We start from the raw sequence: 60842 nt of genomic DNA, 5'->3' as shown, positions 1-60842 counted from the left end.
GATAAAATCTTGAAAAAGAGGGAAATTCGTGTCTATGAACACGAATCAATAGATTCCATTTTATAACTATATCACGAAATCCGTGAGACTGGGCTGCACATGCACGCATGTAGGGGACTTAATTGGTGATGGTTTAGTGTATATGTGTCCAGAAGAAGTGTACAATCAGGATTTATAACTGGAGGTCCTAGTTTTTAACAAGTAAACACACAGTGCTAGAAAGATATGCACTTCAGCGTAATCGATAACAATCTCAGCAGTATAACTGATAAAGTCAACGTGTACAGAGAGCAGGGCATTAGTGCACTTTGCCTGCAATACGCTACAATGTGGTCATGTGACATCCCCCAGAGAGTAGACTTCTTATCCCTCAGGCCTTTTCACCCTTCCTAAATAGACCTCTGCATTTCTAAAAGACATACAGTATAAGACAAGACGACATGACGAAGTCAAATATACAAATCTTGCGATAAATAACAGAAAACAACATTCGAGCCAAATTTCTACAAGTTTTTTGACACCGGTAGTTCGTACTTATAGTTCACATGCTTCAGCAGTATCTCTGAACTTTGTGATAGTTGTTTTAAATGCTCACTGCACGAGTGTAAATGTGTGAGTGTGTGTGTGTGTGTGTGTTTGTTCTTATCAGATACAAAAAGTACCAAGCTCCCAGGCACAGGGACATTCTCTCTAACCTTGAAAAGGATCTAGAGGCTCTCTCTCATCCAATCCTGAAGTAGCCCATTATCACAGCACAGAGCATGAAGGGAGGGAGAGAGTGGGAATTATGTACAATTAACTGATAGTGATAGGCTGGGTAATCAACTTAGAGCACTTAGCACATTGTCTTATAAGGTTGGTCATGCCTTGACCTGATCCAGACTCCCCCGATTAACCCAGCCGTGCACACACACTTGTAATTCTATCTTTGTGAAGGGTTTTCCCATTGAGTTGTGTATTACTGTAATAAAACTGCCTATTTTTTCTAGCTTTGTTCTGGAACACACACATCCACACACACAGGCGTCCTGCTCTGGGCCCTAATCTCACTATCTCTTCTTAAGGCATGTCACATGGCTATATGACTGGCACCTAGCCTGAGGGCAACAGGTCTCGTGCGGAGAAAAAAGAGGATAATTCACAGAGCAAGTGAGCCACTGACCTTCACACGTCATTGGCGTTGCTTTTAGTGTGCAGTATCACTGCCGGCTGCCTCAGCACACTGCCAGAATAAAAGCAGACCCGAGGTTGTGTTGTTAACCAAGCTTAGAAGATAAAGCTCCCTCCCCTTCCCCCCCCACCAGATTATCTAACTTAGCCAATGTTTATTCAGTAGAACGTACTGCAGCCCGTGTGCATGAGGCGGCAGAAAATAGAGCAGTCAGCTCGGGTGTCAGGGGCGGCAGTGTAACACGCCAAAGCCTCTTTAATATTAAGGTAACTGGGTTGCACTTCAGCAGTACGGCTCGGCTTACATGCCCCAACAATGCAAATGGAAACACTAAGTTGTTCTGTTCATGTTGCGACCAGGATGTACAGTAGTTCGGAATATAATGGTGATGGTGGTATTAGCAGGGGTGTAAATATGATTTATTACATGCTGAGCAAATAACTATATAGCATCATTGCTTTGTAATGTAAAGCAGGACACTCTGAAAGGCACACAATCCCTTTATGTATATGGAGTTGGCAATTTGGCTTTTAGATAAGGAAAGGAGACCACCCTTTCATTTTAAACACAAATATGCAGGATTAAACTCATGTAAAGCCTCATCCTATGTGCATAAATTAATGTAGGTACCAGGGAGACCTTTGAGCGAGGGGTGGGGGTATAATGTGCTGTGTTGCGTAATTTTTAAAAGGCGTGTGCATTGTTTACGTGGCTTCGAGATAACAAATTCAATTCTTCCGCCCAGCTGTTTTCGAATTTACACCTGTAATCTTTAGCACCAGACTCGCCTTCTTCAACTTCTACCACTAATGCTTGACTTCCAGCGTCTACTACCTGCGTACTGTAGATATCAACAGCACAACTGGGTTGTAGGTTGCCAGGTTGAGGATGAAATTTGTATATTGTGTGAGGTGAATGCGTTTAATACCAGATCTGGCAACTGGACAACCTTGTAATAAAATATTGATGTGACTATTCATATAACAAGGTTTGGGGCTATACAAATTACAGTAGATTCCTGGAAAAATTACAAAAAAAAGGGGGGGGGGGGATTGGGAGACTCCCAGGAAAAACAGGTGTTGACAGGTATTCCTGTCCTTTTCTCCTCTTTGAATCAGCCTGATTCATCTCCTGATGTCCTACCCCTGGATGGAGTTCTTTTCCATTAGACACCACTCTGTGCAGGAATGGTACTACCTCAACAGCCTAAAGATCCATGAAGCTTCTGAGTAACTCAGGAATTTTGAGAATTTGGAGTGTAAGTCATATCCTCAATCTCAGACAATGGCTCAGGACGATAGGTTGAACAGTTTTGCATTTAAGCGCGTATCACTGAACAGCACACAGAGGTGCCCTTAGAGTTTGGTTCCTCTCAAGGTTTCTTTCTCATGCCATCTCAGAGAGTTTTTCCTTGCCACAGTCACCACTGGCTCGCTCGTTAGTGACAAACTTACAATTATGGAACAAATATATAGGCACCGATCTTATACACTCGTTCACATGATATATCATCTCTTTATCTCTGTAAAGCTGCTTTGAGACGATGTCCATTGTTAAGCTCAATACAAATAAAAATGAACTGAATTTTCTGCTATAGCATATATCAAAGAAGAGCATCCGAAAAATAAATTCATTAATATCTAAAATGAGATCAGACCTTTTTGTAGAGTACATTATTCCCGTAAATCAGATTGTTGTTTAGCGGTTCAGGCCTTGTTTACTGTTTACTGCATACTGTATGTTGTTGATAAAGATATATGAACTCTACACTTCACCTTCACTACTAAATGTGTGCTGATGTTCATGCGTGCTACATTTGGCTACTGGGTGTGCGGTTACACAAGGCCGTATGATTAATAGCTGCTTTTGCATTTAGATTGGATTCCAGCTGAAATCAAAGCCGCTCCATTACAGGCCGTGCTTTATGGGCTTTATCACACAGCGCAGGCAGATATTACATAAAGCAATCCCAGTAATGCATCCTGGGGTTAGAGATTTACAAAAGCATGGACACAAGCGAGGACGGGAGGTGGGTTATTTAACCCTGAAACGAAGGCCCGCGACCTTATGCTGACCCGCGAGTCATTCATTTACACAAACTTGCAGGAGGAGTATGGAAATGCAAGGCATAGCTTATTAAAGTGCGTGTGTGAGTGAGATGTGTGAAGTCAACAAACAGATCAGTTCCCTTAGTTGCTGCCCCGAATTTTTCCATGATACTTTTGGAGATTATTTATTAACATTATGATGTTAATCCTGCTCATCAGGAGTTTTTCTATCTTTAGTGTCATACCACAAATGTCATTATCATGCTTAATTTGTTCTTGTCCTTCCCTGTCAGGATAAAACACTGGCTTGCCTTGCTTTGAGCCATCCAGAAATTTCAAATTGAGCACACAGTACAAATGCCAAAGCTTTATGACAATAAAGAGTCGTGTTTATTACGTTAAAGCCGTCCTCCTCTCGCTGAGATGATGTGTTTGAATTATCAGAGGCTTGCACCCCTTAGATGGAAGTGCAAAGCTCGAGTTGTGCTCATGAAGGGCAAAAATGTCTTTCCTTCTCTTTGTTACTGTCAATTCAAGGAAAATACTGTATGACTGCACTGTATGAATCATATTTAGCTAGTAAAATCTCTTCTCTTTATGCAAATTGATTACTTGATTGTAAATTAGTTATGGTGAATTGAATCAAATGATTATAGGCTGGTTTGAAATCTAGATGTCAAGCTGTCAGAAAAAAAACAACTCTATTCTTGACAATAATCTTTTGTTTTCTATCTTTCTACAAAATGTATTTTTGGCACAAGTTATTTATTATACCTTTAATTATAAGAATAAAGCCTGCGGTGAATAAACTTGTCGATCAGCCTGGGAAAAATATCTATATAAACTAAAAGTGATCATAGTTTCCCTCTAAAGGGATACACTATTTATTTTTCGTTTAATATCCCATACCTTTTACTAATTCTTGCCAGATTAATGTGATTTATGCACTGAGAGTCTGAGAGGCACCATTTTGATGGTCTTTATTTTTCTTTTCATTGGTTTTTATTTTTGGTTCTCACATGCTCTTATTTCCGAGCAAATTCAATTCTGGTAAATTTGTTAAACAAGTACTCGCACAAGCACACTTTTCATCGGAAAGGGTCGCTGAAGGCATGCCAGGTCCCTGGGGTAATGACTGTCTTTATAAATAGTCAGTGATATGTTTGTGATGTAGCTCTTTCCATGTTTGGGCCCTGTGGAGAAGTGTCTGTGAAAAGGCAGGTTAAACACAGACATTTACATGCTCCATGTAGAGTAAATCAGAAATACAGCTAATTAAAATCATTCATGAATCCCTGCTACACATACTGTATATGTTGGTAGAAGCTTAATGAATGTTGATAAGTCAGCTGTGCGGCTATACTCTACTGTATTATACTGTACATTGTATTCAATTCTGCATTCAATACTAATAATAGGATATGATAGAGTGCAGATCAGGTGGGGAGGTAATGAAGATGAGGCGTCAAAGTGATTATTTGTGATATTGTTAATTATAATACAGTTTGGACTCTTTTAGAAAGTGCAAAGCATTTGCTGTCATGCCGAGTATCTACCTTCTTCTTCTTCTTTCGGCTGCTCCCATTAGGGGTCGCCACAGCGGATCATCCGTCTCCATACCACCCTGTCCTCTACATCTGCCTCTTTCACACCAACTACCTGCACGTCTTCCCTCACCACATCCATGAACCTCCTCCTTGGCCTTCCTCTTTTCCTCCTACCTGGTGGCTTCATCTTCAGCATTTTTCTACCAATAGCCCAATTTCCACCGGTACCCTGTCGGCTAACGATACCTGTGGCGGTCGTTGTTAACCCGGGCCTCGACCGATCCGGTATGAAATTCTCATTTGTGATCCACATATTTGATTTGGCACATGTTTTACGCTGGATGCCCTTCCTAACACAACCCTCCCCATTTACCCGGGCTTGGGACCGGCACTAAGAGTGCACTGGCTTGTGCCCCCTATCTACCAAACTCCATTTATAAGCATGTGAAAAAAGTCTGGATCAGTTTTAGACACAGTTGCCTGGAGCACATGTTACATGATGATGTTACAAGAGAGCACAGGTCATCTGCACTGAACTAAATTCACTCTGCGGTCCAGCTCACCCCTAAACCATCTCGATTGGGTTCAGGTCCGGTGACTGTGGAGGCCAGGTCATCTGGCGCAGCACCCCATCACTCTCCTTCTTGGTCAAATAGCCCTTGATGCCTTCAGTGTGACTACAATTTTCATAGTCATGAAAATAAAGAGAACTCTTTGAATGAGAAGGTGTGTCCAAACTTTTGGTCTGTACTGTATATATATATATATATATATATATATATATATATATATATATATATATATATATATATATATATATATATATATATATATATACACACACACAGTATATAGGAATAGTAAGATTGGGGCATCGGCACAAAAGTTAACGTGATGCGATAACATTTGTTTAACATATTTGAATCGGTAAAAAATCCTATTTATTTAAATATAATTATTAGTGAATGCGCTGTAATTTCATGTAATAATTACAAAATTTTTAACATTTTATCAATCATTTGTGACCAAAATTTGATATTGATTTCTTCTCGCTAAACTGTGTAAACTCGCTAAATGACATATCACATCACTACGGCGACCGAGGCGTAACCCTGAGAATCACATAGAATACAGATTAACATGGCAGAGGTAGAGCTGCATCTTCCTGGAGACAGAACAGGAAAAGAAGCTCTGGGTTTATTTTGGTCTTTTTTCTTTCTTTCTTTTTTGCACTACAAAGGCCTATAACTACAAAAGGCCATGTGTTAGAAATCAGAAGGTACATTTATAATTTGTCTGTCTGTCTGAACTGAAGAAATCACTATCTGTATTATTCCAAATTGCATAGCATCATATTTTTCCCATTGTGTTGTATTGCATTGAATCGCATTGACAAATCGAAATCAGTTCGCACTGGATCTGTTGCTGCTTCATATGTGTCTTTAATGTATTGTATCCTTGGCATCATATGCACTCATTATTACTTAAATTATTACTTAATTACTTATCTACATCTACTTCTACATCTACATCACCCTTTTTTTTCATTCATTGGTGCCAGTTCAGATCTGGTTCCTGCCTCATGCTGAGATCCTTCATGTGAATCTCCAACAGCCGCAACATAAGGCCACGACTGTGAGCACAGGAGAGAGCACACTCAGGATACTCAGTGGAAAATAGAGTGAGGAGGAGGGGTTAGAAAATATATCTTAAAATAATCTGGGACAAGATGGAGGGCTCTTTTCCTAGATCTGAGAAACAGAATCGACTCTCATTAACTTCATCTCTCTCCTTTTAGCATTCAGAGCCCACCACCATCATACCTATTTTCACATCCATGACAAATCCTTTTAGGAGGACACTTACACCATGATAGCGTTACCAATAATATTAGCGGTCCTTAAAGTGTAGTGCTTCTTGTTGGATATTGACACTAGATGTTGGGTTTTACTGTGCCCCATCAAGCTAGTGCCTTTTTCTGGTTTAAAGGTCTCGGACCAAACCCAGTATTAGTTAATAAAAAAAAATCTTTGAAGGTTCAGAGTTTTCAGTGCGCATTTTAAACTCAAACACTCACTCATTAAGTATTAATGCTTTTCATTTAAGACAGAACACATAGAGAACTGTGTGTACCAGGTCTGGACTTCTACTTCTCATACTCAGTTCCTGACCTCTTAAACTTGACTGCAGTTACAGTTAATGCCCTGTTTTTTTATTCGACACCGCTCCTGTTACCCGAAAGGAGTGCGCTGTTCTGTTTAGTATGCTGTCTTGGCTTAGCCTAGCCTCTCCCTGGGAAAACCAGCTGGGGTTAGTGGAACATCTCTTTATTACAGAGCAACCTGGTTTAATTAATCACTGAGCCAGAACATCACTGCTAAAATCAAGTCTTAGATTTGATAGACCGAAGGAGAACCAGCTAGACAGGAAGTAGATGAGATGCTGAGGGAAAGGTAAAATATTCATTTTCGCTCACTATGCCTCGGAATAATAAGACAGAATGGGAAACGCGAGATGCATAATAGTACACTGGGACAAGTAAAGGACACCGCCTCCATTCCTCCCTCTTAGAAAAACACACACACAGCAGAACACTCTGTTCACATGACTGAATTATATTCTTTTGTAGATTATTAACACTAGGAACCCTAAATGTATGAAGGTAGAACACCAAGGCAATTTGTTTGGGATGTTATTTCTATTAAATATTTAATCAGAGGTTTACTACAGGGGTGCAGTTACAGCCATGGAGTCACGTGAATGGCAAAGCGCACAGATCAGCAATAGAAAAATTATTCTGATACAAACTACATTCCACCAAACTGGTATTAGTTCATTTGTATGACCTACAGGCAACCTCAAAATGATTAGCACCCTCTATGAAAAGTGGAGTTTATCATAACAGCAAATGGGGACTGGGAGATTTCATGTTGTTCATGTTGTATTCTTTTGAGTCTGGATTCTTTTTTTTTTTCATATCATCTCAGGGAGTTTGTCGCCTCTGTTTCTTTGACTCAGAAATAAACCTATGGATATATATATATATATATATATATATATATATATATATATATAAGTGATGATTGTAAACAAATACACTTGAATTGAAAATGAATGTTTAAAAAAGCACATGTAGTTGACAGTCGGGTGTCCGTTTACTTTTGGCCATTTTATGTATTGGGATTCCGAAAGCCACCGGATCAGAACCAAATGTGACGTGTGTGTGTGTGTGTGTGTGTGTGTGTGTGTGTGTGTGTGTGTGTGTGTGTGTGTGTGTGTGTGTGTGTGTGTGTGTGTAAAACTGAAATACGTTGAAGTTTTGTGAATCCTTACATAACAGGATCCCCTTGCTATGATGCTGTGATGACCCAGACGGTAAGAGAACATTCGAAAGGTCGTAAAGCAGATTGTACTAAAACATTTTATAATATTTCATTATATACAAATTCTATTCTAAGTTTGTATTTGCAGTGCTGCTTCGAATTCCTACTTCAGTTTTTTAATAAATCTAGAGACTGATATGGTCATTGTAATTTGTATACATTTTCATACTTGCATCCATTTCAATACTGATTAAAATATATGTTTTAGGTCATTATTTTTTTCAATTCCTAACCTTCTGGTTAAGGTTTTTGGGTATAAACTATCCAGGTAAAAAAAATGTCTACATTTCTCCAAGATTTTCTTGACCACCAGCTCCAAAACAAACCTAAAGCATCAGTGAGGGAAGCATCCTTCCGTGCGCAGTGTGTATCAGATGCTTTTTGTTGTTTACAGTCTCTATTTTTCACATTGCAACAGCAGTCATCTTCTAAAAAGTTCACTTTTGGTCTCACCTGATGCTTGTTGATGTTTGATTTCAGCCTTCCACAGCAGCTTGTTATTACAAAATGGTTTCTTATTACGTTCCAGACTTTGGCCGTGATTGTGCTTACAGATGTTTATTTGCTTATATATTTTCTTAAAGGATGCCAAACATGCTAACTGACTATCTTTTGGTGCGATATTCTGTTTGTTCTTTTGACCATTAATCAGAGAGTTTTTGTGTGATAGAGCAGCTGCTCTGGGACCTGTGTAGGTGCTCAGAGTACTTCAGGGTATAATAACAGGTTAAAACAAGTTATTATGGAGTTGGAGTCTGATTGTGTTTCAGATTTTGGGGAATTTTTTTTTATTGATGCCCTCAACTTCAGATGTTAATCAATTTATATACTTTCAGTTCATTGATTTGTGCATTCTTATTCCCTTGACTCTATCCTTTGGGAAAATATACTGTATGTGGTGGGTGTTTTTTTTTTATTTGATTAATCAGCCAGTGAAACAGCTTTGTGGGTGAGAGAGCAGTTGCTCTGGGACCTGTGTATGTACACTCTCTGAGTATAAAGGATTGAGTGGAACATTCCGTCTCGCTCCACCTCTCTGGTTACTATCAGCACTGAGGTAAGTAACTGAAAACTCCTACGGCCACTGTCCACCCCACTCTACTCCACTCCACCCACACATTCCAGAGTAGACTTAAAGCCAGAGTCAGGCTGGGATTTTAATGCCCTTGTTGTTGTTTTCTGGTGTTTTGGGTCTTCATTATGTGCCTAGCTCATTAACATTTATCTCCCATGCTCCATTTCCCAGCAAATAATCAGATTATTACACAAATGTTTCACCAACCCAGAACAATTAGGCCACTGAAAACACGTAATTTGGTTTTAAATGCAGGCATGTGCCCCCTGTTCGTAATTAAGAGGCTTGCGTTCTGAAGTTTAATGAGTAAATTTAATTGCACTTTCACACTAGAAGGCGAACGTTATTCCAAGCTGATGTGCGTCTTTACAAAATGCTCCCTGAAAGCCAGCCTGCTGACTGTTTATAGATTCTTTTTACATCTGAAAACAGCCCTTCCTTTCCCGTTCCTCTCGCGTCAACCTTTACTGAATAGCCCACTGCCTGCTCCACATTGTTTACCTCCACTGCACTGTGAACAAGTGTTTTGTCGGGGTCTGACGTGGTCCCTGTTTTTAAATCCGCAAGACGATTGCTTTTCAATTAGTCTGGCGAGAGGAAACTTCTGCGGAAAGTCAGTGAAAAACTTGATGAACTAAAGTCTGATCACACAGTTCAATTCCCATGAGCTACACGGTGGAAGAATGCTGACGATCTTTCAATGTGGGATTCCCCACATTGTGGCGTGTATTTTATTAAATATAAGACTATAATGCTATGCTGGAAATTCATTAATACATACTAACTTTCTTTCGGCTTCTCCCATTAGGGGTCGCCAAAGCGGATCATCCGCATGTTTGATTTGGCACGTTTTTACGCTGGATGCCCTTCCTAACGCAACCCTCCCCATTTATCAGGGCTTGGGACCGGCACTAAGGCTTGTGCAACCCTAATGGCTGGGGTTGGTTCCCTGACCGGGGATCGAACTGAAAGCGCCGCAGTTTACCTAACCACTAGACCACCAGGGAACCCAAATTTATCAATACATAATTAGTGAAAAAAAAATCTAATAGCTGTTACATTTACGGCATTGGCAGACGCCCTTATCCAGAGCGCCTTACATTCATTTCATTCATTCATAGAACTGAGCAGCTATGGGGTTAAGGGCCTTGCATAGGAGCTCAGGAGTGGCAGCTAGATGTGGCTGGGATTTAAACCCATGACCTTCGGCACCAAAGTCCAATGCCTTAACTGCTAACCACCTCCCCTACCACCTACCTTATACAGTACCATGTGACATGAGCCTGGTGTAGGTTGTAGGTGATTTTATTAGAACAGTATCTTTAATAGAGAGTGTTAGGATGGCAGACCTGAGTGTACAAAGCGGTTTTAGCATTGAATTGGTGAATAAACACTGTATCCTCTGAATGTGCAGAGACACTGGGAGCACACATACAGTACATCCTGTCTCCATTGCTCTACACTCTGATTTTGAGTGAGTGAAGGTTAAAGATTTATGATCACACTCTTGATATCACACTCTGAGGATGGGTTCCCCTTTTGAGACTGGTTCCTCTCAAGGTTTCTTCATCATAACATCTAAGAGAGTTTCTCCTTGCCACAGTCACCATGGCTGCTCATCAGGGATAAATACACACCATTCACCTTAACTGTTAAATTCTGTAAAGCTGCTTTAAGACAATGTCAATGACAATGTTGTGAAAAGCGCTATAGAAATAAATACAGAAATAAACTTGACTTGACTTAACTTGACTAGTGTACCAACACAAAACTTTTCCGTAATCGCATTATACTAAGTAGGATACTCATTTTGGCATTCAGATTGGAAATTTTAAGTACCAAAAACCATGCACTTGTACTCGGTCCTAATCGATGAATCCCAATTTAAAACATTGGTCGAATGTTTTCCACCTGCCTCTTGAGCAGTAAAATCCCCAGCATTTTCAAAACCTCATTACCGCTTGGACGGCATTCACATATTGACCGTCTGTTCAGAAGACACAGACGATTAAAAACATGTGTTTGATTTGTAAATTTCACTCTGATCTCTCTACTGAATACATCCATCTGGGCTTTGAATAACGTCCGGCTTTTTAAGATGGTCTTTTAGATTCAGCCTTTACTTGTTGCTTTGGGAGGGATTAGACAGAGAATTAGTTTCTGTAATTTTATGCGACAATCTTTGGTCAGAGCGTTAAGGTGTGGCCTGCAGGTCAACGCTCTTTCTTATGTAACACTCACTGTAACATAGTGAAGGTTGGAACTATTTATTAGATGGGTTTCGTTTCACTTCGGTTTGACTGTAAATTTTACCATAATATATTGTTGGTGTTGCTCTGAATTCAGAAATTTAAAAACTAAAAAAATTCAACTCATTCCATAAGGCAGAGGTGTAAAAAGTACCTGAAAATCATACTTGAGTAAAGTATAGATACCTTACTGCAAAACTTACTTCATTACAAGCCACCAATTCCAATGTGACTTGAGTAGAAGTCTTAGAAAATCTGATTTGAACAGTATTTGAGTATTTGCCTCGTATTGAACGCAGGCTCGAAGATGCTCTAGTCCTCAACACCAAGATACATATTAGTAAAAAGCCAAAAACTGTTGATTTTTTAAGTTTTATTTCCTCAAATTCAAATTAATTTGATCACCTGAACACTGCATAAGTGAAGATCAACACAACCGCATCTTCGCCATGTCAAAATAAAACAGAGATCAAACAAATCGGTTAAAAACAGACAAAGTAGTGAAACAATCTTTCAAAAAGGGATCTTCAGTTAGCAAATAAAATTACAGGACCATTTTACAAAGTAGAAAAACCTTTAGTAATCAATAGACAAATAAAATGAAAAGAAATCATTTAAAATAAAATAAAACCAAAAATTCAGAGCTGATTGATTGGAAAATGTAATTGGTAATGGTCATTCAAAATATAGTGGAGTAAAAACTTACATATATTGAATCATAAATGTAGTTGAGTAAAAGTTGCTTATAAAAGTTGGATCTATGATGCTTGCAAATGTTGAGCTATTTTATGAGTTGCTCAGTAGCTCATTTTATAACCACAAATGACTGTATAAGACTGTAGAATGGACATTACTCATAATCTTACACTCCAGTGCTCATGTTAGTTCTCACTCTCCAGTGTTTCATGTATTGTTTATAGATTTATACTCTTGATGTCACCCAAATGAGGATGGGTTCCCCTTTTGAGTCTGGTTCCTCTCAAGGTTTCTTCCTCATAACATCTAAGGGAGTTTCTCCTTGCCACAGACACCATGGCTGCTCATCAGGGATAAACACACATCGTTCACCTTAACTGTTAAATTCTGTAAAGCTGCTTTGAGACAATGTCTGTTGTGAAAAGCGCCATAGAAATAAACTTGACTTGACTTGATCTGACTTGACTTGATCTTTGATACTCAGTAAAATTACCCACTAATGTACAGTAATGAAGTACATTTACTCAAATACTTTACACACTGCACTCAGGACTTTATGTCACTCATGTAAGAATTTTGACAGGGTTTCCATAAAGATTGAATAAAAACCGTGGCTTGTTTCATCCAGACATCTGAATCAGTGCTGTCTGTCTTCTATCGAGTTATATCGCAAGATCTGATCTGCGAAATACGTATAGTGCATTGTATATTTCTTTTCGGGGTTTTTTTTTTTTTTTTTTGGGGGGGGGGGGGTATGTAAGGTAGAGACCACACTCGAGAACGTTTTTTGTTTGTTATTTTGGCCTCGGCGGCTCCTGAAGTGAATCACCCAATAAATTCACTTGGTATTGCAATTTTCTTGTCCACGCAAGTCCTTTTATGTTGTGCCTCTTCCCTTAGAAACAAAACATATTAGATGCCATCTTTCAGAGCTGTGTTATCCCAAGATTCTAATATAAAAAAGCCTAAATTGAATTATATAGACCGTTAAAAAACTATTTGTTAAATATTTGATTCTGAGAGTCTACAGACTTTTGTAAATAAAATAATACTATGCCTAAACTATATAAAATTCCCATGTCCTTATCAGACATGAGCAGCAACCCCTTATTTCCATGCTTCATTTATTTTCTTGTCCTACATAAAACTAAGGCAGCTCTCTCTGGTTGTATGGTTGAGGGAAAGGATATTAGACTGTAATAATTCCACACAGGGCCTGTGCAGATCGGTTTCCAGTCGCACAAACCTATGTGCAATCCATACGAATAAGCTGCCTCCTCCTGACTGCCTAATCACCAGTTAGACTGTGCATGTATTGTGCCACACTGCAGCGGTGGTGACGGCTGGTGTACGCCGATCCCGTGATGAAGCCGAGCAGTCGTGACCCAAACAGGAAAAAAAACATAAAACGAGGGTGTTGAATAGTGCAGCTTAGCCTGTAATTCATCCTGCTTGAGTTGCTGCCAGGTACTCAGGCAGCTTTCTCACACACCCTGGGACACGGAGCAGTACAGGAAAAACACCCAAACCAAAACACAAGTGTTTCTCATTCCAGCCACGGGGGAGGCAGCCAACAGAAACACACACACACACACACACACACACACACACACACACACACAAGCAGCATACTTACTACAGGATCTTGTTTTAAGCTCCACTCAGGAGTTCTTTTCACCATATTCCCATGGCTTTAAAAAATTTATCACAACAAGTATTACAGTTGTACACACACACACACACACACACACACACACACACACACACACACACACACACACACAAACAGATAACCATTTCCACACTGAACAAACAAATAACATTTAAATGAAGGTTAACCAACTTATTTTCTTACAAAAACAAAAAAATATCCCAAAATTCTAAACTAGCAATTGAAAACGGCAAATAATGATCTTGTTAGTTCTTCAAAATTCATCTCTGTATGTAAATGTACATCTGCTGGTAGTGTTTAATTATAAATCTATTTCAGTTCTCTGGCCAGAGGCAGTTCCCTCAGGATATCTGGAGAAGGTTAAATAGCTATTGGGGAATGCATGATACATGTTTGTTTTTGGTTTGTTGGTTGGTTGGTTGTATTGTATTATATATTTCATATTTTTGAGTTAAAAAATAACAATTCTGGGAGCAAATCATTAAACTACCTTTTCAAGACTTTTCTATCCTTCTTATTTTGAAGACATTATCTGGTCCTCGAACAAAAATTGACCACCTGGTGGGGTTAAAACAGACGTGTCAGGAATGATGTGTGGGAGGTGAGGTACAGGGGGCGAATGCTACCAGGGTTGGACAAAGATACATCAAAATGTATTTTAAAATAAAATACCGAATACCTTAACTTCAAGTGTATCCAAATAAACTACAAAATACAGCAGCTACACCATGTATCAAAATAAACTACTGTTATTTTTTTATTTGTAAAATACTTTTACAAGGGAGCATGAAATTTCTTCACAAACCTTCCATCAATTGGCCTTTTTGATCTTTTCCTTCACCATTACACTGACTCAGCTGATTAAGTAAACAATGTTTGATAGCAACAGCTTGTCTCTGGCCGAGTCACACAATAAATCTGCAAACAGTTAACAGATGAAATATTCACATACATAATCTCTGTGATCTCCCAGATGAAGGTTAGTTTTAAAGTAACCAACAGTTGTGTAATGTTTAATGGTTTGGTAACGAAGGGCTATTTTGCTTTAGCAACTCAATGACTCAATGACAAACAAATCATTTATAAGCAGAAAACTGATGGCACCTGTATGTATAGCAACTAGTTTCTAACTAATATATCATTTGATTGTTAATCATAAATATAATAATATATTATGTGACAGGCAGTCATTCATGTAATGATATGCAAAATCATGATCCTACTAAACAGCTACTTCAATTAGGGTACAACATTCGGCAAATAAACAGAGGTGACAAAAGTACACACATCCTTTACTTGAGTAGAAGTACAGATACTCATGTTTTAAAATACTCGGGTAAAAGTTGAAGTACTGATTATACTTTTTTACTCAAGTGAAAGCAAAGAGGTTTTGGCTCTGACATGTACTTAAGTAAAAAGTAGTTATTACTTCTACCTGTTTTAGCTGTTAACTGGACCTCACATCATAGATAGATAGATAGATAGATAGATAGATAGATAGATAGATAGATAGATAGATAGATAGATAGATAGATAGATAGATAGATAGATGGATGGATGGATGGATGGATGGATAGATGGATGGATGGATGGCTGGATGGCTGGATGGATGCACTTTATGTAGTTTGTTGTTGTTAGTGTTAGTGTAGCTCCAGGGTTCCGGAGGAACGTTGTCTCGTTTTTACTGTGTACTGTGTACCACTGTGTATAGTAGATATGACAATAAGAGCCTCTTGACTTGACTTGATATTGAGGCTCAGGGTTTGAATCCTGCTTTCTGCCTGCTAGTTGCGATGTAAGTTCCTGCTTCCTAAATCTTTCTTTAGCTTTATATTCTTGTGTTGATGGTTTAAAGGTAGATAGACCTGCTCTAAACAAACTTCCTGGTTGGGCTTCCCTGATGGATCAGTGGGTTAAATCAGGTGTCAGGTGTCTTACTTTTGGTGGGGTTCAGGGTTCGAATCCTGCTTTCTGTCTGCCAGTCACGATCAGGATTCACTTCCTACATCTTTCTTTAGCGATATATTTTTGATATATTTTAATGGGTTGAAAAGAAAGATAGACCTGCTCTAAACAAGCTCCCTAGCCTGTCCTCACCGATGGTTCAATGGGTTAAAGTTGGTGTCTTGCTGGTGGTGGGACTCAGGGTTCGAATCCTGCTTTCTTCCTGCTAGTTACAATGTGGGTTTAACTTGTGCTACTTACATCTGTATTTGCTTCCTACATCTTTCTTTAGCGTTAAATTCTTGTGTTGATGGGTTGAAAAGAATGATAGACCTGCTCTAATCAAACTTCCCATCCTGCTTTTTTCTGATGGCTTAGTGGGTTAAGGCTGGTACTTTGCTAATGTTGGTGGTCAGGGTTCAAACCTGGCTTTCTGTCTGCTAGTCATGAGGTAGGTTAAATTCCTGATTCCTACATCTTCATGTTTTTGTTTTGATGGGTCAAAAAGAAAGATAGACCTGCTCTAAACAAGCTTCCCAGCTTGTCCTTCCTGTTGGTTCAGTGGGTTAATGCTGGTGCCTTGCTAATGGTGTGAATCAAGGTTCGAATCCTGCTAGTCACAATATGGGTTTGCTTCCTACGTCTGTCTTTAGCATTATATTCTTGTGTTGATGGTTTGAAAGAAAGATAGACCCGCTCTAAACAATCGTCGCAGCTGGTCCTTCCTGATAGTTCAGTGGGTTAAGACTGGTATTTTGCTTTGGTGGGGTTCAGGGTTCGAATCCTGCTTTCTGTGTTTCTGTCTGGTCTGAATTTCTCGCTTTGAAGCATGAAACGAAGGATAAACCCCCAAAAAAAAGAAGGTGTGTTGTGGGACTTGATGGCTTTGTGATAAAAGCCTTGCCTCTGAGCTCAGAGGTTGCTGGTTCAAATCTGGCTTGTCCCCACACTGGGTAAGCTGTGTGGAAAGTAGTGTGTTGTGAGCAATGGAGTGGTTGACTGTGAACAAAGGTTGTGAAGACCTGCTGCTTCACAGCCTCAGAAAAAGTAAGGGTGATAGGTTTTTGGCCGAATTTGTCTATATATGCAAAACTAAGTCGATACTTTTTTGAACCTTTTTGCTTCATAACCCCCTGTTTTCAGCTTCTCAGACGCCGGGGGGGGCAGATGCCCGGATATTGCCCCCCTGCTTCAGGATACGCCCTCCGAATCCACAGCCGACCTTCCACGCAGCCATTTCTGACACCTTCACACCTAACTTTGAGCCCTGGCCGGGGTTTGAACCGGCAACCTCTCAATCCAGAGGTAAAGCTCTTCCAATTGAGCCACAGGATCTCCTGTAAGAACCTGATTTTTAGGACCTTTTTTGGTTATTTTTTTAAACTTTTTAAACAATTTAAAGGAAAGCTAAGGGGTAGGAATCGAACCAGGGAAGTCAGATAGCAGCAACCACGTCACTGACCATTACACCAACAAAGGAGAGGCAAACAAGGCTTTGCTTATTGGACTCTTGGTTTTTCTATAGTTAGGAGACCAGTGTTTTCTCTTAGATCATGATGGTAGAGGGTCAAAACTTCTCCTTCCTGTAAAATTCTCTCAGTAACCGGAAGTCTATGAGAAGTGACTCAGGTACAAGGACCACATCTCCAACACCTGCACCACTGATATACCATGATTTACCAGCAACCAATTTTAATGATCTTTCATTGTTCTGTTTTTAAAAACTTCTTATAATGTTCAATATGAAACTAGAGGTAAGAATCGAACCAGGGAAGTCTTTCATCATAGATCACTAATGGCATTACTTAAAAACTCAAAACTTTGTTAGACATGTAAATAAGCAGGAAAGACAGAGACAAAGACAAAGAGACACAGACACAGCTTTAGAAAGAGTGAGAAACAAATAGAGAGACAGCAAGAGAGAGACATATACAGTGAGACAGAGACATTTACTAAAAGAGACACAGAGACAATTAGATAGAGAAAATAGAGAGACAAAGATAGCGAGATATATAAAGGCTATATCAATGCAGAGACGTGTGGACATCATTAAGAGCCTTTGCTATGTTTCCACACGGACAGTTAATGAGGTGATACCGGAGAGACTGCACCTCTTCAAGTCAAGTCAGGAAGCTTATATACAGAAAATGATAGACATTTTACAGATTTAAATGATGTATTGTTTTTATCTGTACGATCAATAAAAACAGTAATTTAAGTTTGTGTCACCATTATGAGGAAAAACCCCACAAAACCCCACCTAGAGGGTTAATGGTGTGAATCATGGCGGATTTTGGTGTTTGATTTGAGACTTGGCGCATAAATAAAACAAAAGTTTACTAATTAAAAATATTTGTATCTGGAGTTGATTTATTTATTTTAGATCTAAGTAAAGAAAGGATGTCGTGAATAAAAAAAATTTTGCCAAAGGTTTAAATTTCGCTTTTTTTTATTTAGTTATTTATTTATGTATTTACATTTTTTTATAAAAATGGTAAAACAGAAATGCATGTTGAATTGATAGCGCGTTAATAAAATTTTGTGCCGTTTAAAATGTTTTTAATTTTTACAGCCAAATATACATATACAGTGGTACCCCACTTATTGATCGGCTCGGACACTGACCTTTTCGCTTAGCGAACAGTTTTTCGACTGAAATCTTTGCCCGCTGAACGACCTTTTTTTACCCTGACCCACGTGGAGCATTTTTTTTTTATTTATACTTTTTACTGTATTATTGTCAGAAATCCACCTGCCACCTTTTTTCGGTGGCTGTCAAAACCTCCGCTTTCCCTGAAGCCCCCGGCTTCAACAATGCACACCTGGGGCTCATTATTTACTCATCCCCAGCTCCTATATAAACCCTTCATTCAGCCACACTCCTTGTCGGTTATTGTTGGTATGGGAACGTGTTTGGTGCATGGTTGTCTGTGTTTTCCCTGTCATACGTATTCCTATGCGCTTCTTCCTTTCCGGACTCCACGCGCTCCCCACGGCTGTGCTTTCTTTCCAAAGCGCACCTTTTCCTCCCCTGTGTTCGCCCGTGGACCTCGCCCCTCCAGGGCGTACCACGGATATCTCTCTCTCGTTTGTCGAGAGTCTATGGACTGCCGTGTGTGTGTGTGTTTTTGTGTTAAACTCTCCGTGTTTTCGTTAAACCAAAGCGAACTGTGCTCCGGCTTTGCCTCCGCTCATTATGCTGCATAACAATTATATACGGATTAATTGGTTTTCCATTATTTATTATGGAATAATTACATTCGCTCTTCGACCTTTTTGCATTTCGACCAGTTTTAAGGAACGGATTAAAGTCGATAAGCGGGGTACCACTGTACATACACTGGCGATCAAAATTAGAGAACAATTTATTAACAATTGAACAGTTCTGAAATAATGTCATCTTCACTGCTCAACAGTTGAAGGAGTTTTTGTCCTGTCTATACCATGCTACCAGAACACCTTTTCCTCAAAATAACTAAGGCATTTTAAAAAAACATTATTTTGCAGAAAACACACTGATCAAAATTAGAGAACAACAATGACTGTAGCATGAAAACAACAAAATTTTCTGAAGGTTACTACAGTCAGCAATTAGTAGGAAGTGTACAGGCCTCTGCTCTGAGTGACTACAGCACATCTGCAGCCACAGGACAGCACTAGTCTCTCACACTGCTCTGGTGTGATTTTGGTCCACTCTTCTTCCAGTCTCCTCCACAGTTCGGTGATTGTAGTGGGTTTCTTGGCCATAACTTTGCCGCCAAGGATTTTCCAGAGGTTCTCTATTGGGTTGAGATCAGGACTCTGGGCAGGCCATGTCATTATTTTAATGTTTTCAGTTTCAATGAACTGCTTTACCCGTTTTGCTGTGTGACATGGAGCGTTGTCCTGCATGAACACTGCGGGCTGATTGGGTGATGAACGCAGGGAAGGAACCATATGTTGTTGAAGAAGGTTCTGATAAACATTTGCATTCACTCTGCCATGTAGCTGTATAAGAGGCCCAACTCCTGCTGCAGAAAACATGCCCCAAACCATGATACTTCCTCCTCCACTTTTCACTGACTTCTTTACACACTTTGGGTTCAGTCTTTCTCCAGTTTGTCGCCGAACATAATGTTTCCCATTGGACCCAAATAAATTAAACTTGCTTTCATCACTGAAGTGAACTTTGGACCACTTCTCCTCTGTCCACACAACATGCTCCTCAGCAAAGCTTAGTCTAGCCTTTTGATTCTTTCTGCTAATGAGAGGTTTGGTCACTGCAGAGTGGGCTTTCAGTCCAAATGCTCTTAAACGTCGAGACACTGTATGACGAGACAGATCCTTACCCTGTTCAGCGCTGAACTGGTGAGCAATTCCAGCTGCAGTGTGGAAACGAAGCCCATTGAGATCCTCCGCAGTATCCTGTCCTCTCTTGTATTCCGTGGACTACCAGCCTTCTTGGCGGACTTGAATGAGTTTGTGATGTTGTAAAGATCCAATATTCTTGAAATCACAGATTTGGAACGACCAACTTGTCTTGCTATGGCTAATAGGGTCGTCCCTTTGGCCTTCATCTGGACAACCTGCTGCCAGAGGCTTTCAGTCACTTTAGAATGGCCCACAATCTTGCAGAGTCAGTGAAACTGGAAGTTGGCTGCCAGTTAAATAGGGGTTGACAGATAATCAAGGAAATTAGCACCAGGTGCCAGATTAACACCAATAACTGGGAGGTATCTGAAAGTGTTCTCTAATTTTGATCAGTGTGTTTTCTGCAAAATAATGTTTTTTTTTAAATGCCTTAGTTATTTTGTGGAAAAGGTGTTCTGGTAGCATGGTATAGACAGGCCAAAAAACTCCCTCAACTGTTGAGCAGTAAAGATGACATTATTTCAGAATTGTTCAATTGTTTATAAATTGTTCTCTAATTTTGATTGCAAGTGTACATACAGTGAGGAAAATAAGTATTTGAACACCGTGCTATTTTGCAAGTTCTCCCACTTAGAAATCATGGAGGGGTCTGAAATTGTCATCGTAGGTGCATGTCCACTGTGAGAGACATAATCTAAAAAAAAAAATCCAGAAATCACAATATATGATTTTTAACCAATTTATTTGTATGATACAGCTGCAAATAAGTATTTGAACACCTGTCTATTAGCTAGAATTCTGACCCTCAAAGACCTGTTATTCTGCCTTTAAAATGTCCACCTCCACTACATTTATTATCCTAAATTAGATTCACCTGCTTAAGGTCGTTAGCTGCATAAAGACACCTGTCCACCCCATACAATCAGTAAGAATCCAACTACTAACATGGCCAAGACCAAAGAGCTGTCCAAAGACACTAGAGACAAACCTGTACACCTCCACAAGGCTGGAAAGGGCTACGGGGAAATTGCCAAGCAGCTTGGTGAAAAAAGGTCCACTGTTGGAGCAATCATTAGAAAATAGAAGAAGCTAAACATGACTTGTTTGGAGGAAGAAGAATGATGAGTACCATCCCAAGAACACCATCCCTACTGTGAAGCATGGGGGTGGTAGCATCATGCTTTGGGGGTGTTTTTCTGCACATGGGACAGGGCGACTGCACTGTATTAAGGAAAGAATGACCGGGGCCATGTATTGCGAGATTTTGGGGACCAAACCTCCTTCCCTCAGTTAGAGCATTGAAGATGGGTCGAGGCTGGGTCTTCCAACATGACAATGACCCAAAGTACACAGCCAGGATAACCAAGGAGTGGCCCTGTAAGAAGCATATCAAGGTTCTGGCGTGGCCTAGCCAGTCTCCAGACCTAAACCCAATAGAGAATCTTTGGAGGGAGCTCAAACTCTGTGTTTCTCAGCGACAGGCCAGAAACCTGACTGATCTAGAGAAGATCTGTGTGGAGGAGTGGCCAAAATCCCTCCTGCAGTGTGTGCAAACCTGGTGAAAAACTACAGGAAACGTTTGACCTCTGTAAATGCAAACAAAGGCTCCTGTACCAAATATTAACATTGACTTTCTCAGGTGTTCAAATTCTTATTTGCAGCTGTATCATACAAATAAATAGTTAAAAAATCATACATTGTGATTTCTTTTTTTTTTTTTTTTTTTTTTTTGATTTTGTCTCTCACAGTGGACATGCACCTACGATGACAATTTTAGACCCCTCCATGATTTCTAAGTGGGAGAACTTGCAAAATAGCACGGTGTTCAAATACTTATTTTCCTCACTGTACATACACACATATATATATATATATATTAATACAAAACGAATAAAAAATGTTGTTACCTAATGAATGTGTCCAGGCTGAAGATCCACATATAGAACACAAGCAGAGAAAAGATGATGATGATCAGGAATGTGTCTGTTCTCAGTCATGTTTACATCACTGACTCCCTCTGTCTCATCCACATTAACCCCAAACTTCTTACTGCCTTCTGCCTGCTGATTCTTAGCTCCATAAACTAGTCTACATCTGTGCTGAGTGAGAGACAGGACTTTATACACCAGCGGATTGAAAAAGACAGGCAATGACAGGAAATCGGTTGTTCGACTGAAATTGGCACGCAGGAAAAAAAAAAAAAACTAAAGTAACGAGTCTGTTTTAAAAATGTAAGAAGTAAAAAGTACAGATATTTGTGTAAAAATGTAATGAGTAAAAGTAAAAAGTTGTCTGAAAAATAAATAGTGGAGTAAAGTACTGATACCGAAAGAATCTACCTAAGTACAGTAACGAAGTATTTGTACTCCGTTACTTCCCACCTCTGCAAATAAATATTTATTTTCAATCGCTGGACACCTATTTGGAAGTTTGTTTAAAACAAAATTTTAGCATTTAAACAATAATTAAATGATCAATATGAAAGCTGGCAGCCTACACGTTTTTTACTTGGACCACCTTCTTCCATATGGATCAATTTTCTGTTCTGATCTCAACAAGTCTGTGAAAACTACTGAGTAGGCACCAATCAGAGGCCACATTTTGATGATGTCATCATGTCGAACTTTTTACAAAGTATTTTACAGTATTTTAAAACTACAAAACGACAAAACACTTAAGTATTTTGTTACAAAATATGACACCATTTTCATCAACCCTCTCAAATACAATTTACAAAATACTATTTTATATTTGAAATACGTCTTTGAAATACATGTATCATAAATGCTGCCCATCCCTGGCTACAGCTGAAAGGATACAAAGATATTAGGCTATACAGAGAAGACACATAAGGCAAAGACAATGTTTTCACGCACACTTAACAGTATTTGAGACTTCTTCTTCTTTTGGCTTCTCCCATTAGGGGACATTTGTCTCCCAACCAACTACCTGCATGTCTTTCCTTACCACATCCACTTGATTTTCCTCTTTTCCTACTTCCTGGTGGCTCCATTCTCAGCATTCTCCTAACGATATACCCAATGTCCCTCCTCTGCACATGTCCAAACCATCTGATTCGCACCTCCCTCACCTTGTCTCCAAAACGTCCTACATGTGCTGTCCCTCTATTAAACTCATTTCTGATCCTGTCCATCATCGTCAAGCCCAACGAAAACCTCAACATCTTCAGCTCTGCTACTTCCAGCTCCACCTCCTGTCTTTTACTCAATGCCACTGTCTCTAAACCATACAACATCTTAGGTCTCACCACAGTCCTATAAACTTTCCCTTTCACTCTTGCAGATACCCTACTATTACAAATCACTCCTGTCACTCTTCTCTACCCACTCCAACCTGCCTGCACTCTTTTCTTCACTTTTCTAACACATACTCCATTACTTTGCAGTTTGCACTGACCCCAGGTACTTAAACTCCTCCACCTTCTCCACCTCTTCTCCCTGCTACTGCACCACTCCACTGCCCTTCTTCTCATTCACACACTTTCATTCCCCTTCTCTCCAGCCTGTACCTCCACCTCTCCAGGCTCTTCTCAACCTGCTCCCTACTCTCACCACAAATCACAATATCATTCGCAAACATCATAGTCCATGGAGACTCCTGTCTGACCTCGTCCTTCAACCTATTAATCACCACTGCAAACAGGAAAGGGCTCAGAGCCGAACCTTGATACAGTCCAACTTCCACCATGAACCAGTCTGTTGTTCCTACTGCACACTTCACTGCTGTCACACTGTCCTCATACATATCCTGCACCACCCTCACATACTTCTCTGACACACTTGACTTCCTCATACGATACCACAACTCCTCTCTTGGCACCCTGTCGTACGCTTTCTCTAAATCCACAAACACACAATGCAACTCCTTCTGACCTTCTCTATACTTCTCAAATAACATTCTCAAAAAGCTTTTTATCTTTCTTCATGAAACCATAATGTTGCTCACAGATGGTCACCTCTTCTCTCAGCCAGACTTCCGCTCCTCTTTCTTATAACTTTATGGTGTGACTGATCAACTTTATTCCCCTGTAGTAACGGCAGGTCTGCACATCTCCCTTATTCTTGAAAACTGGTACCAGCACACTTCTTCTCCATTCCTCAGGCATCCTCTCACATTCCAAAATCTTTTTGAACAATCTGGTTAAAAACTCTACTGCCATCGGTATGTCATCTGGTCCAACACGACTTTCTACTCTTCATCCTCTTAATCGCTGCTCTTACTTCCTCCTTACTAACCCTATCCACTTCCTGCTTCACCATCTACACATCATCCAACCTTCTCTCTCTTATTTTACAGTATTTGAGACTATATACCCTATATGGACATTAGTTTGTGGAAGCCTGAGTATTGATATGATTGGTACTGTAAGTGTTTTTTCAACATCCCATTCCACATTTGCTGTTCTTATAACCTCCACTCTTCTGGGAAGATGCTTCACTAAATCTGGGGGTTCGCTTGTGGAAATTTGCAATAATTCAACCACAAGGGTGTTACAAACGTCAGGTACTGATGTAGGTGACAAAGCCTGGAGTGCACTCAGAGTTCCAATTCATTCCAAAGGTGTTCAATAGGGTTGAGGTCAGAGCTCTATAGAAGGAAATCCAACTCATGTAAAGAACTCATGTAAAGCATATCTTCATGGAGCTTTGTGCACAGGGATGTTGTCATGCTGGAACAGATTTGTATCTCATAGTGAAGGAAAAAACATTTCATGCTACAGCATCCAGAGGCATCCTATAAAATTGTGTGCTTCCAACCTAACAGTTTGGGGAATAACCACATATGGCTGCAAAATTCAGGTGTCCAAATACTTTTGTCCATATAGTGTTCGCTCACAAATTGGAAGGAACGGTAATGAGCTTACTGCACACTAATTTACACACAGAACAACGTTTAACTGCAAGTCGTACTGCGTATGTTTAATATGCGGCCAAAAAAATTATAATAAAAAAAAAAAATGATACAATATTTTTTAAGTAAAATAATTGTTACTATTTGAATTCAAGAATGCATAATACAATTTTGTCACTGGTGGTAATAAAGACACAATAGTGAATCCACACTAAATGTCCTAATGTGGTAGAAAAGACATTTCTTTAGGTTGATAATTAGAATAATTATCATTTAAAAACAGATAAACGTATCATTAGATGGAATGAGAAATGTGAGAACAGAAGAAGGTGCACATGTTTGATTTATCAAAGTTGGAGGATTCTGGATGATTGCATTTCAGGGTCATTATATCGCAAATATCTGTAAGAACAACACTGCCACCATGGCAACAAGCTGCTTGAAAATGCTTGTCAGGATGAAAGTCATGTCTGAAGTTTACCAAACAGTACTGGAATTTTGAAACCCGACACTCTGGAGCGCTTTGACCTTAGCATTCAGAGAGATAAAAAAAAAAAACAACAAAAAAAACATAAATATATATATATATATATATATATATATATATATATATATATATATATATATATATATATATATATATATATATATATATCTATCTAGTCTGTAATGTTCATTGCGCCACCTAAGGGTACATAATGAGCATGTATATCCTCCAAATGATCCCTAGATTACTGATGATTTCAACACAGCAACTATGTTAGTGTATGGTATGTCTGAAGCATTGTGTAATAGAGAAAACAACACAAAATAGTGGAGACGAGGTCTGTTTCTATGACGGACGGCTCACATGGAGAAGATTATTGGATATCCATTCAGTCTAAACACTCTGTTGTTCTGCAATCAAAAGAACCACGGGAACATGGAAGTGAGGTTTAAGAAATTACAATGCATTTTTGATCCTATTTCGCCGTAGGTTTGTGTGAGTCTTTTAAATATGAAACTAATGATTTTTCATTCAAGTCGTTTTATTTATTTATTTAGAAAGCAACCCAGAAGTGCTGAGCATGTGGAAAATTTCTTGTGTGCCACAAGCTGAAGGAACGCTTACTCTGAAGAATCAAAAATATCATTTTGAATGACACAGATATGAGTAACTGAAATGTTTTTGGAGTTATGTGACAAATTGCTCCTTTTAGGAAGGACATGGTTCTCAAAGGCATGCACGAGATGGAAGCCACTAACAATTTTCAGCAGTGGAGAAACATTTTAGTGGTGGACTAATATATTCATAGCAGGATATTTGATTTGAATTTTTTTCTGATAATGATTTTGTGTGCTTTAGGATTGCAATATCCTTCTCTGGTGTTGTATAATATTTGTATAAAATATACAAGTGAAAGCAATCCTTTGTATCAGTAAGTTGTGTCTAAACATATCTATTTTAAATGACCAGTAAAGAAAAAAAGAATAAAAAAGAAAATAATTATAAATATAATATATGACATTATCTACATTATGTTGAATTTGTTTTCAACTGAATACAGGCATTTTCAACTTTGGAGAATTTTAAATGGAAGCCATTCCAAGTTGTATAATCTTAACAAAGTCTTTTTGTCTGCTTTTGTTATGTTCTTTCTTTGTTTTGTTTTGTACATTAAATCAACTGTAAATAAATGTTATATATATTTTACAGTGTTTGGCCCCTCATTGCATTATATATACATTATATGGACAAAAGTACTTTGACACCTGACACCTGACTTTCCCAACCATAATAATCGACCAAACTGTTACCACAAAGTTAAATTATACAATTGTAAAGGATGTCTTTGGATTAGGTGGCAATATATTTTCCTTCACTTAAACAAAGAGACCCAAACCTGTTTCATGAGACAAATCCAGCTTCATGGATATATGCTTTACATCGGTTTGGGGTGGAAGATTTTGCAGCCTGCTATAGAGCTCTAATCTCTGACACTGACTGCACCCCGGGTCTCATTCACTTCTCACATTTATATATATACAACGATCTTCTTATAGCCTCGGCCATCATTGTGAAGAGCAACAATTGTAATTCTCAAATCCTCAGAGAGTCTTTGCCATGAGGTGCCATGTTGAACATCCAGTGGTCCGAATGAGAGAATTGTACTGAAAGCATCAAATTTTAACTACTGTAATACAAGATACACACATTTGAATGGTTCTGTTAGCAGACAAAAACATGAAAATGATAAATAGCACATGTGGCTTTGCACGACGTACAGCTGTTATCAGAATGTACTGACTTTTGTTGCCAGTTATTTTGACAATAATGGCTGTATGTTGAGTTATTTTCAGAGGAGAGTAAATCTGTACTGCTATAAAAGCTTTACAATGACTTCTCTAAAATATATCTAAGTTTCATTTCCATAGTATTGTCCCTTGGGAAGATAGACTAAAATAGTTGCTGAAATGTGAAGGGTGTACTTACTTTTGTGTGTGTGTATGTATATATATATATATATATATATATATATATATATATATATATACATACACACACACACACACACACACACACACACACACACACACAAAAGTAAGTACACCCTTCACATTTGAGCAACTATTTTATAAGTAAAAATAACTATTTGAACACCCTGCTATTTTGCAAGTTCTCCCACTTAGAAATCATGGAGGGGTCTGAAATTGTCATCGTAGGTGCATGTCCACTGTGAGAGACATAATCTAAAAAAAAAAATCCAGGAATCACAATATATGATTTTTAAACTATTTATTTGTATGATACAGCTGCAAATAAGCATTTGAACACCTGTCTATCAGCTAGAATTCTGACCCTCAAAGACCTGTTAGTCTGCCTTTAAAATGTCCACCTCCACTACATTTATTATACTAAATTACATGCACCTGTTTGAGGTTGTTAGCTGCATAAAGACACCTGTCCACCCCATACAATCAGTAAGAATCCAACTACTAACATGGCCAAGACCAAAGAGCTGTCCAAAGACACTAGAGACAAACCTGTACACCTCCACAAGGCTGGAAAGGGCTACGGGGAAATTGCCAAGCAGCTTGGTGAAAAAAGGTCCACTGTTGGAGCAATCATTAGAAAATGGAAGAAGCTAAACATGACTGTCAATCTCCCTCAGACTGGGGCTCCATGCAAGATCTCACCTCGTGGGGTCTCAATGATCCTAAGGAAGGTGAGAAATCAGCCCAGAACTACACGGGAGGAGCTGGTCAATGACCTGAAAAGAGTTGGGACCACCGTTTCCAAGGTTACTGTTGGTCATACACTAAGACGGCATGGTATGAAATCATGCATGGCACGGAAGGTTCCCCTGCTCAAACCAGCAGATGTCCAGGCACATCTTAAGTTTGCCAATGACCATTTGGATGATCCAGAGGAGTCATGGGAGAAAGTCATGTGGTCAGATGAGACCAAAATAGAACTTTTGGGTCATAATTCTACTAAACGTGTTTGGAGGAAGAAGAATGATGAGTACCATCCCAAGAACACCATCCCTACTGTGAAGCATGGGGGTGGTAGCATCATGCTTTGGGGGTGTTTTTCTGCACATGGGACAGGGCGACTGCACTGTATTAAGGAGAGGATGACCAGGGCCATGTATTGCGAGATTTTGGGGAACAACCTCCTTCCCTCAGTTAGAGCATTGAAGATGGGTCGAGGCTGGGTCTTCCAACATGACAATGACCCGAAGCACACAGCCAGGATAACCAAGGAGTGGCTCTGTAAGAAGCATATCAAGGTTCTGGCGTGGCCTAGCCAGTCTCCAGACCTAAACCCAATAGAGAATATTTGGAGGGAGCTCAAACTCCGTGTTTCTCAGCGACAGGCCAGAAACCTGACTGATCTAGAGAAGATCTGTGTGGAGGAGTGGGCCAAAATCCCTCCTGCAGTGTGTGCAAACCTGGTGAAAAACTACAGGAAACGTTTGACCTCTGTAATTGCAAACAAAGGCTACTGTACCAAATATTAACATTGACTTTCTGAGGGTGTTCAAATACTTATTTGCAGCTGTATCGTATAAATAAATAGTTAAAAAATCATACATTGTGATTTCTGGATTTTTTTTTAGATTATGTCTCTCACAGTGGACATGAACCTACGATGACAATTTCAGACCCCCTCCATGATTTCTAAGTGGGAGAACTTGCAAAATAGCAGTGTGTTCAAATACTTATTTTCCTCACTGTATATATATTTCTACTTATTCTGATAAGAGTGGGGGAAATCTCATTGATTTTTCCATCTTACCTTGACCTTTACTGAAAGTCATGTAGCACATCAGTGAGCCTTTTAGTTTCATCTATGGCTAAATAATTTAGGTTGAGCAGAGTTGCCGAGTTCCTCTGAGTGCTGCACTGATTTTCCTACCTCTGTGGACTTTAATCTGACACTTAAGATGCATAGCCAGTGGTCTGCTTCCTGAAGGCTCTTAAAAACACGGTGGAAGTGTAACTCTAATAGTAAAATTTGAATTTGAGGAAATAAACTAAACAAAACAGGTTCTGAGGTCAAGGAATTACAGCATGAAACACGTAGTCGGTTTCCTTTACGTCATCAGACGTCTGACAGGGATTCCTTTAATTGGGAAATTCTTTAGCGCTGACACACAGGGTGTTCCCTCGAAAGAATTCCTGAACAGTGCAAACACATGCTTGTCCTCCAAACAACTATTTGCTAATGAACTCTTGTATTGTATTTTAATCAAATAGGGTCAATTCTAATAAAATCCTGTACCCTCACATGAGCCTAAGCGAAGTGAGGAAAACTGAGCCATAGCTACTATAGATTACACAGACATATTGTGACAATTACAGAAAGTTCCAGAAGAAAAAAACAACCCTGCATGACCAGTCTTATCTTTCTTGAACAGAAGTGGGTAGATTAGAAGAGAAATTGTGTTACAGCTTCCTATTATAAGCACAGAGGTTTATGGGGAAGGGCTACAGGGAGCCAGCTAAGATTAAATTACACAAGGCCAAAAACATCAAATACTTTATGGACCGCGAGAGAGAGGAACGCACTCCACTGCCACCCGTACGCTCTGAGAGCGAGGAACGGGAACGGCAAATAAAATCCATCAATACTGCATCTGCTTGTGCTCGAGTCCTCCTCGGTGACAAATTATTCATTGTGCAGCGGGTTCGGTTGCACTGGAATCACTCAGCCATTGTGGGCTCTTGCCTTTGTGTACTGTGTTCACCACGAATGATAACAGGGTGAACACGAAAGGGGCAATTTCAGAATTTCATACATCTTCATTCCACATAGTGTGAGAGACGTTTTGGAGTTTTTTTTTGTGGCTACATAATTATGTTGCATTTAGTATGTTATAATATCAAAATTAGAAAGCAACAATACAGAATAAAAAAAAAAAAAACCCTGACAAAGCATTGTCATGTGAAGGTCACACAACCACTGATAGAGTTGTCATGTGACTCACACCACTTAAAGACTAAATGAGCTGCACGTCCACACGGCCTATAAATAGTTGTAAATGAAGACAAACCTGACTTTCAGCATCTACCTGCATGCCAAGCATTTTTGGAAGAACAATGAACCTCGCAAACTGTAATGTTTTTGCCACACCTCGTTCCCCAGCAACGTCAACGAGAAGAAGAAACTAGAAGTCACTGGCCTCAGTATTGCCTGAACATGTCCAAACATGTCTAAAGTGGCCTTTTCGGTCTCACTGACAATGATTTTTAATGCCACTGCTGGCTCACGTGTAGACATCTCGGAGCCAGACTATCAGACCCGACTCTATCAGGAAGTGATTAGGTTGAAATATTTTGGCAATGAGACATTATATTTATAAGGACCACAATAATGAAGCCAACATGTCCATAATAACTGAAGAGATTTTACCACCCAGATACAGACTAGATCCTAATTTTCAGGAAATAATTGCAATATACACCAAGGGCACCAGTTTATAAGATACGTAATGGGTTCATAAACTCACAACTGAGTCTCTTGTAGCTTGAAGCGTCTCTCAAAGATCAACACTGTCTCGGATGAGTCATCGCTTTTGTATCTACATACCTACAGTAACCTATGATCGAAAACAGAACGTTTTGCCGAATATGATCATTAGTTACTAAGGGACACAAACTGCATATTGAATTTTTACGATTCAATGCATACAGCTAAGCATACAGTTTTCCGATATCTGATTGTATCCGGGTTCACGCTATCAGCTTGCTTTTGCTTTTGGAAATAAACAAGGAGGCTTTGTGTACGCTCTAATCTTCAGCTCGCACCAGAGGGGGGGCTTAGAGTCAGCTGGGAAAACAAAGCACACGTTTCAAGATTAATAGCAAGGTTGGTACGTCCACACCAGTAACAAGCTCCTTCAGACCTACGGAGGTTCCAACGAGATAGAACTGTACATGTGCGAAGAAAAAGAGCACATCTTCCTCACAAACGTGATTACTCAGAGTAAAGCCAGAGTGAAGTCCAATAAATGTACTGTATTAAATCCACAAGCTGGTATTTACCACTCATTAGCATAGTTAGTATGCAAAGGAAAATAAAACATTATAGGCCTCATATTAAATAACAAGGTTTCAGGCAGAAAACTCCCACTTACATTTTTTATTCCATTTACTTTTCCTTAAGAGAAGATGCACAAAACAAAATGTAGCCCGTTGCCATTTATCCCTAGTGTAATTTATTTGCCCCAAAAGCATGAAGATTATTATGTAACATTATTTGACACTTGGATGTTGGGAATGCTCCTTATCCCCATGTGCTAAATGTCCTACACTCATGTAACCCAGAACAAAATAAACACTCATGAGATCATTCTCATCATTCTAGTAGCTTCTACAAGGTCCAAAAGCAATTTACTTTACACACCACTAATTAGCAGTACAATCAGTCAACTGTTCGAGTATAACAAAAAAAAAAAACATTCACCTTGAAACGAGTGATTCTGAATGCTAACGTGTGTGTGTGTGCGTGTGTGTGTGTGTGTGTATCTCAAAAACTTCCAAGTGACTAATAGGTGATAACCTTTCAGTGGACATGTGGCTAGAGATTAAAAAAAATCGGATCAATAGTTCATGCCTTGAATGGACTATTGATGTCTTTCTTTTTGGGAAAACAAAGGATAAAAAAAAATCAGTCCCTGAGCATTGGTTTAATCAGCGCACTGGCTGGGGTTCGGCTTTAATGAGCAGGCGCTTGTAAGCATGAAAGCAGAGACAGAGAGACTGTGATAAGCACAAGTATGCCTTTAAACAACATCCTGAACCTTCACCTGTGCATCTATACATTTTGACCAGATTTAATCCAACTGAATTAATGCATCAATTCAATTAAAATAAAAAAAAATAATTTTGATCTCTTGGTCTTTGGACTAATATACATTAAGATGATGAAGAAAAAAAAGGAAATAAATCATGCAGAAACATTTTTTGTTTTTATATACTAAAGTTGCTTTTATTGAAAAAAGGCCAGGGTGCAAATATGAAAAAAATAAAGACAAGCATATATTTTTTTAAGCATTTTAATACAAACTTAATATAAACTATTTCAGTCCCTCTTCACGTGTAAGACACTGACTCAAAATACTTTGTTATACCGTATTTTATCAAGTATTGCACAATGTAGGTACAAAATTAATATATATACGTTTACATTGTCTTTAATATAGCAAAAATCTTCAACTCTTAACAGAAAATACATCTCTTGTTTCTCCAAAAAAAAAAAAAAAAAAAAAAAAAAAAAAAACTAAATATCCCTACACTGAATTTTCCAACGTTAAGGTAAAGCCTGTACACAACCTTCAGATTTTTTCTTTAATCTATTTTAAAGGTGGATTTCTTTCTTTCTTTTTAATTTATTAAAAAAACAAAACAAAAAAAAAACAGAATGTATGTGTGCATATGCATGTGTATATATATATATATATATATACATACACACACACACACGCACACACACGCACACACACATAAAGCTGCTGCAGCCATCACAGATCACTGGAGAAGTAAAAAGATATAAACGCAATACAGTGTCATAGAAACAATATATACTCTGATACTTTACAAACTCTGTACTCAATTAAATTATACAATTAGAAAAAAAGACCAAGTAACCCCAGATATATTCATTAGTGCCAATTTCTTAAAAATCAGCCAAGTCCTAACCAACTTGAAAATACTGTAAGAGGCCAGAACTTGAAGCTATTTTTTGTTTTTGTGTTTTTTTATTTATATATTTTAAAACAGTAAAAAAATTTGTGCTTTGTTGGCAAAAATAGGGAAGAAAAAAAAAAAAATCTAAAAATGATGTGAAAGTAACCAAGCTTGGACATATACAACAAGCTTTTAGTAGAAACAAACTCAAGGGGGCACAGTAAGACAACACCCTTGGGCACATGCTCTTTTCAGTGACTAATAGATTGGGATTGGTTTTTTTTGTTTTTTTCTTCACTTCCACAGTTCTTTTTTTATGTCTTTTTTTTTTTTTTTTTTTTTTTTTTAAGATGTGCGTCATTTTTTATCTCCTTCCTTTTGCCAACAATAATTTATAAATAAATTCTGGATTCTTTAGTTAGCCATGACTGGCTGGAATTGCTGGTTAGAATACTGCATGCTGCTTAGGCTGAAGTTCAGGCCATCCATGAGAGACTTGTCGTTGAGGCTCCCGTAGGCTGCGAACACGTCGAAGGCATTGTTGTACTGCAGAGGGCTGAGGCTGAGAGGATTCTCGTTGCTGAACATGGTGTTGGAGCTCCCCTGGCTCTGGAGGTTTGGGAAAACAAACTCCTTTGCATTAGGAGAGAGAGCGGATGCTTTCGGCTGCGACGGAGCTCCGAGACCGAGACTGTAGAGAGAATGCATGGAATTGGACATGGCTTTATGTTTCAGTAGGCTGGTCACATTCAGGCCCAGGTTGGTGGGAGACGTGCGGGCCACCTTGTTAGCGCCGCGGCTGCTGTTCTTCATTTTAGTGGAGCCGAACTTGGTAGCGGCGAAAGTGGCTGTGGTGAAAGTCAAAGGTTGAGTTGAGCGTGGCATGAACGAGGGGCTGACGGAAGCCGACTGGCCGAACGGGGGCGACGGAGAGCTAGACTCAGAGGAGACCCCCACAGGGTCGCTGATTGGCATGAAGACCTGAGCATCGGGGTTAAAACTGTTCCTGATCTCCCTGTCCAACTCGGACCCGTTCTCGCCGTTATCGTCCACATAAAGCACCTTGACGGGTCCCTTCTCCCCGATCTGGTAGGAGACTTCGAACGGGTCGATCCACACACTGAGGTCCTGAGGCAAGTTATTCCGGACGTCTTCGATGTTGAGCCCGCTCTCTTTGGCTGCTTCTTCCACTACCGTGTCGACCTTCTCGCCGACGTGAATGCACCTGAACCCAGAACCTTTGTATGGCTTGTCAGGGTACCAGTGGCCTTCATATTTCTTCTTCAACTGCCGTTCGAGCTCTTCGCCGAAGATGTTCACCCGACGCCGAGGGAGTTTGTTGTACAGATAGGATATGATGAAGTTGAGTGCTACTTGGATTTCAAGCTGCATAGCTGCTTCACAGTTGCAAGTGCGCGTGCCTTCCAGAGCTGCTAGAGCCGAGCGTTGCAAAAACCTCCTAGGCAGTAGTAAAGTGACCGGTTCGGGTTGGGACAAACAAGACGCTGGCTGCTGGTAAGAGATTCCTCGTTCCACAGGGAAGTCTTCTCTATCCTTAGGAAGGGAAAAAAGAGGCAAGATGAAGAAGGAAACGCAAATCAACTCAAGCATCTCATACTAAAAAAGCGTCAATGTTTACACGGTTCTCGAACGCCACATTCGCCACAGATTGATAAATCGGACATGCTTTCGGCTTAGGGGAAAGAAACAAAATCAGCCATCCAGCCTGCCTTTAGGACCCTGTCGGAGCAACCCTTCTCCATCAGTGATATATAGGGCATTTCTGAACGATGCGACACTTGGAGATGACATTGCGCAACAGCCGTGGAGATCAGGTTTCCTCCACACAGCAGCCAATAATCTGACGATGTGAACAGGGTGCACACACACACACACACACATACACACACACCCCAAGCCTGACCAAATTAGTACAGTACAACCTTTCTTCACATGGATTATAATTACTGATCACCACCACCACCACACAATCAGACTTCCAAAATGATCCAAACAGAGCATTTTTTTTCCATCCTTCACCCTTTATTTCCTCGATGCTCTTTCAAATGCTTTGTTTCAAGGTTCTCGATGAAGCCAAAAGACTGGATCATCAACTTGATTATGGACACCACTACCAAGACGCCACCCATGATGATCCTCCAAAACCTGCTGACTTTATTATCTTGAATGGGATTCAGCACTATGACTAAAGGAGGAAATATATTATAAACAGAAGCTCTGAACCTAAATGCAGTTCATCATCATCATCTCCAGTCCAAGAGTGCAGGATACTACCAGAACACCTGATCCCTGTATAACCCTATACAATGTAGTGTGCTCGCGACGCATTATAAACATCTCCTGCTGTATATGAGCACTGATAGAAAGGAAAAACACACTAAGAGAGACATGTTCTGTATTTCTCTAACTGGAGAAAACATTATTCTCATTAGAATTAAAAACCCAGCTGGTACTTACAGGCACGAGCACGATTCTGGTGGAGGTTCCCGGATGTAGTTTAATGGCTTCCGCAATGATCTCGTTAGATTTTATTCCAGCGTGTTATTTCTTTTTTTTTCTTTATATATATTGTTTTTCCGTTCGCCGACGCTTTGTTGTTGTTGTTGTTGTTGTTGTTTATTTTGTATTTTTTGCTTCTTGTTTCGAGCCAAAACCAGCCTCCCACACTGCCTGGGAGTTTTTACAACTCTGCCCTTTAAACCAGTTACACAGACGCTTTATAGCAAATCCGCCTCTTGGCGCTCACGTGGGGCGGCGACTCCAATGCACATAAACCACGCCCCAGCACCAAATCAGCCATGTGATTGGACAGTTCTAGTCCGCGTCGTTCCCGTGCCTCAAACGCTGATTGGCTGTTTCCACCCATAGTGATATTTTCACCATTAGCAGCATGTACGTGTTAGAGCGGTTTTAGATTTTCGTTCCCTACACAGAGAAAAACATAAGCAAATATAATTTCTTGTGCCTTTTTTCCCCCCTCAGTATTAAATATATTCTGTCATATCCTGTTATTGCTTTACAAACCATTTATTTTTCAAGCATACATTTATATACAGAAATATAAACTACTCATAATGAATAACGATAATAAAATATATCAATATGTGAGATAATCCATGTTTATGCACCAGATTATAAATCTGCTCTGTGTCCTTGAGTGTTTTTTTTTTTCCCTGAGTGGGTGGGTGGGGGCGACAAAGACGCTCAACGATTCGCTGCTGACTCTCTGACGTCATCATAGCCAAGCCTCCCTTTCGACAAGGGGAGACCATGGCGTCCTCCCTACCCCCATACTACAGTACTAATCAGTATGCCTTAGAAGTGTAGGAGAAAATATTTGTATTCTGTCCACTAATATTATTTCTTATTTATCTGAAATTCTATAAATATTGTATCAACTGTATTTGTGTGCTTGAAATGGCAATTACTGGGAAGAAGCTGTACAGTCTGCCTCTGTGTATATTCATTTAACAAATGCAGAAAGAGGTCTGGAAAAACAGATCCCATCTAATAACATATGAACAACTTAAATTGCTTTAGCACACACACACACACACACACACACACACACACACACACACACACACACAAATTTGTTCTCTCGGTGGTATTAATATTAAGTTTAGTCTACTATTGTCTGCTTAAAGGGGAATTCGTGGAGACAAACTCATTTATCTTCACCGCATGTTCAATTACAACATCATTGCACCCGATTCTGTCACAGAATTCATACAAGAGACATCGTAAACACTCGGAAATCCATGAAAGCTGTGATATCGACATTTCACACAGCTGTTTAATACCTGACAGAGCGATTTAGACTCAATAAACATACTAAAGAACCTCCTTCCTTCGCAGATCTTCTCTCTGACATGTGTTGGTAATAGTACAGGCCTTTAAACCCAGATGTGTGGATCATTCTGTGGGGTTATAAATGTTCATAGTGCAGAGAAGAAGGATAAAGCTGTCTGTCTTTTGTCTATTAGTTTGGTTTATTATCATCCTATGAACTAGTGACCTGATCCGTGTTCAAGCTGCGCTTGGAATGTAAAGCGCATGCTAATTTGTGATGGTGGACAGTTTCTAATTTCTTGTCCTTAACGTACCATGCGTGTTAACAATATCGTATTCAAATCAACACTAGTTTACATATAGAATATGCTAGAATATGCTAGATTGACGTCAATTCAATTGGTTGTGCTTTAAACTGTGCACAATATGTCATAGCAACCAAAAAAACTAAGACAACTCAATCCATAACAAACATCTACTCCGCCCCTTCGTGACATACACCTGATCTCCAGACTGTCAGCACTTCGTTACACCCTTGCATTTCTCACAAAGCCACCACACCTCTCTTATCGTAAAAGTGTGCAATAAACCGTGTGTTCTGGATGATTAATATTGTTTTTCCACGTTGTCATTTTTTGTTCATCTTTGCTGTTGTTTTGAAGCTAAACAAGGAGAAAAAAAAAGAGGAGAATCTCTGATATGTTTGCAGTAAATATCAGTTGTGGTGGGCAGAAAACAACAGGTAGAGAAAGGTGAGATAGGTTCCAGATTGGGCCACTACAGGGGTGTGAGTGTCTTTAGCAGCACGAAACCAGAAGACACTGCATAAGCATTTCCAGCATGACACTGACTCATAAAGTGGAGTCGTGCCAGCGCAGATGGAACATGAAATTTAAAGGTGCCGGCACAGTGTGGCAAAATGCAGCAAAACTGCACCAGAAACATGTTTGTTGTCACTGGTATGATTAGTATTCTTTTATTTCATCTGCAGATTACAGGCTGCCATCTGTTTAGTGCTGAGAGAGAACTGGAAAATGGATTAGTTTAGAGATTAGAATCTTAAACTAAACATTTCGCATTTGTTCAAAGTGCAAATATGTCAAGTCGATGGAGCCATTGGACCAGTTTTAGGTCTTAAGTTTAAAGTTACCACTCAGTCGCAAATATCACATGTTTCTAAATGGGATAAAATGATCTAGGGAAGGTTTGAGCTGTCTAAACAGATTGCTTTAGAGGGAAAAGAGAAACTTAGTGAAAAAAATGTATGATTTATAGCAAGTTCTGAACAGGCCTTCCCTTGGGCTGGTTTTAACGAAAGCCTTATGAAGGGGCTTTGCTTCAGTTATGGGCCTCATCCAGATGTTTGAAATGGAATTGGTGCACAGCAAATTCAAAACTAGCTGCACAATAAAGTGTTCTGTTCGTTTTCTCCGCCACCTTATCCAAGTCCAAGTTACACCAGTAGCCTTATTGCATGTACAATTTATACGGTTGATTTGTACCACCACCGAAAAGGACCACCACAGGATTGGTTTGGTTGGTAAATTATTGTTGGAACGGCAGTGACCGTGAATATAATAACAACGATGATAATAATATATGGAAAGTGATGATCCTTAGGTGCTCCCTTTTTACTTCAGGATTGAGAATGGCAGTCGGTAACTGTTTAACTGTAGGTTTCGCCCGATAAACTAATCAATGTATTTTAGCAGATGTCCCACGCCACCAGGTACTGTATGGAGGATGCCACTCTTGTGATGTGAAGAATCTTACAGAAAGAAAAGAGCCTCCTGACTTGCTGATGGTGCTTTTAATGAACAAAAAAAAGAGTAAAATTTGCTGCCTCAGTCTGTCATAAAAGGATTTGTCCTTGTTAGTGTGCTACAATAGCATCAGCATTGCTTTAATACCTTAAAAGCTCTAAGACTTGTTTTTCATAGTGAAAGTACGACCTCAGAGCCAGATAAGAGGAATTCCACTTATTCAATAGGCATCTGCAAGTGCAGTTGTTATTATACAAAACATGTGATATTTAGCAAGTCCACCTTGTGGTCCAGAGAAGTCAGTTCCACTACTCCCCTTAGGGTGATGTCACTGTTGCCTACATAGTACCAGTCCATTAACGAAATGACCTTTAAAATAAAGTCAGAATTAGGTTTTCCACTTCATTTCCTGCCCTCAACATACTCAGTTGGATCGAAATATATTTCTGAGAGTTACCCATGTAAGATGATCATGGAAATCCAGTTTTGTTCGGCTGCTACTGGCTATAATGACATTAGTGGCACAAAACTACAGTATAAGGATTATGTCTGGAATACTGTCAGTGTGTTAGCTTGCAACATTTCCATTAAAGCACCTCAATATACACCGATTAAGCATAACTCTGGCCACTGATCAGGCATAACATTATGACCACCTGCCAAATATTGTGTTGTTCCCCATTTTGCTGCCAAAACAGACCTGATCCATTGAGCATTAACACCATTAAATTCTTCAACAATTTGAGCTACAGGAGCTCATCTGTTGGGTCTGCTCGTCTTTGCTCCCCATGTGCATCAGTGAGCCTTCGCTGCCCATGACCCTGTAGCCTGTTAACCATTGTTCCTTCCTTGGACCACTTTTAATAGATACTGACCACTGCACACCAGGAACACTACATAAGAGCTGCAGATTTGGAGATGCTCTGACCGAGTCGTCTAGACATCACAATTTGGCCCTTGTCAAATTCACTCAAATCTTTACGCTCACCCATTTTTTTCTGCTTCTCTATTCAACTTTGAGAACAAAATTTTCACTTGCTGTCCAATATATCCCACCCACTAACAGGACATATTCAGTGTTATTCACTTCACCGATCATAACGTTATAATATCATAATGTTATGCCTGGTCGGTAAATACTGTTTTCTATATGACTCACAAAATGGAAAATATTATTATCCTATCTTCTTAAAAATGACAGAACACACATGCACATTTTAGTTAACTGGAAACTGTGTACATGCTTTAGTGTTCATTTGACTCTCACTGTCAGATGTGGACTTTTTACCAGATTTATTGGCATCTTCTTTAAGAATAGCCTTTATTTGTCACATATTTGTCATTTGTTCATGTCTTTAATTCAATGAGGTGATCTTTTACGATGTACAGTGTTATTTCCGAATGTAAATTTGGAATGTTGGTTCACAAACAGAAACCGGAAACCACCCTGAAACCCCAGCCCATGTTCTGAAAGTTCTCATTCTTCATGCCACTTAGTTGTGGGTGTAGCCCGCCTGTGTTTAGTGAGGGTTTGCTTGAGGCTTCTCAACGTTACCTTCATAATATGGCTCATCATTTTGTGCAGGCATACTGGGGGAACACGCAATATTACCCTGAGTCTATTAAGACATTTGATAACACGTTAAACGTAGGAAGCTGACGGGATCGTTTCGTTACGCACTCTAGTTTCAAACCAAAGTTCCATAACATTGCATGGCGCAAGCAGCAGCAACATGGCCATTAAATCTGAAGTACACTCAAGTGTTTACAGCCTCGGCAATGCCAACAAGACCTCTTAGACATGAGCCGTGTATCCATGGCAACTATCGATGGTAAAGATAATCTTAGTCCTCTCCATGGAAAAAAAAAAAAAAAAAAGCCTGGTCAAGCGAACGCTCACATTCATTTGCATAAATTAATCGGATTTGCTCAGTTTATAGGCCAGAAGAAAAGGAAAGAAACATAAGAATGAGATGAGAAGTGCTTACTGCCTAGAGATGACTCAGTGTGTTTTTCTTGTCACCTGGAGATGAAGTAGGGAGCAGATGGAATATGACTATGATTTCAAACACAGACGCATTGTTTATTGAAGAGGGAAAAAAAACGGTGAAAACACTCACACACACACACAAACACACACACACACACACACACACACACACACACACACACACACACACACACACACACACACAAAGACTCACACCCCTACAGTACACATGCACTAATGCACATGCAGTGAGAACAGAGGCCAAACAAAATTTCGCTGACAGACGATTCTAGAAAATGTAAGAGGAAGCCGATAGGCAGAGTAAGTGAGTAAAAAGCACAAAAGTGCTGTAATGGAGACGACTTGTCCTAAAGTCCGAATCAGCACCTCAGTCTTTACTCTCTGGGGATATGATTAAAGACACAAGAGGACAGGGCTTATGATTTTATGCGTTTCATGACAGCTGTATAAAAAAGGCTATTCTGGTTCTGCACCACTTTATAATGAAACAGTGTTCTTGAGCTGTTTACAGACTTACGATGAAGATGTGTTACAATGAAACCATTGTTACTTGAAATTATCTGGCCTAACCCCTGAAATCTTAAAGAATGGAGGGGTAGTATACTGTAATTTGTAAAAAATTTAACAAACGACAGCACATCATTTAGCAAAACAAAGCAATTTACACAACTGTAATGTATGAACTTTACAGTATATTTGTATGTGGAAACGGGCGCCTAGATGAGCACCGGTTCATGGATGGAGGGCGGAGCCAAACCCACTCAAGTGACTGGTGATGCAGTTAAAAAGAGCTAAATTGGGCAAAAAAATAAAAAAGCAGAAAAAATGCACACTTTAACACAAAGACAACTAGACTCAACTAAAAGATTAAGGCATCTCACAAGGCGGGAGATGGGTACATGGAAATGTAATTATTTTTACAACTTTCAACATCATCATAAGATGAAAAATCATAACTCGGGGACTACCTGTATTTAGTAACACTGTGATGCACAATAAATGCAAATAAATCTCCGATTAGGAGCGAAGTGAAGCTTCTTGACTCCTTTTTCTTTCAGAAATATGTAGAATTTCCAGCCTCTGCAATGTCCTTTTTTTTTTTTTAAATAATTGTTACACAAAGCAAACAAGAGCAAATACACACAAGGCATGTACACACAGCACTCATTTCTTTTCTGAGAACGTCAAACAGGTAGTGCTTGTTTTAATATATGCAGTAAAACACCCTGCTCCAAAACTGTCCTACTAACGCAAGACCCGTACTGGATCATTAGCACACTACTAAACTGAGGGTTTACTTCAATCCAAATGTCGTCGAAGCGAAGACAAACGTTTTCCCACGCACCACTTTTTTCCCCAAGCGCACTATTTGTAGCAATCGTGTCTGTTTGGTGTCACACAGTGTAAATATTCCAATCAAACACTGACTTAAAAAATGCGTATTCATGCTAGCTTTGATCAGTGGTGTTTGAGTAAATGTACTTTATTACTGTACTTAAGTAATATTTTGACTACTTTCTAGTTTTACTGTGTATCAAAGATATAAGTACAATTTACTCTCTACTTAACTACATTTATGGTTGAATATATGTACGTTTTTACTATTTTAATTTTACAGTGAAAATGTTATGAGGTAACTTTTTCACACTGCTGGCCTCATTTTTAGTGCAAAAAAGAGCTTAAATAAATTCCAAAAACTTTACAAAACAGCTTTTGTTGAAGCTGAATCAATACACTAAGACTGAGATGTCAAATCACAATCAGCACTAAATTTTTGGTTTTACTTTATCTAAATATCATTCTTTTTATTTGTCAATTGGAAAATAATAGTTCTTCTACTATTGTGACCTGATACTGTCATTTGATTTGTTAATTGAAGATACTTTTTAAAAAGATTTCTTTACTACTTTATCTTTTTTGTTTGTTTCATTCTGGCATGTTGATGGGGCTGTTGTGTTAATGGTTAATGCGGTGTTAAGGTAAACAATTCGATTTGTATTTTAGGAAATCAAACCTCACAAATCAACTGTTAACGACTTTTCACTAACACGTGTTTTGGTTCTGAGGCCTAGTGCATCTCTGAGCCTACGTTCAATACGAATCAAATACTTGCGCCCTGTTTAAATCAGATACTCTAAGCATTGGAGACTTTGAACTTGTAATAGAGCAAGTTTTGCTGTAAGGGATATATAATATTGCATAAGTACGATTTCAGGTACTCTTTATACCTCTGGCTTTGCGATTCATATCTTTGTCTATTGGTGTGGCATTAATCATTTATGATGAACCACATAACCCAGGTAAGAGATCGACCACATCTACAGCAGAGCATGAGGTCATGTCCGGTTCTGAAATTCGGCAATACACACACACAGCTCAGTTAATCATTAGCGCAGCCATTCAGCATATTTTGATCGTAATCATGTACTCCATTATGAACACATTATAAGTTGTATATAACCTACTTTATGGAATGATGTCGAGTTGCATTTCTGAGCTCCACCTTGTGTGTTTTGCTCTCATTTTCAGAATGCCATTTCGGGTTTGAATGACATGTTTGTTTTTTCTTTGATACCCAGAAGATATCTCGTCAGCGTTGGTACACTGGTGATGGTTTGTTCTTTTTTTTAGCTTTTTATTCTGTCCTTTTTACTCCAAGCATGATGATGATAATGCTGTGTGTTTGTGTGTGTACACGTGAGTACAGGAGGCAGGAAAACTAATCACCCAGCCTCGGCACGGAGGAAAATGTCAGTGTCATTTAGAGATTTATGAAGCACGAAGGCTGCTCCAGGAGAACAATGTCCTCTTGGCCCTCATCTGCACATTCAATTAGCCCCCTCCCCTCTTTAAAAAATTTTTTTTGGACTCACCCTTATAAAACGGTTATTTGTGTTTTGCCGAGACACAAGGCCAGCATGTGGGTCAGACTGGTCCGACCCATACACTGGCCCAACAGGTTGAGGAATTTCAGTGTCATTTTCCAGTGTTTCGCAGGTCTGTGATCATTGTTACGTGTTTTCCGCAGATTCTCGTTGTACATTAGTCATATGATGTCTACTGGCCTGCGTGCATCTGCTAAACTTTTCACCTCTTCTCGCAATCAGTGGAGGAAAATGATTTCTCATACGCCGTGACATTTCATGCATTCGAATTTGCATGGATCAGAGTTATACGCCAAAGCTGTCCCTCCCTTCTCTACACACCCTTCTCTAAGGACTTCTCCATGCGTGTTAGCAGTGGTATAAGCTCAGAGAGCTGATCTGTGTACAGTAGTCCCTTAGTAATTCAAAATGGACCAAGAATGTCACGAAAATGTGTCGGCTGTTCCCAAGTCTACGCAAAAAGCCATTTATCACTGATGGGACAGACTCCAGTGGGAAGTCAAAGAAGCGTCCTGCTTTCATAATCACACTTTCTCATAGCAACGCTCTGCTGTGGGGCAGCTGAAAGGAAACACGAGCCCTAGAAACCGACAAATCCGCGATTATTATTGGAAGATACAACCTACGAATGTGTTATTTTAACATGTGCGTGTGAAAAAAATCACTCCAAAGCCAGTCAGTCAAAGTTCTTATATTTATAAATTCTGCCTAGATATCAGTGGCAACTACGTATATTTTTCGGTATTTGAGCATCTCCACACATCTGTTTGACACAAAGCTGTAGTGCTGAACTGCTACACTCTGTATAAATTCTTCATCCCGAAGACGAAGAAGCAAATCTTCAGAGAGCCAACGCACATCTGGCTAATATCTGTAGCCAAATTTACAGAACCGATCAGAAATTAGAAGCTGGTAGTTGCACGGTAGTGTTTACTGCTCAGTGAAATGTCCTTATTCATCCACAGCACTGATTTATAGGGGGAAAAAAAAGGATTCACTTTGCTGACTGTGTTCAAACAAATCACACTTAAGTGCATAAAGAGTGTACAAGTATATACAGAATCTGTTAATTTTATATACTTTATATACTTTTTATATCGGATCTAATGTAAATTTCTGTATTGTTTGTCATTTTTTAAAATGATATGGTGTAGTATGGTGTAGTATGTTGCTGCAAATTCTGCAAAAAAAGGGTTTAATTAGTCATATCAACTTAAATGTATAATTTAAACAGATTATTTACTGTATTTTACTGTGTTTTGATATTCAAACAATGTCCTAATCATACTCTATATCAGGGCTCACCATAGCGCCACTTATCAGTGAGCCGCATCTCTTTTTTTTTTTTGTTGCTATTCTTTTTTAAATCACACTTCCATTGGTGTAAATTTGAAAATGACAATATGAAAAAAAAACTTGAAAAACATGTTTCATATTAGATTAGAGCTATCTGGTCTCCAAGTTGATTTTTTACGGATGTTACGTAGTTGATAATCGGTACAAACATGATCATTTGAAAATGTCAATACTTGCAGAGATTTATAGAAATTAAGTTAAATCATTGTTGATAATTATTGTGAGAAATCCTTAACATAATCAGTGTCATCACATCAGTAATTGAATATCAGTAATTATTAACAATTAACATATAATTAAAGGTAAATTGAGCAAATTTCAAAACTGTGCATCAAACTGGTAGCCCTTCACATTAATCGGTGCCCAAGAGGTAGCTCTCAGTCTCAAAAAGGTTGGTGACCTCTGCTCTATATAGACCAAAGAATTGGGAAACCTGACTTTTCCAGCAGGAGCATGAAACTTTCACTTCAGCTGAACTCAGAGACACAGACATATTCCAAAATATATGCTTTACATGGGTTAGAGTGGAAGATCTTGAGTGACCTGCTATAGAGCTCTGACCTAAACTTGATTGAACTCCTTTGGGATGAATTTGAACGCTGACTGCGCCCCCAGACCTCCTCACCTTACCTACTGTAGACCAGTACCTGACTTTACTAAAACCATTAAAATGCACAAACACACTCCAAAATCTAGTGCAACATCTTTCTAGATGTGTGAAGGTTATTATAACAGCAAATTGGGACTAAATGTGGAAAAAGACTTATAGTCAGGTGTCCACAAACATTTATCCATAAGATGTGTGCTCTAAAATATGGAGTAGAAAAATAATAATTATGATGAAAGACATCAAAACGAATGTTGTAAAGTTATTTAACAGAGGGGGTCATCATCGAGTGTCACTTAATTTGATTTTGGGTTTCTGCATCTTTTTGAGATTCCAATTATAATTTAAAAGAGTGTTTAAAAGTTTGGATTCAGTATCATTTAAAATACAATGTCATTGTCATGAGTTGCTTCCAAATAATACATTTAGTATCTATTAGGTTTTCTAAAGTGTGTATGTTTAATATTAATGATATTTTAATTAGTTACGGAGGACATGCTGCACTTTTCTTTTTCGCTAGATAATTAGATGTAATGTTGTGGAATGTCCTCCGAACAAGTTCATTCCTATTAGTAGTTAAGTGTCTATTCTTCAACAGACTCTTTTGTATCTCGGTTAAAGTTAATTAGACCAAAATATGCAGGTTGTCATGTAACCAAGAAATCCCAAATGCCTTCTTCTCTCTCTCTCTCTCTCTCTCTCTCTCTCTCTCTCTCTCTCTCTCTCTCTCTCTCTCTCTCTCTCTCTCTCTCTCTTCTCTCTCTCTCCCTCTGTCTCCGTCTCTCGCTTTCAGTCTTTCTCTCCCTTGATATGTTGATAAAGTCTACATACTATATAGAGTATATAGAGAAAGTTTATGGACACCAAACCATGAGATTGGTATCAGCTTTCTGAACATCCCATTCCACATTTAGTCTTCATTTGCTGTTATAATTCCTTCCACTCTTTTGGGAAGATGTTCAACTAGATTTTGTGGAGATTTGTGCTCATTCAGTCACAAGGATGTTAGTAAATGTTAGTACTGATGTTAGTAAAAGTTAGTACTGATGTAGGTGAGGTGAGGATACCTGGGTTGCTGTCAGTGTTCCAATTATATAGCAGTCCACTCAAGACCTTCCACTTTAAACCATGTAGAGCAGGGGTCAACAATGTGGTGGTAGCCCGCAAGGACCACATGAGTAGCCCACGGGACTTTTCTAAAAATAGCTGTTTCCTACTTTGTTAAATCATTGTTGATAATTATTATGAGAAATCGATTCACATGAATCGGTACCCAAGAAGTAGCTTTCAGTTTCAAAAAGATTGGTGACCCCTGATGTAGAGTATAACTTTATGGAGTTGGCTTTTGTGCACTGGGTGCAAACGCAGTGCAGTTTTTTTCTTTGTTCACGTCAAAATGAAAATTTTCATATTCTTTATATAACTGTTATTTGCCTGGCAGTTGACATTATTGTCACAGCTGTTGGTATAAAAATAATTATTCTGTGCCTCTCTACCAATCAGATTTGAGAATTTAGAATTACAATGGTGCAAACGGGGCTCAAGTCTGGTCTTTACTCTTGGTTGCAGTATTCAAGCGTATTTAACAAATTTTAATATAAATTTTGTCATCCATGATCAGCATCTGTGCACCAGACACACGAAGGATTACTCAGTACACATTTCAGAATGCACTTTCTTCCAGGATGGTGTCCAGCAACTATTATGGAACAGTGGAGGATAAAACAGAAAACATCATTAATCCGCCGATTCTAGTCGCCACACTGAAAGAGACGTCTGTGTGGTGAATGTTAACATCTCACACTCTTTCATCAAGCCGTCTTCTATTAAAACTCACGGTGGCAATATGCATCCAGCTGTGGCAGCATTTGCATCTTTTCTCATTTTCAGTCTGCCCTGGGCTTATCTCCGCGTGCCAGATGATTTTGGCTTCTGAACCATCCTAATAATCGTATATAAACAAAAAGGACTTGTCAGGTCATAGTGGTGGTACGGACGTCTGCGCGCCACATGAGGGGAGCCGTGGAAACGATCCGTCAACAGCGAAGGCCTTTGATCATGCCACGCTTCAAGGTTTACAGTGCAGGTTGTTTGTTCGGTTGTTCTTCGAGGCCGCTCGAGTTACGACTTGAGAAGAAACGGTGCAATGAATTAAGCCAGCTTTTCATAGAACAAATCTGGCACGTTTTCTCGACACGTTCCGACAACACAAATACTTTATGGTTTGGCTAAAAATAGTAGAAGAAAAATGCTTTCTCTCAGCAGGAGACTTTCATTACTCTTGTTGCAGGTTGTTTTCCATCGCATAAAGCAGAACGGTGGTTCCAAAACAGCGAATCTGCTGAGACTGGTAATCCTTGTACAATTGTGTGTGTAGGAGCCTGCGCATATGTTCGTGTGGAAACACTCGTTTCCCAGCTTCCAGTCTCTGATATAGTCCTGTTTCAGAGGCTACTAATTAATCATGCACTACTCATAGATAGAACTTGATGAGGTTTTCCTTTTACTGCAGTCCCAGCAGGTATACACACACTCATACTCACACACACACACACACAGAGCACTAAAATTTCATTTTTCCCGCAGCGTGCATAAGAGGACATCCAGGGTCACTCATTCTTATGTATTGTTATATTCACCATACAATCGATGCCTCTGTTTATGTGCAGTGAAATTCTGCTTTCCAATCTCCACCTTTCATAATGGTCACCCAGAGGAGAAGAGCAGCCGAGCAATCTCATGCCATTCAGTATTAAGCCACATGCTGGGCAAAATATTGTCTCTCAATTGCGCCATCACTAGAGAAAGGCTCATCTTCTGTATTAGGGATGTAATGGTACACAAAATCCATGATTCGGTATGTACCTCAGTTTTTAAATCATGGTTTGGTTCAATTTTAGTACAAGTAGGAGAAAGAAATTCAAAACCTAACATTGCTTGTTGTTTTTTATTAATGCAATTTATAATTATTAACATTTGTGAACATCATTAGTTTACATTTGTAAAACTATTTAAAACAAAATGCCAGCTTGGATAAATAATATATAAAATAATATTCTATAATATTTGACAAAAATAAAATATATAAAAATAAAATAGAATATAAACGTTGATATGCAGAACTGTCAGGATTTTTTTTCTTTGAAGAGAAATCTTTGAAGCTGGACATAAAACGCAAATGAATCCATATAATAGCTAGCGTTAGCGGTGACACGGAAGTGGCTGCGATTTCATGCATTTCAATGCAACACACTACAAATCTTATTTCCGGTACGGAGTGAGTAGCCACAGTGACACTGTGCTAACTCTAGTAGAAATAGTAGTAAAAAAAAAATATATATATTTTTCATACCACTAAAATACCGTTTTTGTGTATGTTTTCAAGTTTAATCATTTTAAAAAATGGAGATTTAACAAACTTACCACTTCTGTACTGAAAGCCCTGTACAGAAGTTTTTCTGTATAAATACATGTACCGTTACACCCCCAGCTGTAGTCAAACCAGGTTTTTCCTCTCACAGACAGGACTTACGACAATTCCACTGTGATTCGTAGGAATGTACATTGAGTTTAAGCTTGACTGTTCAATAGTTCATTCTTGTGGTGACATCAGTTAAACCAGGGGTCTCCAATCTTTTCCAGAAAGGGCCAGTGTGGGTGCAGGTTTTTATTTCAACCAAGCAAGTCCACACCAAATTCTACCTGTTCAAATCTAATGATCTTCATTTTCAATGATTATCAGGTGTGACCATTGATTGGTTGGAATGAAAACCTGCACCCACACTGGCCCTTTCTGGAAAAGATTGGAGACCCCTGAGTTAAACCCTGTTCTCCAGCACCTGTCAATATGACTGGCAATTGATTATTGTTTGTATCTTATTTAAAAATTTTCACCTACTAATCAACACATGTATAACATATAAAAAGAGGAGAGTCACGGACGAAGTTCGATTTGGTGAGGTTCCAGCCTCGGTCCTTGCACACTGCAGGTCCAGATGACCAATAGGACGGGAGGAGCAGGTTGCAGCCTCGGTAGGTCATCAGAACTTCCTCTGCGTATACTGAGCTCTCCGCGAGCTCACCGTCTGTTACCACACAGCTCACCTGCCATGCTGGCTTCCCAGCCAAGCCGAGGGCACTCTAAGCAGCTGCAGGAGACAAGGGCTTCTACAGAGCTGCGATCCCGACAGCCACCAACAAGATGCCTGTTACTGATGTCTAGGGAATGAATGAGAACATGGTGCATGATATAGCTGTCAGGGGAATGTTCCGGCCGGAGTGCGAGTAACACGTAGGAAGCATTCATTTGAAGCATATAGACTTCAAATTTAACAGCCTCGGAATGGTGTGCTGTTTCACTGGCGTTTAGAGACTTACAGGAAAGAAGAATGAAACGAAGTGTGTATCTTTCGTAAGAACGAAAATACACAGCTTTTAATTAGCAAGGCATTGTCAGGATTCAATCCCTTTTTGAAAAACTAAATAGAAAAACATTTATTTGTCTTAATATACATTACAGCACAGTGAAATTCTTTCTTCGGATGAGCGCAGGGTCAGCGATGATACAGTGCCCCCTGGAGCACAGAGGGTTAAGGACCTTGCACAAGGGCCCAAGAGTAGCAGCTTGGCGATACCAGGGCTTCACGTATACGCGGTCCTTCCGATCAGTAAACCAGCACCTTAACCACTGAGCTACCACTCCCCCAAATGTGGGGGTAATTATAATCTGGGCTCATTAACAACAAAAAGGAGACAAGTGAGGATTTAAAATGACACATTTTTGTGGTGGCGTGTTTGTTATATGTGTGTATCTTAGTGAGAAATGGATAAATGGATAGGAATATCTGGCTGTGTAGACCTTGTGGGGACCTTGGTTACGGTCCCCACAAGGTTGGTTCCTTAGGTTAAGGCTTACTTGGGATTTAGGTGTAACATAGCATTAGTTAGCAACATGGATAATTGTGTGTGTGTGTGTGTGTGTGTGTGTGTGTGTGTGTGTGTGTGTGTGTGTGTGTGTGTGTGTGTGTGTCTGTGTGTGCGTGTGTGTTGGCTGTTAAATCAAGCAGTGTATGAGAATGTTGTTTGCACAATGTGTCTGTCACTGAGAATGTAACGGTGTACATGTAATGAGCACCCAATAGGACCGTGTTCCCGACACAGATAATCAAGCTCAAGCGATTTAGGCCTGAGCTGATTGATTTGTTCTGATATTTCAACATTATGATAGCCTGCTTTACTGGCATTGACATGGTTCTAATGATGAAAAACAACAAAAACTTCTAATGCGGCCTTTGGGAACAACTATATAAAGTCACCACTGTTTTTGGTATTGGATTTTATATTTAATTACATTTCATTTGTATTGAACACTGAGCATGTGCACAAACAGAAAAAAGTATTAAGAGGAACCAGGACACCAGTCAGATGGTACAATTATAAATAAATAAATTCCAAAATCTTATACTAGGAAATTCATTGTAGTTTAAACACGAAGTCTATTTTAGTAAAGATATCAACTTTAAAATGCAGCTTCAGCGCAAAACTATTTGTAGCACTTGCCATCATAGCAAAGCTGTTCTTATCTACAGTCCAAATCCATCTTTATGGATCTATCTTTATCTTCTATATGGAACCAGGTACACCAGGTCCTGAGAACAGCGGATCTTCTTTTAGGATCACTGGTGTCTCTGGCTTCACATCTGCTGCATCTTTGACTGGAATAATGCTCTTCCTAAAGATGTATGTCTTGCATATTTGTCCTGCATATAAATATTAATGGAGGGTGGAAAAGGTGTTTGATTGTTAAAGATTTTACTTGATGTTCATATTCATGTCATCAAATGATAGATTTATAGACTGCAGCTTTACTTAACAGCTCTATGAAACCGAGCACACTAGAGCAGAGAGCCATTTTGTCTAGTGATTTATTGCACTGCACTGTGGGCTGCTCTATATAATTTACTATTAAAGCAGCAAAAATCTCCTTTTTTTTTTATAATGTATTAACAGGTCACACAGATTTCAGTCTTTAAATTTCCCTTTCACTTGAACTAGGAGATCCAAACCTGTTCCACAAATCCAGCTCCCATTCACATGACCATTTAACAGGCCAGGCTTAAACACTCAACACTGGATCAGTTTCATATGAAAGTGAAGGGCTGTTTATTGCGTAATTAACGTGGCTGATGGTGTATACATTTTGGGTGCAAGGCAGGAGAGGATTAGGTCTTTATTAGCATGGCCCCTAACAGGGGCTAAGACTAGGGCTTGTGCAATAAACAAGGTCTTTTTATAGCTAAGTAGCCTTACAAACCCTGAGGGCCAGCAAGATGCTGTGTAGTGCTGATGATCTCTTAAGTTACATTCCTGTATGTGAAGCCATTTAGGACAAAGACATATATAACAACATTAATAGGATTTGTTGCTAAGTCTGTAGATGCACCATTGCATTGTGGACTCCAGTATAACTATGAGGTGTTTTAGAAAGTTTAAAGACTGGCTCTGTTTACAAGAATGGATTTTTTTATTTACATTTAAACACTATCACCTTCAAAATAGCAAATAGCAATGCAGTGTTCCCAATGCTTCTGGCACATCTGAAATGTGTCCTGGAAGTCTTCTTTAATTTCTTTTTCATCTCCCCAATGGTGTCAAAATGGCAACATTTAAGCCGGATCTTCATCTTTGGGAAGAGTGCGGAGTCTGGCTAGTATGGTGGGTGTGGGTGTGGATGTGAGATCATGTTGTTTCTGGCAAGAAAATCACGTGCATGAAGAGCTCGGTGACAGGGTGGGCATGTGGTCAAAATAGCAGACAGTGGAAACGCACGTGGTTAGAGTAGCACCAGTTGTACACAGGACGATGTCTTAAGGCAAACTTGAAAGTCAGTGCTCCCTGTGATTGCGCGTGCAGCCTTGTGCTGCCTTCTGTTAGCGTGCTACAAAACTAGTCTCTAAAATCTTTGATACCATCTCGTGTTAAGGCAAACTTTTCTTTGCTTATGCCTTTGGTGAAAGGACTTTTGCTCTGGTTGGATTTTTTTATAAAGGCTACTAGAGAAGAATCTATTGGTGAATTGCTGAAGATTGTTCATATGACTTATGATACATGTTCTTTTTCTCTGAAGATGTAGGAGAATTACTGTTTCGGAATGGAAGAGTAATCATTCATTCGTCTCGAGGAACCTTTTTCACCTGGTCAGTGGATCTGGATTCCATCCTGGTAAGCCCAGTCCATTTGAGATTCAAAATCCAAAATTGGACATGAAATGACTTGCTTATTATGGTTCACTGCACTGTGATATCTCTGTATTGTCAATGTGCCATTGTGTTTGCTGTTATGTGTGAGTGTTTTTAAAGAATGCCTTATGTTTGCACTGTGTTCTGGATTAGTGGTCATTAGATGTGTTATGTTTACACTGTTAACTGTCATGTGATAGCTGCCATTAGGTGTATCGCTCTGTGTCTGGTTTTTGTTTGTGTACGTGTTTAAGTGTTAGCTTTAGGATCACTCTAAACCAGCTTATTTGCCTACAGTAAAGCTGTTTCTCAATATTCCATGAGGGCTTTATAGTGGCAGTTGATTTTAGAAAATTGTGTTTTGAGAGCAACATTTAATTTTTTTAAGATCAGGATCAAAATTTCAATGATGGACAAGCAGTTGAGGGAGAAACCAGAGATTCATACTGACCTACAACTGAGTGAATAGCCCTGAACATTAAGGTTGTTCTAAAAAAGATTTGACTGCAGAAAATATTTTTGCAAAACAGGATCAGAGCATGCTTCTTCTTTTTTCTCAAAATCGATAGCTTTCTAAGTGCTATATTTTGGAAGGAAAACAGTGCAGGTATGCACAAATAAGCTGTTAGTGGCTGGATTGGATAAGCATTTAACAATCTTTCTATTTAACAGTGTGGGGTCCTGAGTTTGACCACTCACCTCGAGCTTGCTTCGAGTGAAAAACCAATGATACCACAACCATATTTGGCTGTGACTCCAGGAGAAGCTAATTTGACCATCTTAGGATGGGAGGGCACTTAGGGGGGGAGGGGGGGTTCTGTCACTCATAATGATACATACCCAATCAACAGTGTCTGTCAGCATAAGCATGCATGACAGGGCAGATGCTTTCCAGTGCTTTGGTGTGTTAGGCTGACATGTGATGATGTATAAAAGCAGCTAAACAAAGTTTGGAGTTTGGTTTCCTGTAACTGGGAGGAAGTGCATATTAGAGAACCCAGCCTTTCCAAATTTGTGATCATTCGGTCACAAGGATGTTAATAAAGTCAGGTACTAGTGTAGGTGAGGTCACCTCATAGGTGTTCACTATAGGGTTGAGGTCAGAGCTCTATAACTGATCACTCAAGATCTTTCCTTCCAACCCATGTAAAGTATATCTTCATGGAGATGGTTTTGTGTACGAGACATTGTCAAGTAAAGGAAAAAATCATCCAAAGACATCCTGTTCAACTGTCTGTGGTAACAGTTTTGAGGGGAACCACATATGGCTGGAAAAATCAAGTTTTCTAATATGTATATATTGTTGTCTTTGGCAGGTGGGCTTTGGCAATAGTAGATTGTGGAAAGAAAATGAAGGGTAAAGAACACAAGAATTATTATTCACTGCAACAAAAATGGGTTTGGGCTTAACACTGTCACAAGTAACAAAACAGCTGTAATACCATAATCAAACAGTATTAAGGGCATCCTTGCACTTAAGTAAATGGTCACTATATGCCTGTGTACTCAAATAGGCTTACCTGCTGATTTTAAAACACGTTCTGGTCAAAAAATGGATAGAACCAGTTAAAACAAAGCCACATACTTTCTCGTGCATGTTATTCTGTCATACTGGGTAATTAGTACATACTACATGTTCCAGTGAGGATGGAAGACTCTGGCAGTTACTGTAAGTGACTTGCAGTGGCACAACAACGTCAGTGAAATGACAGCAAAAGTTCCATTTTACTTATAATAAGCCTATATATTGCAGAGACTTTTCCTAAGGTATATCCATTTTTTCTGTTTCTTTTATATTCTCGGAATGTAGAATGTACCAGAGTGGATTTGTAGTGTAAGTTGGGGATAACAAAAATTATGTATAAATATGTTATTTTGTATAAATTGATAGTGTTCATAAAACAGAGATGAATTAAGAGGTACACCGATCAGCCATAACATTATGAGTGGTGAAGGGAATACCATGATTATCTCTTCATCACCGCATGGAAGGAACAGCGGTAAACCGGCGACAGGGTCGGGGGCAGCCGAGGCTCATAGATGCACGTGGAGAGCGAAGGCTGGACCGTGTGGTCCGATCCGACAGACGAGCAACTTTATCTCAAATTGCTGAAAAAATTAATGCTGTTAATGCTCGATGGATGAGGACTGTTTTGGCAGCAAAATGGGGACCAACACAATATTAGGCAGGTGGTCACAATGTTATGCCTGATCAGTGTAAACTGGTCAGAATGTTTAGGAAAGAGTGCCAGATATGTTCACAGGGCATCTGATTGGGACTAGCAGCATGCTGGGGAGCCATAAGTCATTATGTAAGAGGTTTATGACTATAATTGTCACAAGCAGTTTTCACGCTCAGTGTCAGATGAGGCCTGTGATGTCTCCTATCATCTAAGCCACAATTGCACCCAGCTTGCTGGTTTATCAAGGATAAAGTTTTCGAGATAATAAGACGGGGACAAATTTATGGATTTGAAATTTGCATTCCAGTTAACATATTTATTTCTGTATACAATTTTGGGACTTGAACCTGAATGATGTAGCTGAGGTTAAGGAACTGTCAGTCTAGAGTTTACACTCTGACACTAGTGAATTTTTTTTTAAGCCTGAACTAATTAGACATCCTTGGTTGTTGCAATATAATTTGTAATACTGAGACCGAGATGATCAGGTAGGGGCAGAGCTACAGCAAATTGCTCTAATCAGGTGTCTTGGTCATTTTTATGGGGAAAACATTTTTTTTTTTCTGGCAAGTCTCTAAAAGTATAAATCCTGGAAACTCATTTGGCCAAACAATCGCTAGTAATAAATTCATCTTTTATAAACAGATTGATTGGAGAATTTAAAGGATAATCGGTAGCATTTCTATTACGATGCTAACAATTACTACATACACAAACATTTTATTATAAAATATTTCAAAGCAAGTTAATTAAGTTAATGTTGGTTTATGAGTAACTATATTTTTTTGCAATGTTTGTCTATAAATATGAGACAATTGATTGTCCAACAGTTCTTATTGCTACACCATGCTGGCTCATTTTGCAACACGGATTTGGTTCCTATTTACTATTTAAATAAGTAGAAGGTGAATATTCATGTTCAGTAGACCCCCCATGTTCTTTCAGGGGGAAATAGTTATGTATTAAATAAATGCAGTCTATTGCAGTCTTGTCTCGAGGTGCACAAGAGGTGCACTTTCCTCAGAAAAGGTTCCAGCAAGGTCACTATTCAAAAACAATTTACCAGGAGCTTGTTTGGGCTTTTAGATTCCACTGATAGACTGTAGTGGAATTGTGAGGAAAATAAGTCCCACTGTAGATTATCATTCCTGTCAGTTGCTGAGTGAGGTCACGAGGACGGGGCTTCGTCCTACCCGAAAAAAAAAAAAAAACACGCTTGCGCCCCTAAAGCACTTTCTCCCAATAGTCTCTCTCCTCGCTGCAAGCTAGAATACTTTCAAAGTTATTTAGGCTTTGTAGGGATTCTGTCGAGTTCATGCCATGCCCGATTCCGGTGCCGTGTTCATGTGCTGATCCAACTTGAAAGGCAATGGGATGACCTAAAGTGTGCTGGAGCTGATGTAATGAACAGCAAAAGCAGAACGAGTAGAGAACAAGAATCCAGTAAACAGGCTGCTGTAATAAAATCCACACCAAGTATAATTTGCATAATTCGCCTAATTCGTCCCCTCATCTGTTGGTGGCGTTTTTGGTGTGTTTTCAATATAATGGATGGCATAATTAAAATCCATTTGCACTAGAACTGGAACAGATGCTAAATTCTTTAATCGAGGGTTCCCTCAGACGAGAAAAGATAGTAACTTTCGTGCTGCCCACATGAGCAGCCTTTTCTTTTGGATCCATTATGCAAATAAAATGATCAATTAATTTCATTCGAAAGCGATTATAAGCGGCTGTGCTGGCTAGTGTGGTGACGTGAACAGCTGTTAGTCTGGGAACCAGGGCCAGGACTGTCCTTATACAGCACTGAATTAGTTAATTTATCTTAGCTAGCATTTTGTTGGATATAGAACAGCACTATCCTATTTGGGGATTTTTTCTCACACATACACACTTACAAACAAACATGCTGTTAGCCAGTAGCAATTTCTAGCAAGGTACAGTAGGGCTAACATAAACGAATCCAGCAACCAGCTAGCTTGTTTACGCTAAGCAGGGTTTCTTTGAAAAAAAAATGTAAATTCATTGCAATTGTTTGTTCTTTTTAGTTCTCTAAAGGACTTTAAAGTCAAAAATTACATAAATTACGAAATTCTCAAAAGAAGTTTATCTGTCGGAATTATTACTTTGCTGTTTATTATCCAACAACATTTTTCCCCAACACCAAATGACAATGTACATTGCTAATAACCTCAGAATTCTGTCTGTAAACCAGTTATATTATACTTTTATGTAAGAGTACAGAGTTAGTTTTGTCAACAGAAACTCAGAGACAAAAAAAAGCTTGAAGGATTAGAGCATAAATCTAAAAAGTATAACAAAAATTCAATCTTGGGGCAGAGAAGCTACTTTTTTCATCCATTATTTGATCCATTATTCTCTCTCTCTCTCTCTCTCTCTCTCTCTCTCTCTCTCTCTCTCTCTCTCTCTCTCTCTCTCTCTCTCTCTCTCTCTCTCTCTCTCTCTGATTCTGACACACACCCATCATTTACCTTGGAGTGGGCCACATTCAGAGAGGCTTTTATGTAAGTAGAGGTCTCCACCCTGTGTACCGAGGTGATGTATTACTCTTTATCATGAAGAACAGTAGAGTCGGGCAAATCCCCCTCTTTCTCTCGGTCTGAAAAACGCTGTGTAAACACCCACCCACTTGTAAAACAAAGCATTGTTGAAAAGATCAAAGATAGGATTTGCACTTCAATATGCACCGTAAGAGGTGCATTAATGCCCCAGTGCGTTTGTGGCTCACCGTCTTTCCTTTTTTTTTTTTTTTTTTTTTTTTTTTTTATTATCAGGAAAAAAATGTTTTCCAAATGCTGGCTGAAAGCTTTCTCTGCCTCGCGCTGATGAAAAGACATGCATGGTGCTGCTGCTATTCTCATTGTATTAGCTTGTGTCAAGGCTGCCCAAAGATATGTGCGTCACAAGTGTGCCTGTCTGTTTGTGAAGCATGGCTGCAAATAGCCCCCGCAGTCATGATGTAAAGAGAAAAAAGTACTTTCGCTTGCTGAATGCTTGTCCTGTGTAGAGAGAATCGCAAATAAATAAACATACGTTTAACGATGTACTAATTCTAGTATACTGTATATTACAGTTTATGGCCGAACTACATGGTTTACTGGTTTTAGCTTTAGTGGTGTTACTCTTTTTTTCTCTCCCAAAAACAAGCCTGTCAACTGTTATCAGCAGCTGAAGTCTCAACAAAGACTATGGCATCTGTTGCACCAAATCCATTCTCTCATTTACTTGCGTTTAAAAAGTGCTATGTGGAAAACCAGGTGTGCTGTAATACGACATGCATTGTGGTACGTTTGATGAAAATAAGTTTGCTCTCGATCACTTTCTGGAAAATTAGCTAAATTTAACTATCTAATGTTTTAGCTATACCTAATTTGTCAGGTTCAGAAATAAAAATCTCGTTCTGGGAAATCTGGGAATTAAGTTAGAAAATAGTCAATTATGTTATGCAATTCTAATTACTCCAATCATTTAAATGTTTTATTTTTTTATAACGACACCCTTTGTCAATAGTTTCTTTCTTTTCGGTTGATTTATAATAATGCACCTTTTCTAAAAAGCTATTGCCAGAATGTATACAGAAACTTCTACACCATTTCTATGAGATTATAAAAGTATAAAATGTGTTGAATAGTTGCTACGTGTTTGATGAGAAATTTATTTAGAAGAAGTCTCTGATGTTAGCACTGTGTAACCTATTATGCTCTCTAATTATCTTTAATAATGATAAATAAATGAGGGGCTGATAAGGAAATGACTGCTTTATAGTTGCCTTGATGGCATCAGTGATAACAGGACCACCAGGATTCACACAATATTAAATGGAAATATAAACAAATGGGAAAACATTACGATGTCATTCTTCAATTAAAAAGACATTGACATTATACCAGAGGTGGCAAAAGTACACACATCCTTTACTTAAGTAGAAGTACAGATACTCATGTTTTAAAATACTCGGGTAAAAGTTGAAGTACTGATTATACTTTTTTACTCAAGTGAAAGTAAAGAAGTTCTGACATGTACTTAAGTAAAAAGTAGTTATTACTGCTACTTGTTTTAGCTGTTAACTGGACCTCACATCATATAAGATAGATAGATAGATAGATAGATAGATAGATAGATAGATAGATAGATAGATAGACAGACAGACAGACAGACAGACAGACAGACAGACAGACAGACAGACAGACAGACAGACAGACAGACAGACAGACAGACAGACAGATAGATAGATAGATAGATAGATAGATAGATAGATAGATAGATAGATGTGATAGATAGATGTGATAGCCTAGTGGGTTAATGTCAGGGTCCCCACGAGGATGAGTTTGAGAGTTTGATTGCTGGTTGCTGTGTTGGTAAATAAAACTTCTGGACCTCATCCACTCTGAAAACATTTTAATTCTGTGTTGGATTAATTTCTTGATTTCTTGGTCTTTAATGAAAGATAACTCCACCAAAAAAAGGCACTTCTGTGGTAGCTCAGTGGGTTAAGGCTTGTGCCTGAACATGGTCCTTAATATAGTCCACGCTGGTAAAAAGGTTTTAAAGCCAGTCCTACATGCCTTCTTTCTTACTGCGCTGGATGAAACAAAGTATGAACCCTCCAAAAAGCACACATGCTTTTCAGCAGCGGTCGCTCAGTGGTTTAAGGCTTGTGCCTCATCTAAACATGCTTCCCAACCTGATCTCTTCCATGGTTCAGTGGGTTAAGGCTGGTACCTCGCTGATGGTGAGGAGCAGGGTTTGAATCCTGCTTTCTGCCTGCTAGTTGCGATGTAGGTTATGTTCATGCTTCCTAAATCTTTCTTTAGCTTTATATTCTTGTGTTGATGGTTTAAAGGTAGATAGACCTGCTCTAAACAATCTTCCCAGCCTGTCTTCCCTGATGGTTCAGTGGGTTAAATCAGGTTTCTTTCTTTTGGTGGGGTTCAGGGTTCGAATCCTGCTTTCTGCCTGTCAGTCACGATCAGGATTCACTTCCTACATCTTTCTTTAGCGATATATTTTTATTTATTTTTTTATTTTTTTGTTTTTAATGGGTTGAAAAGGTCCCCTGGTGGTCTAGTGGTTAAGATGCAGCGCTCCCACCGCTGCGACCCGGGTTCGATTCCCGGTCAAGGAACCATCCCCAGCCACTCTTAGTGCCGGTCCCAAGCCCGGATAAATTGGGGAGGGTTGCGTTAGGAAGGGCATCCAGCGTAAAACATGTGCCAAATCAAACGTGCGGAGGATCCGCTGTGGCGACCCCTAACGGGAGAAGCCGAAAAGAAAAGTCACGATCAGGATTTACTTCCTACATTTTTCTTTAGTGATATATTTTTGTTTTTAATGGGTTGAAAAGAAAGATAGACCTGCACTAAATAAGCTTCCTAGCCTGTCCTCGCCAATGGTTCAATGGGTTAAGGTTGGTATCTTGCTGGTGGTGAGGATCAGGGTTCGAATCCTGCTTTCTTCCTGTTATTTACAATGTGGGTTCAACTTGTGCTACTTACATCTGTTTTCGCTTCCTACATCTTTCTTTACCGTTAAATTCTTGTGTTGATGGTTTGAAAAGAATGATAGACCTGCTCTAATCAAACGTCCCATCCTGTTTTTTTCTGATGGCTTAGTGGGTTAAGGCTGGTACTTTGCTAATGTTGGTGGTCAGGGTTCAAACCTGGCTTTCTGTCTGCTAGTCATGAGGTAGGTTAAATTCCTGATTCCTACATCTTCATATTCTTGTTTTGATGGGTCAAAAAGAAAGATAGACCTGCTCTAAACAAGCTTCCTTCCTGATGGTT

General features: G+C 39.2%; 2 protein-coding genes across 2 annotated transcripts in view; one reads left to right on the top strand and one right to left on the bottom strand.

Moving 5' to 3' along the window:
* Positions 1-32455: 32455 nt before the first annotated feature.
* Positions 32456-35934, bottom strand: tob1b (transducer of ERBB2, 1b). Its single transcript, XM_083556102.1, has 2 exons — positions 35661-35934; positions 32456-34736 (listed from the first exon to the last, which is right to left on the bottom strand). Exon 2 carries the CDS (start codon positions 34572-34574, stop codon positions 33597-33599), a length of 978 nt encoding a protein of 325 aa, XP_083412228.1. The 5' UTR covers positions 34575-34736; positions 35661-35934; the 3' UTR covers positions 32456-33596.
* Positions 35935-60446: 24512 nt separating this feature from the next.
* Positions 60447-60842, top strand: part of LOC310734668 (uncharacterized protein) — a 16070-nt gene continuing 15674 nt past the window's right edge. Inside the window, exon 1 of the mRNA XM_083557024.1 lies at positions 60447-60744. Coding sequence (XP_083413150.1) covers positions 60740-60744 — 5 coding nt within the window. The 5' untranslated portion in view covers positions 60447-60739. The remainder of the gene's footprint in view (positions 60745-60842) is intronic.

This window comes from Silurus aristotelis, assembly GCF_946808225.1.
Source record: "Silurus aristotelis genome assembly, chromosome: 12".
NCBI classification, from domain to species: domain Eukaryota; kingdom Metazoa; phylum Chordata; class Actinopteri; order Siluriformes; family Siluridae; genus Silurus; species Silurus aristotelis.
Note: the sequence above shows the minus strand (reverse complement) of the source record. Positions and strands in the feature narration are given on the sequence as shown.

What these genes read in the sequence shown, in the direction of transcription:
- tob1b (XM_083556102.1), bottom strand. Translation starts at nt 34,574, where the DNA reads ATGCAGCTTGAAATCCAAGTAGCACTCAACTTCATCATATCCTATCTG.